Raw genomic sequence first — 70,246 nt, forward strand, 5'->3', positions numbered from 1 at the left:
GGGCTGGGTAGGGAAGGCTGTGCCTCCTGAAACAGCCTGCCCTCTATCCACCCCCTTCCACTTCCTGCCCCCCTCAGAACCCCCGACCCATCCATCCCCCCCTGCTCCTTGTCCCCTAACCACCCCTTCCCAGGACTCCCCACCCCAACTGCCCCCCGGGACCCCACCCCCAACCAACCCCCCTGCTCCCAGTCCCCTGACTACCTCCCTGACCCCTATCCACACCCCCGCCCCCTGACAAGCCCTGCGGGACCCCATGCCTATCCAACCCCCCGTTCCTTGTCCCCTGACCCCTATCCACACACCCCCACCCTCTGACAGGCCTCCCATGCTTATCCAACCCCCTCCCCCCCAAACCTCCGCCCTTTTTCAATCCCCCAGCCCCCTTACCATGCCGCTCAGCGCAGCATGTCTGGCAGCCACACCGCCCGGCCAGAGCCAGACAAGCTGCCCTGCAGGAGCACCCAACCCCACCGCCCAGAGTGCTGCCTGCACGGTGGCGTGGCTGCGGGGGAGGGGGGGGCAGCGGGGGAGGGGCCAGGGGCTGGTCTCCCCGGCCGGGAGCTCAGGGGCCAGGCAGGACTAGATGTGGCCCGTGGGCCGTAGTTTGCCCACCTCTGCCATAGAACCATGCGTTTTTACTGGATGGCACTGAAGGTGTCAGGGTCACATAATGATATTTTCATCTGGGGCACTACAGAACAGGAACACTATGCAAGGCTTGCGACTGTTCAGCAACTTGCCAGGGACAAAGGAAAGTGCCAGTTCATGAAGACAGAACTTCTCTGTACGGGGGAAATCTTGTCAGAAAGTGGTGTCAGGCCTGATCTAGCAAAAGCATCCTTAGGATGCCAAACCCAAAGCAAACGAAAGACTTACAAAGGTTTATAGGTTTGGTGACTTGGCTGGGCAACTTCATAGATAACCTGGCTGAAACAACAAAAAATATGAGAAAACTGTTACTTAGTGGTGTGGAATGGCAGCAGAATAGAGTGCATGAAAATGAATACAGCAAACCTGGATAGAGAGATATGCAAAAGAAGGGCATGGGGAGCACTCGATTGGCCAGGCATGAATGACGACATCACTGATATGGTAAATACCTGTGCCACATGTCAAACCCATAGGCCAGCCACAGCCAAAGAATCACTGTTAAATATAGATGTGTCAGCTGGTGTTTGGGACACAGTGAGAGCAGATACCTTTACCCTACTGGACAGAGACTATGTGGCTATATTGGATCCAAACTCAAACTACCCAGAGGTAGAAATACGGACGGATGCCACATCCTACCCGGTCATATTGAAACACAAAGCGGCTTTTGCCAGATTTGGGATTTCACAGGTAGTGAGGACTGACAATGGATCTCAACCTGGGAGCAGAGACTTCAAGCCTTGTGCAGATGCACATGATTTGAATATACGACTTCTAAATACCTGCAGGATAATGGGCTTGAAAATGGGGCAGGCAAATTCAGAGTGTTTAGAATGTGGTAAGTCGCCTGTAGAGCTTGTGCTAGGATGTCAGGTACGAAATCAACTTCCTCAGCCTCAAATTAAACAGGGTGCAGCTAGAGAACAGAGGCACAAACAGGTGCAGAAGGAAAGAGAAAGATGAAGGCATAAAAATGTGCTACTATGACAAAACTGCGGTGCACCCGAGGGAACTACGCCCTGGAGAATCTGTTAACATTTGGAATAATGGTGCATGGGGGATAAGGCTGAGGTGATTTGTCCGGTTGCTCCAAGATCACACGAGATCAAAACAAGGATTTTTGTTGCGGCAGAGCCATAAGCATCTCTTACTGGTACTGGTGATAAATGTCCCGGATGAGCTACCTCCACAGACAGTGCAGAACTTAACAGTAAACCCACCTACACGCCAAACTAGGAACATCCTGATAACAACACTGACACATACCAAAGTGATGTCAGCTGCTGGGACTCTCAGACACAAGATCACTGGATGCCTGGGTCGGTGATCTGGGAAACACACCGCCATGACCACAGGAAACTGATGCTGTTCCAAGACGCCCAGCGGAGGTGAGAACAATTACAACACAGTGGTAAAAAACCCAAAAAGACTCATTGAAAGCTCCTGAGCAGCAGCAGAATCACGTCTCACCACTGCATGAACAATGAGGGTATTCGTTTGTTTAGCTGTTTAAAAAAAAAAAGGAAAGATGTGTGGGGTATGCTAATGAAGTTATGCATATGCATATGCATATGGCAAGGGCACAAACCCAGGAACTGGCAGTCAGACATCTTGCAGGAACTGGGAGCAAGGCAGAGCCAGGATGCAGGGCAGTGACCAGCAGCCACCCCCACCAGTTGTTATGTTTCAAATGTTACATAAGAATTCTTGGTACAACAGAGCCTACGTGTCATAAAGCAGCAGAACAATACAGCCGGGAGAGGAGAATGGGACCTGAGCAACCACAGCTACAGCTGCATTTCCCAATCAAACTTTTTATTTTTGGTCTTTTGGTTTGTTTTCAGCCTCAGGTATTTTGGAATTCAAATTTCCACTGAAAAATTGAAATTTTCTGTGGAAAATGTAGATGTAGATGATTTTTTCCTATTTTTGCTGAACATTTCCATGATGAAACCCAACTTTTCTACCAGCTCTAGGTATGCTGTTAGAAATAGTGCTCATGGCTGGCCCGGGTAGGCGACTTGCCCGGTTTAGCCTAGACGAGCATCAAGGTGGGGAGAAGAGAGGAAATGCTGGAAGTGACCCTCTGTTTCACTCTACAGCAGCCCCCATGACACAGATTAGTGCCAGCTGCTTCCCTCCAGTGGAGATTGGGTTGATTAGGCTGAGAATAGATGCCTGTCACACTTGACAGGAATATAAACACACGGGCCCTTGGGGGATTGGGCTCAAGTTCTTGGATGTGATGAGATTATGGGGGAGTTTCCATTTTCAGGACGATGAGGAGTGAGTGCCCGGAGAATCCAGCCGCCTGGGATGTGAAGGCTGCTCTAATGTTTCTTCATTAGGTTGCTAGAGCTCTTCAAGGCTAGCGGTGGGGTCCCCTGATGCAGAGAGAGAGAACATCAGTCACTAAACTTTTCTAGGATGCAGAAACAACAGCCTCCTCCTCCGCCCCACCGGTATTCCTGCGTGTGGGACCAAAGGGGAAGTTCCTCTCGCTCCAGCCCCCGGTGCCCTGTTCAGCTAGGGCAGTGGGAGGACAGGCCCCAGCAGTTCAGTCTGGGGAGCATGCAAAGCCGTGCCTGAGCTCTGCTCAGTAGCCAATTCCTTGTTGATGCCTTATGAGAATTTTTCATCTACATTATGAGTCACTCCTTCTCTTGGGTGTAACCCAGCTGGGCATCTCTGGGAGAGCCCCTGGGGAGAACGCTAATCACTGCAGAACAGCATGGATAGGTTTAAAAAAAAAAATCTCTTCCAAGTTCATCAATTCAGCAGAGTGGCTCCTTACCCCTGGCCCAGGGACAGGACACAATTAAAAGTTTGATGCTGCTTCAGAGTCAACTAAGTGAAAAAAAAAGCATCTGAAAATATATCTGAGTGCATGAAATTACGTCTCTGCTTCCAAATGCAGAGAACTCCCTAATGGCTGCTTCAAACTTTCACCCAAAATATGCATCCCAGCTAAGAACCACTCTGAGAAATGCCAGCCTAGCTCTTAGTCTTCCTAGTGTGTCAGTGCGGCAGCGCTAGGACATATACTGACAATTCTGGAAGTTCGTCCAACTTTCTAATACAATCAATGCCAAACAACAGAAAATCACGTACAGTTTAATAATTATTTCAAATAGAATAATGTAATTTACTTCCTAGATTCTGCTTTCCTACCATGTATTGTAATTTACATGCATTTGCATGCGTGTGTCATTGGGGCACTAGGTAAAGCTGATGGTCTGATTGACAGCAATAATTCCTGAGTCTAGAGGCAAGATGGAGAAATAACAACTGCATTTCAGAAGAGCTGAGCACTAGAGAGGAACTTCTGGGATGTTCCTTAGAACTCCACCCCTCCCCGGTCTCTCCATCAGGTGGTTGAGTGACAGCACACTAAGCCAATGAAACACCAAGTGGGAACTTAGCACACGCTCTCATTGCGGTGGGTGGCCCATAGTTCTGAGGCCATTCAGAAAGACGCCTTTTCCGAATTCCCCCTTTCCTGGGTGTCAGAACCCTGTTTCACACACATTGTAGAGCAGATCACTTGACGATTGCCCTGTTCTGTCAATTCCTCTGAAGCACCTGGCCACTGTCAGGAGACAGGATACTGGGCTAGATGGACCTTTGGTCTGGCCCAGTGTGGTCATTCTTATCTTCTCATGAATAGTTCTCGCATATATGGGAAATCCCAGCTTTTGTTTTGCCCCCTTAACAATTCCTAATATATTCAGTACAGTTCATTCTCCCTCAGCCTGGGCAGGCCGGTCCCCACAGAGCCCACCCTGGAGCTCGGTCTTGTCAGGGTTTACACAATTCGAAGGCCAAGGCTTTCACCACTTCCCTTGGGAGACCTCGCCACTAGCCTTGATGGGAAAGGTTAGTTCCTATCCATTTTAACCTTGCCTTTGGGCAGGTCCATTGGGTGACTTCTTGTTATTCCTCCCCGAGCCCCACCCGGCAAGATCCCTCCCTTTGATAAGCTGGCAGCAGAGAGTTCAGTTCCTGAGAGATCCAGGCTGGATTTATTTGCAGTCAGTTCACCCTGCTGTTGTCTCAGGTTTTCATAAGCCTCCCCGCTTGGAGAGGGCCGATGCTGGGCCCTGTGCTAACCACCCTGGCCTATCACCCAGTGAGAGTTCAGCAGCCAATTGCATTTAAAACCCAGCTCGGGAAATGTCCGGACTGCGCTTTCAGCAGGTCCCGGTGAGCACGGTGACGTGTTTCCTGCATAGCACTTTGGACGGTCTGGACGGGGCCAAAGCTGTCATGGTTTCCACTGGGGGAGCCTTCGGTTACTTACGGGTGACTGTGCCTTGGAGTTGTTGAGGTGGGCGTACATCAATACTGCAATGTTGCTGTGACCGGCCTCCAGAGCGATGGCCACGGCATTGTTCCCATCCTAGGGAAGAAAAGGAAAAGGGTTCCTCAGAGAGCTCCCAGCAGGAGACTTGGTGTGACACAATACTGAACGTTGGGCGCTTCCAACGCCTTGGAACAGGCAGCAACAGCCAGGGCCTGACAGGCTGAGCAAGTTATGGAACTTCTCTCCCAGGTGAAGGTCCAGGGCTGGAATAACGGATGGTGGGATGACACAGGAGACAGGTGCTAAATGGGAACAGCATGGCTCAGTCCAAAAGCAGGGCCTGCCAGACCCACCTCCCTCCTGCTTTTGGACTGACCGTGGAGTGCAGGTGTGATAGGGCCGGGTGAAACCCGCACAGCAATGCTTTCATTCTGCCTCCAAGCAGCTGCCGGCTTTAGCTGGGTTGGCTCCCTAGGTGTGGGCTGTTTGTTTGAATGGGTTTGTGTTTCCATGTGCTTCCATGGGGCAGTTCTCTGGCCTGTGTTGTACAAATCAGACCATGGGCCCTTCTGGCCTTGCAGTCTCTGAATGTTCGGGGCTCAGCTGTTCTTTACAATACCTGGTTTCACTTGCAAACAAGGGCATGCACTGTGCACTAGTCCCTGTTAGTCAGGCAGGCACCCGAGGCTGCAGATGATCAGCTGGATGCCATGTACAGTGACTAGTCCAAGTGGACGGTTTGTGAACTCCTGACAGGCTGAGGTTTGTTCACATAAAGGGGTTAGTCAAACAATCACTGAGCACAAACACACTGGGAAAAATCAAACTCTGTTTGTGGATAATTTGCAGGCCAACACAAGGTGAAAATCCCCAGGCAGGAGCGATTCATCCAGCTCTGTCATACAGGGAACTGGCGAGGTGGCAGCACATCAGCATATGCAGCATAACGCAGCAGTGGTGAGAACTCAGCACTATGGTCCCTGGGGGTGAGTGGGGCAGGCAGTGACTTACGTTATCCACAATGGAGATGTCACAAGCTGGCTGGGCCAGGAGCAGCCTCACGGTCTCTACTCGCCCGTGCTCGCAGGCGCACATCAGGGCTGTGGAGCCCTCCTCATCCTGCAGGTTGACGTCGGCTCCGCAGGCCAGCACGGCTTCGACCATCTCCTGCCTGCCATGGCTGACCGCCAGCATCAGCGCCGTCTGGCCGGCCTGCAAGCGAAAGGAGAGGTGAGAAGAGACCTGGCATGGGAGAGGGGATATTAGTAACAGCTGGACGCTCTCCTAGACAGACAAGTGCCCAGGACCTACAGACTCATACTAGGCCAGAGTAGGGTGACCAGATGTCCCGATTTTATAGGGACAGTCCCGATTTTTGGGTCTTTTTCTTATATAGGCTCCTATTACCCCCCACCCCCTGTCCCGATTTTTCACACTTGCTGTCTGGTTACCCTAGGCCAGAGGGGGTAACGACTGCAGGGAGAGGACAGGGGCTACTCAGCCATGGCTCATGTGCCCAGCAGGGGGAGGAGGGATTCTCTCCACTTCCCCGGGGTCTTCTCCCCCGAGGACCCACTCGGCTTTGCCTATCCCCCAAGTCTGCCGGCTGCCCTTCCCCCCCAGTCCTGGTTCCCTCGGGGTCCCAGGCACGGGACAGGGGCAGCTTCACCCAGAAGGCAAATCTAAATAAGGAACATGCTTGGTCCTGCTAGCGACAGAGCACTGGGAGCTCAGCACTGAGCAGACGCAGGATCCGGCCAGCAGCCGCTTATGGTGACAAGCGCTATTTGGGAGTAGGCTGGCTTGGCTCGTGTTCCCGGCCCTGTGTGGGAGCCAGCCTGTCCCACCCAGAGCTCACTGGGGGGAAAACAAAACTTGTTTTGGTCCAAAGCAGGAGCGGCTTCCGAAGCTTAGGGCAACCAATCAGGGGACAGAAACAAGCCCTGTCACTCAGGTGAGCCGGCCCACCTGCTCACAAGCTGTTCTTTCCAACCGTCGGTCGAGGCCAGAGGCCCAGCCTGGGAGCTCAGCCAGGCTGAATCTGGGGGTTTAGAGTGGAGGTGACGATTGCAGGGAGCAGCCCTGCTAGCACTGACCTGGCTCGCCTTGGCGTTGACGTTTCCCATGCTGAAAAGTCTCCTGACAACGTTCATGTCATCTTCATGCTCCACCGATGCCAGAGCTGCCAGCATGAGGGCTGTGTAGCCGGCTTTATTCTGATGGTCAACGTTGCAAACCCCTGCAGAAAGAGAAGTGGGGGAACGCTGGAGACCCCAGCAGGCCGGCACGTTCAGCAGCAAAACTGCCCTCGGCTCCGATTCCAAGAGCTTGTCTCAAGTCAAGGAGCTGCTGGTGCCGAGCTATTGTGCGCTGGGAAGTCTGGATTCCGGATGGCAATGCTCCCTGTGCCGTGGATGCGCTGCACGGCTAGGCCAAGGCACAGCCACAGACCGCATGGCCCCCACCCGTCTCAGGCGCACTCGCCGGGGATGCTCTGCGGTTTGGAAAGGCCTTGTTCCCTTGATGGTGCCCTATGGTACATGTTTGCTGGGCATGTAAGGGCAAACCCAGCCCCCTCCTCCACAGCTGCGGTCCTGCGGGGAACCCCTTGCTGGGTTCCTGGGGCTGCAGAGGAGGTTTGACGTGCTCTGTGCAGCACGGAGCCCTGAGCGGCTCCACGCAGGGAGTGGAGCAAGACTGGGACTGGAGGATCTGCTGCTGCATGGAATCTCCTGTTCTGTTCCCCACCCTGCCAGGGGTGGGCGACCTCAGGGCCCGCCGAAGCTATTTCAGCTACCTGGGCTCATGACAAATGCCTAATGGCGGCACTGAACAGTGTTCTGCACAGGGACCCACTTTCACATGCCCCTGCAATGGCCACTGCCTGGGCTGCGTCTTGCTCTCTGTACGCAGGGGGCACCTTGGACTGCAGGTGGGGCATGGATGAGGGCAGCGAGATCAGGCCCCTTGTCACAGCACAGACACCAAGACCCCGTCCGTGTGTTTGTCACTGCACCCGCCCTGCAGTGCCCATGGGCAGCATTCCTGCATCAGATTCTACCACTGCAGGAATCTGTGGGCAGAGGGTCTGGGGACCCTGGAATGGATGCTGAGGGCAGGGAAATGCCTGTGTAGTAGGTTCATTTTCAGGCCTAATTCACCTGACATGTCTCTGTAACCCCAGGGCATGGGCCAGTGATGCGTTCTACACTCGAGCACAGGCTAGTTTCTTGGGCGAAAGCCTGGCCGCTAGGGGGCGCTAGGAGAGGGAGGCAGTTGGGAGGAGGCGGTGGGTTAGGGCTCCTGGGTGGGTGTGTTTCATGGGAGGGCTCGGGAGCAGCAGCCAACAGGGGCCCGGGGAGCAGGGCAGCTGTTGGAAAGGGAACCAAGGTCTCCGCTCCCGTCTCCTAGTGCAGAACCCCCAGCTGAGCCATCCCCACTTCGGGACCGGACAGGGTCACCTCGCGCCCGGGGTAAGCAGAGGGCACTTTGCCCTACTAACCCGTGTCCAGGAGCAGCTGCACGATCTGGAAGTTGGAGTGTGAGACGCTGTAGTGGAGAGCTGTGTTGCCGTTCCCGTCCGAGAGATTGACCACGTGGGCCAGCATCCCCGGAGAGACCTCCGCGAAGGCCAGGAGGTGGTTGGCGACCATCTCTGGGACGGAGGACTTCTGGCTGGACACTCGGAACCACTCCTGGAGGAGGATGCTGCTGCTGGACAGCTGGGCAAGGAGAAGGGCTGGGAAATGCTTCTCTCCAAGGGAACGTGCTCGCTGGCCAAAGCTGTGCCTGCTCTCAACACTTCCTCAGCTAAGCTTCGCCCTAACACGAAGCCCGGGGAGCCAGAGTTCCCACGAGCAGCTGTGGCCGAGGCTGCGCCATCCCCAGCCAAGTCCTCCCATTGCCACAAATACAAAGCAGTGCAATTCCCTCCCCCTCCCCCTCGATAACATGGCACAGATCCGAGCTGCACCGAGGCCCTGGGTGACAGGCCAGTGCCGAACCCTCTGGACGAAGCCTTACACATGGCACTAGGCATTCCCTGGGCGGGGAGTGGACACGGGCAGGAAGCCCCAGGAGGGAAGGCACAGATGTCTGGAGACATGGGTAGCAGGCAGCAGCTGGCTCTATACCTGCCCTCAGGGCTTTCCCAGCATGCTGAGGGGACTGTGTGTGCAGGGAGCACGGGCTGTTCGGCCTCCAATCTCTTAGGGTCTGTGATGCCTGGAATGTCAGGCTGAGCCCAGCCGGGAGGAGGGGTTAGTGACTCAGACCATGACTCCAAGGCTGCAGCACAGAGAAGGACAGGGAGGGGCTGGGGGTGGGATTCAGAGATTCCTAGGCCAGAGAGACCCACGGTGATCATCTCGTCTGACCTCCTGCATGACACAGGCCAGAGACCTGCCCAGAACAATTCCTTCTGCACTAGAGCAACCCCCAAAGGGGCGCTCTGGGGCGAGCAGGGCGTCTTGCGTGTGGCGTGCAGGGGAACAACTAGTCTTCCATTGTCCTGGCTCACACACCTTTTCCTTGCGCTCAGTGTTGCCGATTATGGGCTCTAGCCATGGGGCCCAGCGGTACAAGGGGTGGCAGAGGGGTTTGTGGATCCAGGCTCTGATGACCTAACAGAAGCCTCTTTGGGGAGAATACCCCCGACTGTGGGTCTCCATCTCACCGAGGGCGAGCCCAGCGGTTTCACCTCTCGGCACCCCCCCTACTCACCACCTCTTTGCTCTTCACGGCGCTGGGATGGCTGAGGTGGTGCTTCACAATCATGCAGGCCTCTCTCATCCTTGGGCTCAGTTCAAACCTGTGAAAACCAGTGGGGGACGGAGCTGTCTGCAGCGTTACCCCAGAGACGGAGGTGGCCTGCAGAACAGCATGGGCAGCCTCGAGCGGGCGCAGCTGCTGGCTAACAACCTGATCCTAGAGTTCCTGACGGGCATGTGCCTAAACATCACGCCAGCTTCTAGCCACGCCTCAGGGCACAGCCAGGAGCTGCTTTTAAGTCTCTGGCAGGACAGGCTGGGGGGGTTTCAGCAGCTAAGTTAGTTGCTCATTAAAGCACAAAGTGGGGGGGATGGAATTCATCAGCAATAGACTCAAAGGATTGTTAGGGGAAAAGAAAATGATCCACGTGCTGCTTCCATGCATGAGTGGAGACAGCCCTGAACCCTCCCTCGTACGCCCTGGCCCTACCGACCAGATACAGCTGTGGCTCCCCTTGCCAGCGGATCTCAGCACCTCACAGACATTCACAGATTCATCTGCTACTCCCCATTTTGAAGACAGGAAACCGAGGCACAGACAGGAGGGCCCATGGCTCCCCCAGGGAGCATGGAACAGAGCGAGGCCAAAACTTCTGGGTCTAAGGCAAGTGCCAGAGCCACAAGATTATCCTTCCTCTTCTGCAGTGGGGACACTCTCGCCACCCAGGTGCTGGGCATGGGATTCCGACGCATCAGACATTGGTAACAGCCAGAGACTGGATCCAGAGTAAAGGCTCGAATATCTGATCTGGTGCAGCAGGGAGGGTCAGGCTAGAGGGGTCAAAAGGCCGATCTGGATTCCTGCCTTCCTGGGGGGTTGCCCTGGAAAAAGCCCCCATTATTTCCGTCATTCAGAATCCCATTTGTGTTCTGCACGGGCCCGAAGGCTCCCGGACTGCAGCACTCAGGGAACGTGCGTTTCAGTCTCTGCTTTCCTGGAGCTCCCAGAGAAATGGTTACAGGCCCTAGCAAGCGGCGACACCGGAAAGGAGGGACTGCCCAGCTGGGTTAGAACAAAGCTCCATCTCGTTCAGTGTCCTGTCTCCCACACCGGCCAGTCTCCGACGCAAAAACCCCACAGTGCGCAATCATGGTATAACATGGCCAAAGAGGGAAATTTCTTCCTAACCCATCATTTAGTGCAGGGGTCGGCAGCCTTTCAGAAGCAATGTGCTGACTCTTCATTTAGTCACCCTGGTTTAAGGTTTCGGGTGCCAGTCATACATTGTAACGCTTTTAGAAGGTCTCTTTCTATAAGTCTATAATATAGAACTAAACTATTGCTGTATGTAAAGTAAATAAGGTTTTTAAAATGTTTAAGAAGCTTCATTTAAAATTAAATTAAAATGCAGAGCCCCCAGACCGGTGGCCAGGACCCAGGCAGTGTGAGTGCCACTGACAATCAGCTCGCGTGCCGCCTTCGGCACATGTGCCATAGGTTGCCTACCCCTGATTTAGTGCTTGGCTGATGCCCAAAGCATGGGGTTTTTTATCCATTCCAAGCTTTGTGGGTTTTTAATCCTAGCCAATGTGGATGTTCCCATATAAATGTTGTACCTATTTTTTAATCCTGCTGGGCAATTGCCCTCAATTATACCCAGAGGCAGTCAAGTGTATCTACTTCCACTGGCTAATCTTGTGTTGTGTAACAAGGAAGCCTCCCTATTTCAGTTTTAAATTTTCTGCCTTGGAGGTGTCTTTGTTCTTGTTTCAATAGTGCCCGATCCAGCTTTTCTGTACCATTCATTATTTCCTGTACCCTTATCATGTTCCCTCTTATTTGTTTCCTGTCTAAATTACATGCATCTTGTACCTTGCCATTTATGAATGGTTTTCCAGTCATTCAGTGGAAGGGCTGCACTGGGGAACACATGCTACCCCTTCTCAAAAGTACAGCACGGCTCTCCTGGAGACATGCTCCCCTGGGTCCCCTGGAGGCGTTACAGCTTTTCTTGCTAGGAGCTTCAGCTAAGGGCAGTGCACTTCCTTCCTCTGGCCCTAGGAGCTGTGACTGCACCTTTAGCAAGCTGGGTGCTCCTGCAGATCGAAGGCGGCTTTCTTTGTGCATGTTTCATCACAGATTTCAAATGGGCAGATTGCTAAACTGAAATCTGTTTTTTCCCCCAACAGAACAATGTCCCCAGAGTAGTTTGCACCCAGGCCTGTTTTCAACCTTCCACTGTTTAATGAAGCCCTGCTCAAAACACCAAGCAGGGAGAATTCCCCCCGAGCCCCCATAACACTGATACAGCTGGCAGAATCTTGCTCCAATTTCCTGAAAGATTCACCTTCTAGCAGAGCCCAGGGCAGATGCCAGCCCCCAAGGGGGAGTGTTTGACAAAGCTAGGAGCATGTGGAAATGGGGCCAGAATGCAAACTGTTTAGCAACCTTAGCTTCACTGGTTGCCACTAGTGATGGCTCTAACAGCGTCTGCTGGCAGCACCCAGCTGGGAGATGCTGGCTCGCCCGGGGGGTGGGGCTAGGATGAGTTTGAATGGCCGATCTTTTTACTAACCAATTCAGATGAGATTAGGGCCAGTCGGATTTTTTAAACTCAATTATTTTTCCTGTCAAAAAAATACAATTCAAATGTTTCACCAAATGGGTCCAGTTGTGGCCACAAAGAGTTGGAAACGAGATGACTGTTGTGGCTCCGTTTTGTGTTGTTCACTGGGGGAGGGAAGGAATCGTCTATGGCAAAATCAGAACGAAATCATTTCCTTAGACATTTTTGCAGAAATAAAATTGGCTTTTTCGGCCAGGAGAGGGAGACAGCAGCTGGAACCGCTCCTGGCCTGAGACGTTTCTGTGGAAGGGGCTCTAGACAACTCCTCCTCCCTCCCCACTGGCTCCAGGGGGTTTGGGGCTGGAGCGCTCTCATATAACTGGGCCTTTCTCACTAAGCTTGGCTGGAATTCCAGCCCTGGGGAGACTACCCTGCACTTACTTCTCCTTCACCTCGGTGGGGTCCAGAGCTGGTGTGCTCTCTGTCTCCTGCTCCCCGTTTCTCTTCCTCTGCTCTGTGCCCGGCTCGGGACCCTCCATGCTGCTCGCAGCCTCACCCACGTTCACACCCATCTCCTTGTCCCAGGTGTTTGCGTCGTCCTCCGCGTCGTTGTCAGAGCTGGTAGGTGAAATCTTCTCAGAGGAGCTGTCTTCACTGTCCTCCTCCTCCTCGCTGGACGTGCTCTCGTACCTGCCGTGAGAGAGAGCGGGGTCAGGGCACTGCAGTGAGATCTGCCACCTTCTCCCAGGGCGCCCGTACTGGGCGGAGGGAGAGCTGGGCTCACACTGCTCCCTGCCCCCAACACACACATGGCAGCTTCTCGCCCTGCTGTGGGACTAGGATGCAGCCGGGATTACAGAGATCGGCCAGTGCTGGAGCTTGCGCCCTGGCAAGAGATGGAATGAAGGGCACATACTCCCCATTCAGCACCCCCACGAACTGCAGGCTCTTCCTCCCGCCCTCGGCCTCGCTCTTCGGAAACCCGTCTCGCTTCTTCATGATCGACTTCAGGGCACCTGAAGAAACAGAGACGGGAAAGTCACATGGTGGAAAGCCAGGGTCTCACTCCACCCACCACCCCACCCCAAGTTCCTGGAAAGGGGGCTGGGTGAGGCGGGAGGCCGTCCAGGAGAGGCTGGGGTTGGGCAAGGAGGGTTCCTGTCCAGAGCCTGCTGGGCTGGGGGATTCTCCACTTGTCGCTCCGTCTCCCGCCTCCAAGGCCTGGAATTTGTTCTTCCTTCGTCTCGCTAGAGAGTAACAAAGCACAGGGGGAATCTGCTGCTCCGTCCATCTGGACACCCCGAGCTTCAGCAGAGCCACGGGCCCGGGCAGCATCCTGCATGTGCTGAGGAGGGCAGCTCTAACCCCCAGCACCCAGGGCTCTAATTCTCAATGGCTGCCCCGGTGTGGGAGCTCCTAGCCCCCCAAACACAAGCGCACAATCCCTGCCGCTCTTACCCCTCCCCCAGCCGCCCCCTACAATGGCTCCACACAAACACTGCGCTCCCCCTCCCCCAGCCTGCAGATCCTCTGGGTTAATTCACGGGGGGGCTGGAAGCATGTGGTTACCAGAATTGCTGTCACATGACCTATGATGAGGTCATCTGCCCAGGTGCCTGATCAACACAGCCTCCTCTCAGGTTGGAAGTCTCCTCTCACTGACACTGCTGAGTAGCTCCATTGACGTTAATGGGACGGTGTCAGCCGGTGTGAGTGAGTGGAGAACCAGGATCCTGGGGGGTCAGGCTCCCGCTAACTGCTTGAAAAGAAATGCAAATGGGCGTGTTCTGCCAGGGCCTGACAGGCGCGAGGCTTGTCAGCATGCAGCAGATGCTGGCGTAAGTGACTCACCAGCCCCAGGACTCAGAGGAGCGTTACTGTCCTTCTCCAGAGGCCTTTCCCGTGTTGCACTCACACACTCGTGCACCCCTTTCCTGGAGTCCTGGGGAATTAAACGTGCCCCTTGCTCCACTTCCACTGTCCCTGTCCTTGTCCCTCCCTGAGGCACGGCTGTCTTAGTGCCACTGGCGATGCCAGACTCAGCAACATCCACCTGGTTTCCACCTTCTCCGGCACCACTGGGGGTTTGTTTAGACTTATCACCAGCCACACCTTGATCTGTTTCTTCCATTGCTGCATCGATTCCTGCCTCTAGATCAGCTTGGGTGTCCTTCTCTTCATACTGGGCTGGTGAATCTGGACCTACAGCAACTTCTCTACTTTCCAAATTGCAGTTGACTCCAATGCACAACATCTCTGGCGAGCAATCCACACCCTTATCGATCATTTCCAAGTGGCTGCCCACCCCCTGGCTCTGCACTGGTACTGCGGCCTCTGCATGCGCTTCTACCATCTGAGGCGTGGCCATTATTTCCTTATCTATCAAAGTTCTTGGCCTTCTGGAACAAACCTCTACTCTTAACTCCTCAAGCTCCTTAGTTGCGTCCTTCAAGTGGCCTTCCATCATGGCGATAACCTCTCTCTGGTGGCCAATCGTGTGCTGCAGCAGCTCCATTTCCTTCTCTGCTTCCGTCGGAAGCCCTAACAACGATTCCACGACCCACACTGCAGCGTCCTTGGTCTCAGTCTCTTGGCCAACGGCAATCTCATGGCATGGCTTCTGAGATCGGTAGTAGAACACGGCCTCATTCATGTTCACCTCCTCGCCCACACCTACAGACTTATACGCTTTCTCCATGGCCCTTGCGGGGCGGGCAGCCGCCCTGCTGGCTCGCACGTTCCTGTCCGAAGCAGACAGTTTCTCAGTGAGTCTCCTTAACTCTGTGATTTTACTTGCTCGAGCCTTCACCGACTCCAGTTCCCTTTCCAGTTCCGCGGGAGCCTCCTGGCTTGCCCTGGCAACCTCTGCGCCGAGAGACCTGGGTGGAAAGCTGAAAACAGAGGCCTCGCTCGTTTCGGGCAGTGGTTGCTCCTGCAAACCCGCCATCAGCTTCTCCTTCTCCTGCTTCAGTTTGCAGATTTTCATTTCTAGGACTGGGATCGTCTTAACTTGTTCCTCCAGCTCTTTGAGTTGCTTGAGGGCAGCAGCCATCTGCTCCCGCACATGCTGCAGATGCGCTGGGCTGATGTTGGTGGCCGGGGTGCTCCTTCCGGAATTCGAAGGGCTCATTCTCCTAGAGCCCGTCAGAGATGGGCCCGGTGTGGCTTGGCTGTCCCCATTTCCATTCAAAGGGACAGCAGAGGAGGAGCGGGTCTGGTGAAAAGAAGTGGTACTGGAGAAGGAGATCCATGTTTTAGAGGGACTGCTGGGTGGCCCAGTCATCTGGGCATCTCCACTATTCAGCAAATGGAGCTGCTCTAGCTCCAGCCTCCTACTTGTCTCTTGCAGGGTTTTCTCCACCCGGGGATTTCGCATGAGTGATTTGGGGGCAGGAGGTGGGAGGAGATTTATAACTGGAGTTGGAGACACGGGGTTGGAAGCCTGTTTGCTCAGGGGTTCTCTCATTTCTGAAGACCCAGACTGCGTTCTGATGCGTGGAGATAACAGGAGCACGTTCCTTCCATCCTCGCTGGCTGTGGATGCCAGAGACTCTGTAGAGGTCCATCCACTGGCGTGGCCGCTGGGGCTTCTCAGGGAACTGGGGTGCTGCTTCGGTCCTTTCACTTTCCGGTGCTTCGGCACCTTCTTGAGAGTTTGGCCACTCTCAATGTCATCGACATATTTCAGAAAATCAAGGTCTAGCAGGAAGCCGTAGGGGGTTTCCACAGAGTAGGAGCTCCTCTCCCCATCGTCCTGATCTCTGTACAAGAAGGGGCCACCTAAATCTGCCAGGAAAGCCAAAAGGAAACCATTGGTACAGTCAAGAAAGACCTAAGTTTGTCAAACCCATCTCCTGTCCCTGTCTCCAGAGGTGCTGGAAGTGGGGTACTGGGGGTGTGGCAGCACCCCCTGGCTTGAAGTGGTTTCCATCATATACAGAGTTTACAGTTTGGTTCAGCTCTCAGCACCCCTGCCTGTCTCCATGTTCTCAGCTTTTCCTGCTGGACGCAGGGCGAGTGTTTGATGCCACAGAAAGTTCACGTAGGTGCCCAAACTAGACGAAAAGGCCTGGGGCTTTCTCACCTGGCAGAAGATGGGAAGCAGGGGTCTGGAATAACCCCATGTGCCCTCTGCTCTGAGCACCACTTGGAGCCTGTGGGGAAGCCTGGACCCGTGTGAGTGTCACACCCAAATCTGAGGGTGAGGATTAATTCCGGGTCTTTGAGAGGGAGGTGAAGCAGCACGGTCAGTCCATGGACAGAGGATGCTAAACTGGGGCATGTTCAGCAGGGACGGAGCCATGAGACAAAGTGCCCTATGGCCGGATCCAATGTCCATGGAGGGCAGTGGTGGCAATAGGTTTTGGATCAGGCCGAGAGAGAGGTTAGGAGTCTGAGTTTCACTCTGGGGTTAAAGTAGAGGGGAGCTGCGAGGGTGGGGGGTCCCCAGCTCCCCATCCCTGCCTGGTGCAGCTGCCAGTCAATTCAGGTGTATGGCCAAGCCCCGGAGCATCTGAAGGAAACCCTCCGTCATTAGTACGAATGGACAGACAGCGAGGGTGGCTGACCCCTGGGAGCCCCTCTCCACTTGACTCAGGTGTGCGACCCTCCCACTGGATTAGCTCTGAAACCCCACTAGAATCCTGCTAGAGCTGGTTGGGAATTTTCTGTCACAGTGATTTTCTGACACAAAATGCAGTTTCCACAAAGTCGACGTTTTCAGTGGGAAAATCTTGATTTTACCAAAAATTTTCAATTTTCCATCAGTGATAAATCAAAATAAAATATTCCATTTTGTCTGCGTTTGACCCAAATCAGACTATTTTATTTTGCTGAACTAACCCAAAACAGAACATTACAAATCTGTTCAATGAAACATTAAACTACATTTCCCTGAAGCACAGGGCCTTGTAGGAATTGTAGTTCAGCCACGCCCCCTGCATTAGAATCATAGAATATCAGGGCTGGAAGAGACCTCAGGAGGTATCTAGTCCAACCCCCTGCTCAAAGCAGGACCAAACCCAACTAAATCATCCCAGCCAGGGCTTTGTCAAGCCGGGCCTTAAAAACCTCTAAGGAAGGAGATTCCACCACCTCCCTAGGGAATCCATCCCAGTGCTTCACCACCCTCCTAGAGAAATAGTGTTTCCTAATATCCAACCTAAACCTCCCCCACTGCAACTTGAAACCATTGCTCCTTGTTCTGTCATCAGCCACCACTGAGAACAGACTAGCTCCATCCTCTTTGGAACCCCCCTTCAGATAGTTGAAGGCAGCTATCAAATCCCCCCTCACTCTTCTCTTCTGCAGACTAAATAACCCCAGTGCCCTCAGCCTCTCCTCATAAGTCATGTTCCTCAGCCCCCTGATCATTTTCATTGCCCTCCCCTGGACTCTCTCCAATTTGTCCACATCCTTTCTGTAATGGGGTGACCAAAACTGGACACAGTACTCCAGATGTGGCCTCACCATTTCCCCCAATCTGCTGGCAATGGTCCTATTACTATAGCCCAATATGCCGTTGGCCTTCTTGGTAACAAGGGCACACTGCTGACTCATATCCAACTTCTCGTCCACTGAAATCCCTAGGTCCTTTTCTGCAGAACTGCTGCTTAGCCAGTCGGTCTCCAGCCTGAAGTGGTGCATGGGATTCTTCCTTCCTAAGTGCAGGACTCTGCATTCTCTCCTATGAGCCAAGCTCCCTGGAGGACTACATCTCCCATAATGCAGTGTAGATTTCCCTCAGCCCAAGCTGTGTGGTGCATCATGGGAGATGTAGTCTGGGAAAGGAGTCTGGTTCATAGGGAGAATGGGACTCCTGAGCTCCCATGAGGCAACTTACCACAACAGATCCACGCAGTTTAATGTTGAAATGACTGGAAAGAAGCATTTTGAATCATTTCAACTAAGTGAACAGTCAGCACGGATTCACCAAGGGCAAGTCATGCCTGACTAACCTAACTGCCTTCTGTGAGGAGATAACTGGCTCTGTGGATGAGGGGAAAGCAGTGGATGTGTTATTCCCTGACTTTAGCAAAGCTTTTGATACGGTCTCCCACAGTATTCTTGCCAGCAAGTTAAAGAAGTCTGGGCTGGATGAATGGACTGTAAGGTGCATAGAAAGCTGGTTAGATCATTGGGCTCAATGGGTAGTGATCAATGGCTCCATGTCTTGTTGGCAGCCGGTATCAAGTGGAGTGCCCCAAGGGTTAGTCCTGGGGCTAGTTTTGTTCAATATCTTCATTAATGATCTGGAGGATGGCATGGACTGCATCCTCAGCAAGTTTGCAGATTACACTAAACTGGGAGGAGTGGTAGATATGCTGGAGGGTAGGGATAGGATACAGAGGGACCTAGACAAATTAGAGGATTGGGCCAAAAGAAATCTGATGAGGTTCAACAAGGACAAGTCCTGCACTTAGGACGGAAGAATCCCATGCACTGCTACAGATTAGGGACTGAGTGGCTAGGCAGCAGTTCTGCAAAAAAGGACCTAGGGTTACAGTGGACGAGAAGCTGGATATGAGTCAGCAGTGTGCCCTTGTTGCCAAGAAGGCTAACGGCATTTTGGGGCTGTATACATAGGGGCATTGCCAGCAGATCAAGGGATGTGATCGTTCCCCTCTATTCGACATTGGTGAGGCCTCATCTGGAGTACCGTGTCCAGTTTTGGGCCCCACACTACAAGAAGGATGTGGAAAAATTGGAAAGAGTCCAGCGGAGGGCAACAAAAATGATTAGGGGGCTGGAACACATGATTTATGAGGAGAGGCTGAGGGAACTGGGATTATTTAGTCTGCAGAAGAGAAGAATGAGGGGGTATTTGATAGCTGCTTTCAACTACCTGAAAGGGGGTTCCAAAGAGGATGGATCTAGACTGTTCTCAGTGGTACCAGATGACAGAACAAGGAGTAATGGTCTCAAGTTGCAGTGGGGGAGGTTTAGGTTGGATATTAGGAAAAAGTTTTTCACTAGGAGGGTGGTGAAGAACTGGAATGGGTTACCTAGGGAGGTGGTGGAATCTCCTTCCTTAGAGGTTTTTAAGGTCAGGCTTGACAAAGCCCTGGCTGGGATGATTTAGTTGGAAATTGGTCCTGCTTTGAGCAGGGGGTTGGACTAGATACCTCCTGAGGTCCCTTCCAACCCTGATCTTCTATGATTCTATGAAACATTTCCAAATAGAAATTTCTCAGACTTTCCATTTTATGAAAAAGTTCTAAATTTCAACTTTTCATCCCAATTTGTGTGAAAATAAATGTTGACATACAGGAATTTCCTGCCGGGTGGAAATGCTGGGTTTTGCTCAGCTCTACCAACAGCCCACAGAGAGATACGGCTGCAGCCAGGGCCAGCCTTACCTAGGGGCGAACTGGGAGAAAGCCCAGGGCACCGTTATAAACGAGGCGCCTCCAGAGCACGGGTGCCCCTCCCCCTGCTGCTCTGCTGGTGCCTGCAGCCCCGTGGCTCCTGCCCCCTGCCTTGGAGCTGCCCCGGCCAGCTGCTACTGGGAGCTTCCGGTCTGCTGTATGGGGGAGAGGGGGAGGAAGGAGGGGTGCTGATGTCACGGTGTCCCCTGCCCCCCCCAGGTACCCCATCTCCGCAGAGCAGGGTGTGTGTGTGAGGACAGGGCTCACCAAGAGAGGGACGGAGCTGCTGGCAGCTGCTGCAGTGTCTGAAGGAGCTTTCCTTCAACTGCTGAGTGCTGCTCTCTTAAACCCTACTTATACTGGTGGTGGTGGTGGTCCTTGTTGGTACTTCCTGCAATGCGTATATGTTCTCTGTAATTTTATTCTTTCAAAGTGCTGTTATTTTAGTTTTTTGACTGGTTTGTGCATTTCATAAATAAATAACTCTCTCATGCTTACACTGAATTCTTTGAGTAGTGAGTTCTAAAGTGCCTAACCTGTCCTGGCTGGAGTAATTATCATTATTACTGTTATTATCATATTGTGCTTTGTCATTCATTATCTAAAGTGGTACAATCAAATAACAGTATCCTTCTAGAATGTAACTTTAGCTTGTACTCACCTTAGCAGTGTCAGTTTAAAAAACATTAGCTAAACGCATAACTTTAGACCCTGGGCAGATGAAAGTTGCTTATTTTCAAATTGTATTTTTAGTTATATCTGTAAAATAACTATTTCATTTGCATGAAAATAACTGCAGTTCCAACTCTGATACCAACTGCAATGATGGAGTCAAATGTTAGTGAGTCACATACATGATTGCGATCGGTAAACATAAATGCCAAAATAATTAGAAAAATAAATTCGCTTTCTTATCACATATTTTAAAATTATGTTTTTAGTGAAAAACAATTGACTAAAGTAGATAATGGCAGTAACACAGATTTTAAGCAGATTTTATTTATGTACCTCTAATAAAGATAGTGTACAAAGTATCAAACATGTGTTTCTGAGATCTGTGTTAAAGCTCCAGCACTGATACCTCAAGGTTTGGGATTGGGAATATCTTGCTGTATTATCTCCCGATTGTTCTAAATGTACATATAAACTTTAAACGTGGCTTTAATTGGTGTTTGTATATAATTTTTTCTTTCTTTATATAACAATTAGACACAGTGCTCCTGCCAGCTAATTCCTACGTTATTATCTGCAAAAACCCTAGAATTTTCAGGTACCTAAGCAGTCCCTGGAATCACGGTTAAAGTTTCCTCCCCCCCAGGTCTGAAATGGTGCCCTGGGTGAGCCAGGAGGGCCACGGGCTCTGGCAAGATGCAGCCCCCATGTGACAGCGCGAAGCCACATGCCGAGCCACAGGCACCACAAGCCACAGCAGCAGCGCAGGAGGGTGGCAATACACCATATGCCAGGCCACCCTTCTGCGCTGCTGCTGGTGATGGCGCTGCCTTCAGAGCTGGGTGCCTGGCCAGTATCAGGCGGCCCTGCCAGTGCTTAGGTCTAGCCTCTGGCATCTCTTTCAATACAAATTAAACACTAGGGAAGGCAGCGGGGCCCAGAGGTGATGGGGGGAGGGGAGGGAAAGCCCAGGGAGCCTGTGGGGGCCAGGAGTTATGGGGGGAAGCGGGGAGATGCCAAAATACAAGTTCACCCAGGGTGCCGTTTTCCCTAAGGCCGGCCCTGGCTGCAGCCTTGGCGGTGCAGACGACTCTGATTAGGCTGCAGCCCCTGCCATTTGCATTCATGGCAGAGGTTGATCACCGCCTCCCATCTCTTTTTGTGGGAGGGCCGGGGGCGCCCCATCTCTACATTCAGAGCCGAGCACTGGGAGAACACATCATCCTCGTACCCCTTAGGCAGGAGCTGCCCATGTCTTTTTTACCTGGGAGATTCTGGTTCAGGTGTATGGGCTGTGCCATCTTCTGCTAGGGGATCACAAAACCATAGACCAGCGGACTGGAAATCTGAAAAGACATTACGAGCCAGAGTGAATTCCTTCCTGGTAGGCAGGTTGTGACTCTCAGCAGCACAGACTAGGAGGAAGCCCGTCTATGCAACCCCAACTGCCCTCCTGGCTTCACACCCCAATTCCACTTCCTACACCAAAACACCACAAAGAAACCCCAATCACAAGGGGAACAGCCTCCCGCCGCATCACACGGTGAAACCCGCCTCCCTCAGAGAGCTCTGTGCCCAGACAGCCTCAGCGTTCCTCCTCCTGCAGAGACGGCTCAGCGCAGCAGGAGCCAGGAGCCTGCGTTTCCCACACAGATTAGCCGGGGACCCTGTGTCTCCCTTTCCCCAACTCCATTCTGCAGCATTTGTGTTGGCTCCTGCCCTGGAAGCCTTTAGCCACCCCCACCCCAGCTGGGCAGCCTGCCTCAACGCACAGCATAGGAGGATTAGGGGAAATTGCGGCTAGACTCTGCAATGCACAGAGGGAAGGGGGAGACCTGAAGTGAAACCTGGAAAAGAAAATATAACCTCAAAGATAAGGGAGGAGAAGACTCTGCTCAGGCACCAATTGCATCAGAGAAAGGGCAAAATCTGTACCATGCCTCAGCTTCTATTCAGCACTTGTCAGCTGGCGATCTTGAAGTAGCATAAGGGCTGCTGGAGAGAGCACTGGACCGAGGCTCAGGGTTCTGGTCCCAGCTCTGCTGCTAGGTGACCGTAGGTACAAGTCACCTTTCTGTGCCTCAGTTTCCTTATTTGTAAGATGGGGAGAATGACGCTGACCTTCTCTGTAGATCTGAGGCAAAGCACCATATAAGAGGTAGGGATGGTTATTAAAATGCTTTACAATGAAGAGCACCTTCCCCAAGATCCCTAATGCAAAATCTCCGTGTGGAGAAAACCGTCCTGGAGACAAGGAGGAGGCTTGAGCAAGAGCCGGGCTATTTGCTGAAGACTGGGAGTGTAGGGGAATCAGAGACACGGAGAGAGGAAATGACTCACCCAAGGGCACTCAGCGGTTACGGGCAGAGCTGGGAACAGATCTATGGTGCGCCCACCCCTTGAATGCCGTGTCCAGTTCTGGTCACCTCATTCCAAAAAGGATCAAGTGGAACTGGAAAAGGTCCAGAGATGGGCAACAAAGAGGATCAAGCATATGAAATGGCTTCCATACGAGGAGAGTCTAAAAAGACGGTTCAGGTTAGAAAAGGAGGTGATTAAGGGAGGATACAATGGAGGTCTATAAAATCATGATGTGGAAAAACTGAACAGAGTTATTTACCATTTCCCACAATACGAAAACAACAGGGGTCACCCGATGAAATTCATAGGCAGCAGATTTAATACAAACAGGAGGAAATACTTTTTCCACACGATGCACAATTAATCTGTGGAACTCATTGCCAGGGGATGGCCAAAGGTATAACTGGGTTCAAAAAAGAACTAGATAAGTTCATAGAGGATAGGTCCATCAATGGCTATTAGCCCAGATGGCCAGGGATGCAACCCCATCCTCTGGGTGTCCCGAAACCTCTGACTGCCAGAAGCTGGGAGGGGAAGACAAGGGTGGATCTCTCCATAGTTGCCCTGTTCTGTGCACTTCTCTGGAAGTTCTAGCTGGTCCTTGTCAGAGAGAGGAAACTGGGCTACATGGACATCGGTCTGATGCAGCATGGCTGGTCTTATGAACACGGGTCTCCCAAGTCCCAGACCAGCGCCCTGGCCACTAGTCCCTGCGGTCATAGTTAAGGTAACAATGGAGGTGGAGGGGTTTCTATCTGAGTAGGGCCTGGGGCTGGCTGGGACATGACGCACGCACTGAAACGAGCTCTTCTGGAGGAGCCACGCTCAGCTCCCGCTGCAGTCTGGCTCCAGTGAGATTTTAGCATCAAACTGTCTGCAAGGCCTGGGGTTGTAAGTGCATTTCTGGAATGTTTTCTAAGCCGTTTCTGGAACGTCTGAAAGGCTCTTTGGCCTGTCTCCCACCTCAGAGGGAGGTTCGCTCTCCACTGCTGACGACACCCCCAGCCCCAGCATTTCACGCAGCACATGGACAGAGACATTCAGGCCCAGGACACCAGGGCCAATCTCCTCCCCGCTGCTTAGGGAAGAACTTGAGGGAGGGTGTGCTCATACCGCCGTTCTCCCCTGCCGGCCCAGCAGCCTCCCCTCCAGGAGGGCAGCGGGGCTCCAGGGATCTCCTTGGCGCCCAGGGGCAGTTTGGACGAGGTGATTCGGAGGTTCGGGGTGAGCCTGGCCTAGGCACGAGCTTTGTGCAGTGGGACTTTGCCCTGTTTTAAGGCCTTGAGTCGCAGGCTGCGTCCCTCTGTTTCAGCTGGGCTCGTCTGTACTGCAGGGGGGACTGGGTGCGATTGGGTTCCTGGTTACAGAATTGGCTGTAGTTTTTATACCACTCTGGCTACGTTATGGGCGTCGTTGCGATCGAAGCGAGGGACACCAAGAGAGACGGCTTTTCCTTCCCAGGGAACAGGCCATTCTCTCTGCTGTGGGAGGACACAGTGTTGGTCTGGCTTCAGCAACACACTTATTGTAACGCTGCAAAGTCTCCGAAATGCAAAGTGAAGCATGAAGAGGCTGGTGCAGATCCTGGGCTGTCTCCAGCTGGGTTGAGGTTGCTTTGCACCCCCAGCGCAGCATAAAGCAGACTTCCTATTAGGCATGTAAAGGGTTAACTGGTTACCTGGTAAGCATAGGCTTATCGTTAACCCCTGTGGCTGGCTGGCTGGTGGGACCCCAGCCCCAGCGGCCCCAGCCCTGCCGGGTGAGCTGGAGGACCCCCAGCCATGCCGGGCCGGCGCAACCCCAGCCCTGGTGGGACCCCAGCTCCTGCCTCCCCATGCCAGCCCGCCGCCGGAGCGACATCAGTTAACAGTTAACCCGTTAAATGAGATAATTTTAATTGTTTAACCAGTTAACTTTTTAAACCAATATTTACATCCCTACTTCCTATTGGGTAGCTTGGTTCCTGCACCAATGATCTAGTGTCAGTCCAGACATCCTCCCAGGCAAATGAAGATCTTCCACTTTTCACTTCTGGCCAGTTAGTCTCCCCGCTCCGTTCCCAAGGTTTGCTGGATCTAGGGCATCTCCCACCAGTCGTGGGTTGGACAGTTGGCGCCTAACTATGGTTACATGAACAGAGATGGAGGTTTCCTGGATGTCTGACATGCTCAGAGCAGGAACCATAAATGGAAGGTGGCCAGTGGGCCACTTTGGGCCCGAAGCAGAAGGCAGAGGCTGCCCTGCTCCAAGTGTCATGGTAGAGATTGGTGTGGAGGGCTTTCCGTTCACCTTGTCCACGTCTCGCCACACTCAGCAGTCGCTGATTAGCTCTGTTGCAAGGGGCTGCTCGTGAGCTCTCAGCAGAGCTGCTGCTCTGAGTCATGCCGGCTAAAATTAGCTCCTTGTACATGGAGCAATTCCATACTAGGTGCACACAGAGAGAGAGAGAGAGAGAAACGCTGCCCCTGCTTCCCTGATAACACAAGAGGTGCCAGAGATGAGGCCCAATCTCAGTCGTTCCCAAGGAGAATGCACGGGAAGGGAGGAGGGGCAGTAGCCAGGGACGCAAGAAGCAGCAAATCAGACTTTTGAGGAGCTTAGGCCACCAGAGGGCCTGGAACCCTTCTCACCCTTTGCATGGCCAGATCGTGACCATGAGGAGGGAGGAGAAGCAGAGGGAGAGGAAAGCAAATGGGTCACGGGGGGGCAGGGCCGGCTTTAGGAAGTGCGGGGCCCGATTTGAATACCCGGCGGCAGTCTGGGTCTTCGGTGGCGGGTCCTTCACTCGCTCCGGGTCTTCCGCGGCACTGAAGGACCCGCCGCCGAAGTGCCACCGAAGACCCAGACCGCCGCCGGGTGAGTAAAAATTAAAAGGTTAGGCACTGTTCTTTAGGGCGCGGGGCCCAATTCGGGGGACTCGGCCTAAAGCCGGCCCTGCAGAGGGGTGCAGAGCTGAACAATTTTAGTGTTTCCTTTAATCCGTGTACTTGGCATGTTACTATCACAGTAAAGACTCATTAGAAGATGCCCAGAGACACCCCAGTCACCCTCCCCAGCTAGCCACAGGACAATCAGGATAACTCGTTCAGGCCAGAGAAGCTAAACTCGGAGTCGGGCACAGATTCGAAGGGTGTAGCCCAGGGCTTTATGGAACGTGCGCCCTCGCTGCTAAGGAAATGATTATCTGGCTCCAAGACAGACAGGTTGTTTTATACCCAGCCTGAGGGCAGCTAGAATGCAAATGACCAATGACGAGGCTGCTGCCCCCGGGGAGATCATGGCATCCAATGGACTCGGCAGGGTGTGAATCTAGTCCCACTTGTCTCCTCCCTGTTGGCCCAGCTGGGATTCCTGTGTTCTAGTGCCCATGTGACCAGAGCACCTGACTAGCTCCTAGAGCACCTGCTCCAACATCCTGCACCGATAAATGTGGCTCAACGTCGGCCCATTCTGCATTTCACCTTTGGAAGCCCAGTGGCTCCTGGCTGCCAGGGCTGGGTGGGGCTGGGCTATCCCGGGGAGGAGGAGCAGCGGGCCAGCACTATGCATGGCCTCAGGACATGTTGAGAACCACACTCCTAGCGCCGCAGCAGGGGCAGCTAGGAGGAACCTTTGGGTGTGCGTCAGGCAGTTGCAGGGGGCGCGGTCTGGCTGCTGTGAGCTCAGCGAAGGGAGCGAGAGGCCGCCTGCCACCTCAGGCCTGTGATCACTTCCTGGTGACCACACCCTGCTGAGCAGCAGCGTTTCCACAGGTTCAATGGCTTTCCAGGAGCAGCACTCAGCGACTTGCAGCGTCCGAGGTGACCTGCAGCAGGAATGGCTCCTTCGGCAGCATGTTCAGGCCGTGCAGATCTGCGAGGACGGGGATTTCTGGTCACAGGGGACTGAGCTCTCCCGGGCAGGGCCGGCTCCAGCGTTTTTGCCGCCCCAAGTGGCGGGGAAAAAAAAAAAAAGCTGTGATCGGCGACACTTCGGCAGCAGCTCTACTGCCGCAGCTTAATTCTGTGGTGGCAATTCAGCAGCAGGTCCTTCCCTCCGAGAGGGACTGAGGGACCCACCGCCGAAGAGCCGGACGTGCCGCCCCCTTTCCTTAGGCCGCCCCAAGCACCTGCTTGCTGCGCTGGTGCCTGGAGCCGGCCCTGCTTCCAGGGACAGTGTGAGCCAAGCCCCAGCAGGATCCCACCCGCAGCCCTTGGCAGGGAGCGTTGGGGCTGCAGTCGCCCAAAGACAGATTTTCTAACCCGACCTTCAGGTGCACGCGGCGGGCTGGAGTTGAGAGCAAATGGGAATCAGGCACATTGTAGCCAAGTATCAGGGGGGAGCCACGTTAGTCTGTATCCACAGAAACAACAAGGAGTCCGGTGGCAAATAAATCTGTTAGTCTTTAAGGTGCCACCGGACTCCTTGTTATTGTAGCCAAGGCCTTGCCCCCTTCGCTGCAGCAGGGGGACACAACGCGAGAAGGGAAGGGGAAGAGCAGGAGAGGGAGAGGGAGAGAGATTAGGGCAGTGAAACTGAGCAGAGCTCCAGGAGCGAGTCGGAGAATTCCATGAAACATGGGGAAAAAAATCTGTTTTTGAAAGAATTCCAAGAAGTGAGTTAATTAGCTGGGGAGCAGGGAACATGCAATTGTTCAGCGCTGACCCGCTGGAACATCTGTCTGCATCTGCTGGCTGACTGCCCCAGCGCTGCAGGAACAATGATGTTTGCTTTTGTGGGAAATTGCTGGAACAAACAACCCCGCAGGTTGGGGAGCGAAAGGGAGGGGAGTTTGTAATTCCCAGAACCAGCGCCAGATCAGAGCAGCCAGCACCCCAGCCCCAACAGCTCATGATAAACTCCAGCTCCAAAAACAACCCTCTTATCAGATGTGATACATCACTGAAAGCCGCTCAGCCAATCACAAGAGATTGACTGCAGCCCACAGGCCGCAGATTAGAACAAACCCCAGACAAAGTGAATGCAGCAATATCTCAAACATAACACAGCCCCAGCTTCCCACCGGAGTCCTCCTTCTCCTGACGCACCCAGAGATGAGCAGAGATGAGCAGGAGTCACCAGACTTGGCTCCGCCTCTGGATTTTGACTCCCACAAAGGACAGTGGGGCTGGATCCAGAGTTTGGGGTAAAATCTGCAGCTAGATTTGGACTCCCCGAAGTCCAAGGGTGCTGAATCTGAGGTTTGGTTTCAACCCCTTGCTAGGAACGAGATGTAACATAGTGACATAGCAGCATGTCCCTCAGTTTCAGAGTCTCCTGAATGCGCCAGAGCTACTCAGATTCCCGAGAGCGTGTGGATGTGCTGTTATCCACAGTGACAGCAGAATTGTTCCAAATAATGGTCATGCCAGACATGTCAGTGCCATGAGAGGCGATGGTGGGGGTAGTCATGTGAACCCCCTGATTTGCTGCTTGGGAGCATGCTCAGTAACATCTGCTGAAGCCACTGCCCTCACTCCCTCTCCCCCCACGCCCTACTCTTGGCAGGTACAGGTAATCTTTGGACTGATGCACATACTGGTTTCACTTGGTGGACGCATACAGAAATCTGAGATCTCTGGGCTCTGGCACACTCTGTCTCCTGCAGAGATCATGGGGCTCCGGCATGCCAGAGGAGAAGCCCGTGATTACAGCTGGGACACAAGAGACCCAGGTTTAATTCTTAGCTCAGCCACAGACTGTGTGTGAGACCTCAGGCAAGTCACTTCATCTCTTTGTGCCTCCCTCGGCTCCCCTATCTGTGAAATGGGAACAATGATCCATCCCTGCCTGGCCAGGTGTGGGGAGGACGAATGATTGTGACGTGCTCAGCGCCTGCAGAGACGTGGGGCATACAAGGGTCCAAAAGGCAGGCTGGGAGCTGCCAGGGTAAAAAGGGGTAAAAATAAGAAACGGAAAAATGAGGGTGACTATTAGGGAAGGACTCTGCCAGCCTCCAGGGCACGGCAGGGGGTGGGAATCTCTCTCTCCAAGGAGGACTGGCAGGGGTCGTGGAGGAGCTAAGAGATCTTCAGCATTATCAGAGATGTTTATTCTTTAAACACTGCAGCACATTTACAAGAAAAACCCAGTGTTGGGGAGGGGGAAGGCAGGTTTTGTCTGATAGCTGCAATACTTGCATCTGGCAGCAGGGGGCACCACACTCTGCTCCTGATCAGAAAGGAAGAAAATCAGAGCAGGGAAGCTGCTGAGAGCAGGATTAGCATCGGCCTGTGAGAACAGGACATGCCATACGACCCTGTGTGTGTCACACAGCCCTGGCCCAGGCGGGGTCACAGCAGAGTCCAGCTAGGCCAGAATCCTGTGTCCAGCAGCAACCAGCATCAGGTTCCAGAGGAAGGTGAAAGAAGCCCCTAGTGATCCTGCTCATAGGGAACGTTTGTTCCTACTCCCTGTCACTTAGTGGTCGGCTTATACCCTGAACCTGGAAGGTTTATAGCCCATCTGCCTAGTGCGATGATGGACGTGCCCATTATCCATAGAAATGTCAATTCTTGGTTTGAATCCTACTCTAAGCTCTTGGCCACAGTGATATCTTGTGGCAGTGAGTTCCGCTGGTCATTGGGTGGGGAAAGCATTCCCTTTGATCAGTTTGCTGATCTTTCAATTTCTCTTGTTTTCTATATGGTCATGATGGAGGGGCAACCAGGCCAGACCCGAGTGGTGCTGCAACCCCGTACACCAGAGCAGGGCCCAGCCACCACTGCAGGATGAGTGCAGGGCAGGCATGCTCTTCAGCCTCCACCACCGGGGCCTCCTCTTCCCCCCGGGCCAGCAACCCACCGTTTGGGGACACTGCTCTGTTAAGTCACGGCCCCACAGAAATATCCAGTATCCGTCACTCTTTTCTCACTGTGACAAACCTGTGGAACAAGTTCTAGCTATAGAACTTCGGCAGCGGCAGCATGCAGAGGACTCAGCCAGAAGAGGAAGGCTGGCCCCGTGGTAAGGGCACTAGCCTGGGGCACAGGAGACCCAGGTACAATTCACTGCTCTGGGCAAGTTGCTTAGCCCCAGCTCCTCAAAGGTATTTTGGCTCCTAACTGCCACTGGTTCCAATGGCAGTTAGGAGCCTTGGCCTCTCTGCCACTCGGTCACCTCTCTGTAAAACGAGGACTGTGACAGACGTGGGGTTTCCTGCACTCTGCTGCAGAAACCTCACCGAAGTACGTTTCAGTGTCTTCCAAGGTCATTGTATTAACAGTGCAAATGTTGCTGTGTTATGGTGGGACTGTCTGTAGGAGCCAAGACTACATAACCCCTGGGAAGTGCTGTGAGCATCAAAGGGTTCTTAAGAGAATGGGCCAGACGAGACTGAACTGTTGCTTGGGTGAGTTTCCCAGGAAATACTTGGGAGGCAGGGAATGCAGATTACCCACCTCTGGACCCGTCCTTTCCAAGCCAGGCCTTGCAGAGAAACCCGCTCTCTGTCCGGTTACTTACTCACGGGCTCTGCAGACCACACACACATTGGGTAAAGGGGCATCTGCAGAGTCATGGGTGGGCTTGTTCTGAGCTAGCAGCTGTTATGAACTTGTGGCCACAGAATAATCCCTGGGTGGGGTTGGGAATAAGTTTACTGGCATGGGGGGAGGTTCGTATTGTTTTCAGGGTGGTGTTTTCTCTGTAATGCTTCAACCTTAAGAATAAATGTACATGCTTAGAAAGCACTGTGAGGTAACTTGTGCCTGTGGGTAATTATGCCAGTCATCATAGTCTTCAAAGGCCTGTTCAGGCCATCGGTTTTACTGTGGAGTAACACAGTGTAGGCAGAGAACTGTGCAGCGGGGAGAAAGCTTGGTGAGGAAGGAGACAGAGGTCAGCTGAGGAGCCAGGTGCCTAGAGTGGGTTCCCTTGCCGGACCACGAGGAGGGAAATAGAGGTGCCATTGCCCAGGCTATGCAGGGCTGAGAGCTCTGTCCTACCCCACGGGGTAAATCCATTCAAGATTGTGTGGTGCTCAGATCCTACGGTGATGGAGCCAGGTAAGTACTTTCGAGGAAATCCCTGACCCATTGTGCTAGGTTCTGCATAAATGTGACAATTCCTGACCCAGGGACCTTAAAGCTAAGAGCCACCGGACCCGAGAGGTCAAGACGAGCAGGCTTGGTGGGGGTAACAACCAGAGCAGGCAGTGGCAGTGCAGATTAGCTGTGTGACCCATGCGTGGGAGCAAGAAGCCAACCAGCAGCCTCAGCCAGGGGTCGTCGTCTGCAAGCATCAGGGCAGGGATGAGTTTCTAGACGTCTGAGCAGCCTCAGACTGGGCTGATGATCGAGCCGTGAATGAAAGTGCTGGGTCTCTGCAGCTAGCCTGCCTCCTAGTGCCACTAACCATCGCAGTGTGTGAACGCAGCGGGGGTCGTGAATTCCCAAAGTGGAGGGCGCAGCAGTGCCCAGATCTCCAGCTTCTTAGCCGTTCAAAGGTGCCTGCGGCTGGTGCTGTCTGGCTGCCTGCACCCAGGGGCCGTGCCAGGGCAGTGATGCTCTCGCTGCTGATCAGAAATATCACACCTCCGCCTAGAAGGATTAGTCACCAGGGAGCTGACTCAGAAAGCAGCCCCTGAGAGCCCAGAGCTCAGCGCTCCCCGTGGGTGGACACGACACAGCTGCCGTGTGGGCTGCGAAGAGAAGAGGAACAACAGCCGGCGCAGAGTCGCACCTGCTTTGGGAACTGCCCGCAGACGAGCTTCGAACCAGCTCCCTCTGACAGCAGAGGATATTTTTTCAGACCCGCTGGCAATCGAGTCCCCTGGCTCTAAGCCCTGTAATTACACGGCTAATCACAGACATTAGACAGCAGCCTAATGCAGCCTGCCAGTTCCTCGAGGACTCAGTTACATTCACGGAGAACACGCGTTTGGAGCTTGTGCCTTTCCTTGTTTCTAGGCCCAATCCGCCTAGAGAAGGAATGAGACCTACTGGTCCAAGACGGGAGGTTTGTAACCTGACCGCTGCTCGGGGGCATCCATTCACCAGTCCCGTGTCCAGGGCCGGCTCCAGGGTTTTTGCCGCCCCAAGCAGCAAAAAAACCCCTGCGATCGCGATCAGCTCTACCGTCGCCGTTTCAGTGTCCGACGGCAATTCGGCGGCTGGTCCTTCCCTCCGACAGGGACTGAAGGACCCGCCGCTGAACTGCCGCCAAGAGTCCCTCTCCGTTGGCCACCGCAAGCACCTGCTTGCTGGGCTGCTGCCTGGAGCCGGCCCTGCCCGTGCCCCTGCTTGCTGCAGCTGTACCAATATTCCTTCCAGGCTTCACCTGAGCTTTTCTTAAAGTCCTCCAGCCCAGAGGTTCTTCCCAGGAGCTCTGCAGGTGCTCTACCCACGCCTGCGAGCACAGTACAGTACCAGCTATCTGCTGTGTTTGCTGGACTCCACCCAAGTCCTCGCGCGCATCTGGCACATGGCAAACTTGCCAGTTTTATAGATGAAAGGGCCTTAAAACCTCTGCCCGGGGCCCTCCCTGACCTTCCCAGCTGCTCAGTGAGCAATGTCTCACAGCCAGACATTCATGGAACCAGCGCTCAAGTCCCTTGGGATCTGTACATACAGAGGCTCCTAGTCCTGCCTGGACGGTGGGATTACAGCCAGGTCTAGACACCATCCTCTTCCCGCCCAGCCTGGGCCAGCGGAGCCTGGGAGCCACACATGGGGACGGGAAGGAAGGAGTAGGTCAGAGGCAGGGCTGGGGACACTGTCCTTCTGAACTACAGCTGGCAACGCTTGGCAACCAGCCCCGCCTCACCGCGAGAGGTGCACACGGGTCTGGCACTGGCTCCAGCTACAGACCGGCTTCGAGGTGCAGCCCCCGGACAGCGCATGGCAGGGGCCAGGGCATGCCTGCAGGAGGAAAGGTCACAACCTGCTAGCCAGCTGCAGCTGAATCAGTGCCCTGGGCACTGCCTCTGCCCTGGCAGGTGCCCTGGGCACTGATCGGTATCCAGGAAGTCAGACTCCCCCAGCCAGCAGGGCTGGAACAACCTTTGCCAGGCCAAGCTCTGATGGGTACAGCCTGGTGCCACAGCAGTGGGGCAGCCCCGAACCTCTCCTTCCCCTTGAATCTGGGTCTGGGTTTGTTCTGCCCCTCCCCCAGTCGATTAGCCCTATTTCAGGGCCTGATCCAGATCCCACCGTGTCTCTCCACTGACTTCAGTGGGAGTCAGATCAGACCCTCTGCCGGCACCATGGCTCCTTGGTGTCCACCCCCTGCAAGTTCCAGGAGGCCAGGCCGAGGCTCTGGGATGCTCTGATGCTCTTTCATGGGATGAGGGCAGCATTACATTGAGCTGAGTCGTCACAGCTTCAGCCTCCAAGCCCACCCCAAAGCTCTCGCATGTCTGCCCACTATTATCAGGAGTGGTGTGGTGCAGACAGACTGTGCTGCATGGAGCTCTGGGCCAGGCACTTTTCCCCTCCCAAGTTAAAGCCGAAAAGGCCACAGCCTTGTGCTTCAAAGCCTGCTTTGTACTCAAGCCTATTCCAGACAGATGGAGGCTGAGGGGAGCAGCCAGCACGGAAACCCAGCAGTCACCCTGGATTTTCCCCCAGCTGCTGCAAGGAAACACCGTGCCCAGGAGAAGAACATTGCTTTCCTTCCCACTGCCCACAGCTGTGCAGACTCGGTCCAGCCGGTCCTGCCCTCCAGGCCAGGCTGTATTACACAGCAGCCCTGCAGAATCCCAGCGCCTTCCGCAGCCAGCAAAGCCCAGCAATGGTCTCACACTTCTTGTCCTCCTGAGAGACTCCGGCTCCCAGACACACTGGATTAGATTTTGCTCCCTGTAACGTCCCCACTGAATTCAAATGGGTCACTTTAGATTTACACTAGTGCCATTGACAGCACAGTGCGGCTGCACCAAGGCCGGAGCGCCCAGATTTTGCAGGGCATTCCACAATGCAGCTCAATCCGGTTCCCTGTTCTGCAGAGGACAGACAGACCAACCTACCATTCGAATGCTCTGTAGCCTAGGGGGAAGTGCACTGAACTGGGAGCAAGGAGACCCTGCACTCGAGTATCCCATCTACTGACTGCTGTTAATGTCAATCGAGCGAAGCCCCGTGTCCCGTCCCAGGCAGGATAAACATGCTAAATGAGAGGTTACACGAGATCATTACTGGCAGGGTGCAGAACAGAACCCAGGTTTCTGCTACTCAGCCACACTGCCTTCCAGGCTGATTGTACCAGCTCTATGTGTGTGGCTATCCTGTCTCTAGCCACCAGAGCCAGGAAGGGAAGCCCAGGTTCCCGATCACTTGCATTCTACTGCTCTCTGGCAAATAACTGTAACCCACTGGCAAAGGGTGTGTTACGTCCACAAAGACATGGCAAGTCCCCAAAGAATAGGAGTTGCCCCTTCGCCTCCCGTGTAGAGGTCTGGGGAACTGAAAGTCCTGTGTTCAAAGCACTAAGGATGGGCCATATGGGGAGAGCTTACAGCTGCTCAAGACAAAACTTCTGGTTTCCCAGTTTCCTCTTTCAGAAAAACATGGATTATTGCACTGACACTGTGAGAAAACAACAGCTTCTATAGCAAGTAACACTCATAATCTGGCACTTGTGGTGGAACATGCAACAAAGTCCAGATTCCCACATTCTGCACATCTGTCATATGTTTACCCATCTAAGGTACATATCTGACCCTCTCACTACAATATCTGAGCACCTGCCAGTCGCTACTGTATTTACCCTCCCCACTACTCATGAGGAACTGAGACACTGGGAGCCAGTGACTTGCCCGAGGTCACACAGGAAGTCTGTGGCAGAGCAAGGACTCTCCAGAGGTGTTCTTCCTCTCAGGGGGAAGAAGCCATGGATTTCCACAGCTTGTGCCACACACTGGCAGGTGTGAAGGCTGAGAGGACATTACCACCCAGAGTGTCAAACTCTGATGCAGTGGAAAGGTGGTTATATAAATCTGGGGCTGGGGGGTCTCCTGGCACCCCCATGCCGAGGTGCTGCTCTGGCCCCACCCTGGGAGCGGAGGGGCACTGTGCATTTCAAACATGGGCAGAGTAAATTCTCCTCCTCTGCACTGGGCCTATGCACAGCTTCTGTTCCTTTCCGAGGGCTCAAGCGGGACATGCAAGGAGCACAGGACTTGGGGTGGCCCCAGGCATGGGATGAACCCCACTCTCTTTGCACGTACTGCGTGGGAATGGAGGGGAGGGAGATGGACATTCTCTGGCAGCAAAGAGACCATACCAAAGCCAGGAGAACTGCCCTGACAGAGCCCCTCACGCAAAGGCTCCTGCTGCTGGGCGGCGTGAGGCGGCTGCTGGCTCATCACACGCTCACAGGAGGCAGGACTAGCTCAGTCTCTCTGCTCGCTTAGACAGAAAAGCCTGGTGCCGTTATCTGCCAGAGCCCCGCCGGGCTCCGGGACGCACTGTGAGGAATCAGACCAACAGAGATTCCTTAAAATAACCCCAGCAGGCTGCCTCCCCGCACCGCCAGGCCACATCCACTGACCTGAGTGACCGAAACGAGTGTGTGCTGCTTCTTACTCCTGGTAGCTCTGCCAAGCCAGCCCGGGGGAGCGAGCAGGGCTCTATTCCTGCCTGGGGTGACCACCCTGCCACGGGGTTTCTTACAAATCCAAGCTAATAACAAATCAGCCAGCGACGAGCTTGCTTATTACGTTCCACTTGGTGACCTGTGCAAACCCATCCGCACCGAAGGGATTGCACAGGAGTCACCGGGCCTAGCTTGGCTGCAGAATCTCTGTTACGGGTGATGCCAGGAAGGCTGGCAAGGCCCAGCTTGACGCTCAGAGGCCAGGCGGACACAGAGCTGACAGAGCCAGCTCTTAAGCTTTCCTTCCAGCAGCCCCTGGTGCAGAAGGAACCTTGGGGGCCGGGAGGAGAGGAGGATTGGCTGGAGCACATCACAATCCATCTGTGCGCAGCTTTGTGGATGGTTTCTCGGGGACCCCTACTGGCTAGCACACATTAGAGCAGCCCCCAGGCTACTCTAACTTGTGCTGGGGCCAAGCAGAGAAACATGCAGCAGTAACCATCTCCCTAAGGGGCTTCTCCATCCCCTAAGGCTCCAATCACAACATGACCCTGTATTTTTTACTGGTTGTCTTCATCTGGTGTTCCCATGCTCCCTGCCCTCCAAAGGGCATGTCTGTCTGTCTGTCCAGCCATTTTTACTGCACTCCTCAGCATGGTGAGTGGGTGCTTCTGTTAGAAACCTGGCCACATATGGGCCTTTAGAGAAAGACCTGCTTTAAACCTCTTTGGGGTGATTTTCAAAAGCACTTTAGGGATTTAGGAGCACAAATGCCATTGAAAGCCAAAGAGATTTAGGAGCACAGTTTCCTTAGGTGTTTTTGAAAGTTTCCCTCTTTCTCTAGTCTAAAAGCATCAGAGCATTCTGGGAAACCACTAACCTCCTTATACCTAGATCTTAACCCTCCTTCCTCCAGCAGACTCCAGGACAGGCTGACCCTCCCAGGGGGTTCACACATGGAGAATAAATCAAACCAGAGGAAAAGGGACAGTGACAGACCGACCGCTACGTAGCCATCTCTTGCACCACAATTAATTACCCTGCTTCCTGAGAGAAGGGAAACAGAGGAGCAGCTCCCATCCGCCGGGAAACCTGGCTCTATCCTGTGCGGGGAGCGTGCCAGGAAAAACCTTCCACACTCCATCCCAGACTTCCTGAGGAGCTTCAGCCTTCAAACAAACCGTCTGGGAGACAATCCAGGGCTCAGCCACTCGGCCTTTGAAAATATCCCCAGCTGCCATGTCCTCCCTCCTGCCCTCCAGCCAGAACCTGCATCCATGTCTTCTGCCAGCCACGGAGAGTGGGTTTCTCCTAGAGTCCAGTCCCATCTCACAGCACATCGCAGTCACGGGCAAGGAGTCCTGGCATGTCAGAGGTTGCCCTGCACGTGAATCCTAGCAGAGTCTGTTCTCCTCGGAGCTAGGCTCCGGATGAGCAAGGCACACGAGCTCCCCCTGCATCACTTTACTGCTGTGATCCAGTCTCTCCCTGCCCCTGTTGCATGGCGACATTCCCATAGGAGATCCTGGCCAGCCCCTGTGCAGAGGTGCGAGGGGGAGGTGGAGTCCTAGTCTCCTCTCCTAGCTACCCAGGGAGCTGCTAGCAGAAATGGGGCACTAGACTGGCAGAACTGCTATAGCCTCAAGGTGCCACAGCCATGGTGAGGGCAGCCTTGATGTATTTATTCCAGATGGTTTAAACTGATACCACTGTTATGTGTCGATCAGCCCTGGGGAGAAATTACATTGACTGTAAGATCGCGGCCCGTGTCAGAGACCCACAGGATTGGGGCTACGCCCCCAGCATTGAAACAGTCTCCAGGAGGAACCCTTCAGTGTGGCAGACCCCTTGGGGTGCCGCTTTTCCTCCCAGAGTGAGCCACACCACCCCCTCCTTAGACTGGCCCTCTGGGCCTGCCGCCCTCCTGCTTCATACTCTGAGCTCTGCTCAGCGAGTCGGGCTGAGACGTGTGCACTCTGCAGGCATTGCTGCACCTCACCAAGCATTTGCAGTGACACTCACAGCGCTGTCAAAACAGTCGGGATTTGTCATTAACTGGAAGGCAGCATGGTAAGTCCGTAGCTTAGCAGAGAACTGAAGGTCCGAACAGAGACCATCCTGGTCAGCCCAGAGCCCAGCCAAGCTGCAGTGAACCCCACTGTTCAAGCTCTGTCTGTCTGCCTGTGGTGGGAGCCCCCCAACAGCCAGCTCTTATGCCCCCACCTCACCCCTCGCACTCCTTTGTTCTCAAGCGTCCCTGATGAGAGGTGGGGAGATCCCTCACCCTGGTGATTGCTAGGTGTCAGCGTCCCGGTGACTGGCTTTGTCATTGTCTTCATGGATTTTCCACTGATATGGGGTCGCCTCAGCCAGTCTTTTTCCAATGGCCCAGCCAGGCTCAGACAGCTGGGCCACGTTCATACCCATGTCTCCTCGCCTGCCCTGAGAACAAGCAGTTCTGTCCCGCCCACTGGGTAACAGTACAGCATATAGGGGAAACTGAGGCATACATAGGCTTCATGAAAATGCTACAGAAAATTCCCACATCCTCACAACCAGGATCACTCGTCTGACTTTTTTTTGAAAATCAGAACCGCATTTGCTTTCTCCAGTCTCCTGGTAGCTCCATGGTTTTCCATGACTTTTCAGTCGTCAGTGGTACAGCACCACGTTTCTTAGCGCAGTCCCTCGTTGTTCTGGGATGTGAACCAGACAGTCAAGGTGGATTTGAATAAGTTATCATCCTCTGGAGGGTCTGTGCTTTCTCTTCATCAGTCTCTCTTTTACCAGGTCTTCATTACTTACCTCGTGGGCCAAACTTCTTTTCACTATTTCTCTTGTTGAAGACAGGTTCTTAAAGAGCAGTTCAGCATCTCAGCCATTTTCATAGATGATAAAGTGAGAAGGGACCATTGTGATCAGCTGGTCCGACCTCCTGGATAACCTGGGCCAGAGAACTGCCCCCAGATAATACCTTTTTGAACTAGCCCAGTGGTTTCCAACCTTTTTTCATTTGCGGACCCCTCCAATTTTTCGAATGGAGGCACGACCCCTTTGGAAATCTTAGACGTAGTCTCTGGCCCCCCAGAGGTCCATGGAGACGGGTTGAAAAGCACTGAAGTGACGCATCTCTGTTAGGCCTCACACTGGTTACTGTTCTTGGTTAGCTTGCTGAGAGCTTGTCTAGAGTAGAAAAGTTGCAAAGATTAAACTACATCTTTTAAAACTAATCTAGTTAAACCAGCACAAACGCCTCATGTAGATGCACTGAAACAGGTTTAAGCCATTCTTAAATTGCTTTGCCTTGCACAGGTAAGTTATTGAATGAAGCTCAACCAACGGAACCAAGGGGTTAGCTGCTTTAAGTGTGTTTGCATTAGGGGGTTTCACCGGTTGATTAGATCTATTTAAAAAGGAGAGAGTGAGAATGGTCTTAGTGGCTGCAAATGTGCTAGGAAGCTGGGTGCATCTAATAACAAAACCTTGCTCTTTTCATCAGAGAATCTCAAAGCAATTTACAAACAAGTCAGTTTGTAACAGATGGAGAAACTGAGGCACAAAGTGGTGAAGTCACTTGCCCAAGATCATTCAGCTGGTCAGTGGGTGGCAAAGCTGCAAACAGAATTCCAGGTCTTGCGAGTCTCAATCCAGTGCTCTCCCCACTAGGCAGCACCACCTCCCCCTAGTTATGGGGGGTACAGTGCGGCGATCTGCCATAGCCACATTGCACTGCAGAGGCAGCAGTGTTAATCCAAGCACACTGTTCTTTAGTTTGCTCCTTTCTTTGACTGGTTGACACATTCAGGAACAATTCAGAGTAAGAGTGCCCAGAGCTGAAACCATAAAGGAGCCAGACGTCACTGCGGCAGGATCCCAGCCCCTCTACCAGCCATTTCAGCAGGTGGGCCTGGCACCTGGGGCAGAGACCCCACCCTCTCCAGCCCTGAATCCAGTCAAGCCTGTCTGCAAAGAGCGATTCCTGCCCAGGGAGAGCACAGTGATCCATGTGTTGGAGACACATGGCATCAGCTGCCCCAGTCAAACATTAACCAGCACCGTCCACTGGCAGCAGCTCTGGCAAGGTCTCTCTCCACCGCACAGCTGCCTTTTTGTGGAGCCTGGCACCTCCTCTTCTTATCATCAAGCTCTATTACAGTAGCAGCCCATGCCAATCCCTGCCCCAATGACCAAACAGTCTAGCTGACCCAGCAGGATGGGCACCAGGGTTATAGCCAAGGCCAACGGCAGAGCCAGGATTAGAACCCATGTCTCCTGAGTGCCGGCCCAGTGACTCTTTCTTTGTGTCACTCAAGTGGCTCAGCCCCTCACTCCCACTGGCAACACAACTGACTTCGGTTACTCCCCAGTTAGCCCAGCAGGAGCCAGAGGAGAATCAGTGACCCTGCTTAGAGGCCTCGCTGCGTCACCCCTTAGCACACAGGTCGCTGCACACTCACCAACGCCTCTCCCCATCACACCAGGCTGGAGGGGAGGCCACAGAGCCGGGACTCAATGGGCCTGGCGGGATATAAGGGGCTCGCCCATCTCAGACGTTCCTTCGCACCGGGGGAGTTCTAGGCCAGGCTTTCAAGGGCTCAGCGCCCAGCTCTTCAGGTGCTACACAAGAGATGAGAATTTGAAAATCTGGCTACGTTCATCTCTCAGCGCGAGCCCTGGACCGTCCCACTGCCCCCGCTGCGTCTGAGCAAACGCCCCTGGTTAGGAAGTTTTCTGGCCTTAGCTCTCAGCACGTCTCCACTAATGCTGGGCAGGTCTGTTCTCCAGTTTCCTGCTGCTCGGGGGCCTCTCACACAACAGCGTTAAGTCACCTCCAAGCCGTTCTCTGGCACTTTCCACGGACCCCGCTAGAGAGGAAGCTGTGCTGTTATTTTTAAAGGCAGGGTGGAAACGGAGCCCCCCCAGCTCCCCCGGACACAAGCAAGGGCTTTGCTCGGCTCTTTCTCCTCCTCTCGGATGTTTAGATGGGGAACTATGAGGTTCGTCAGCTGCCCAAGCAGTCACTAGCTCTGGGGCTGTGCTGCCCTTCTCTGGCCTTTGGGGGGACAGTTCATGGAGCTCCCCCTGACTTTCCAATCCATCCCCCCCGGGAGTTCCAAGGCTGGACTGTTCTTTTATAGTCTATTTGCTAGACTATCAAAATGAAAAAACTCTGTGGCCGTCTGTACAAAGCTCAGAAAGCAGGGCCAGCTCCATACAGCATCACTGCAAACCCTCCCGGGCCAGGCAGCAGAGAATTCAATGCAGCCCAGCTCCCACAAACACTTCCACCGTGAGTCACATTCCCAAACCACATACAATGGCAGGAAACGTCCAGGGAGCCAGGAGTGTGGAATGTGCAAGTGGAACAGAGCCTGGACGCAGGCTCTGCATTTCTCGCCTGGTAAGCAGCAGGTGTGTGGAGGAATCTAGGGGCTCCTGGGGCCTGATTCCAAGTCAGTCGAGTGACACTGGCACAAAGACCAGGCCCCAGGTCTTTGTCTTTATTTCTCTGAATGTTCCTTGCTGTGTTTTCAATGGCCACAAGTGAGGTCCCAATCCCCTGCAGCACGCGGCACCTAAGTTATGCAGCAGGCTCCCACTTTTCCACGGGACCCCCTCTGGATTTATACAGCCCCGCAGGAACCTCCTGCAGCTGTGGCAGGACCAGAGAACTCTCCTCCTCAGCACATGGCAAGTCTGCAGCTGGAGAGGTTCTGTGGCCAGCTGGGGGGGCTGGGTTAGCAGACCTTGCCCAAGGGACAGAAATAAATGGGGAGCCACGCTCTAGGACACCTTGCAGGCCCCAAGCCCAGGTGCAGACCTGCTGAGGGGGAAGCAGGGGAGCGTCCCAGGAGAAGAGCACCGGGCAGAGAAGAGGGAGTCGGAATTTGTGTGAATTGACAGGGCAGCGAGCAGCTTTGCTGCAGACACTTGAGGATAAGGAGAATCCCGTGGCCAGCTGCGAATCAAGCTACGTGTGGAAGGCACTGACCTCAATGAGACCTTCTCCTCCACTCCAGCTCCCCCAGCATCTGCCTCGCCTGGTCTCTAGCTCTCTGCCCCAACATAGTCTCATCCTCAAGGATCCCAAAGCACTTAGAACGTCCCGCGATCGCCTGTTACTGTACATGAAGCACCGAGCCTGCCCTGAAATGCAGCCATGTTGCTATCCGAGATGGGGCTGGCTCCCAAGTGGGGGTTGCAAGGAAAAGACTGGCCATTACTCATAACGATGTGTGGTGAGATGTACCGGTCCCATCCAGGGGATGGCAGTAAAAGCCTTAACTCCCGGAGCAGAACGAAGACCTAAGCAGGGATCATTCCTAGAAACTGTGAGCTGACACCTGCCTGCCTCCTGCCCCACTGGTTTGTATTGGTTTCTTGCCAGGTCCAAACCTTGGCTGCACAAAGCCGCCCATTGTCCTTTCTTGACTAAGATCAGGTAGACGCCAGGCTGAAGGAAGCCGTTCTCGGAGTCTCTGTTCAAATCCCTGACTGAAAAGATTTACTGTTGTCAGCCGAGGGCCAAGGCCCTGGAATACTGGCCCCTACCACACCTTCTGTCTAGAAGAAACGGACTGCAGTGCTGCCAACTCTCGCAATTTTATCATGAGTGCCGTGATATTGGGGTGAAGCCCCAGCTCCTGGAGCCAGGTGAATACGGGCAAAGCTCAGCTTATATTTATGAAAAACATTTCTAGCCCTCCTGGCCGTGGAGAAAAGCTGGGCATGTGACCCTGGACAGTGCAACCTAAAAGCTCAGAAAGCTAAAAAGAAAAAAATCTTTAAAAATCTCATGATGTCAAACCCAATCTCTTATTTGAGGGCCTGACTCCTGGTTCTTGACCATTTGGGATCAGCCGTACTGTGATAGCTTGAACACTGCATGGAAACTGAACTCTGAATTTTCTGGCTTTCCAGCCTGCAGGGTCTGGCTGGGCTCTGTGTTTTGTGGGGGAGTCTGGAGTGTGTTATCAGATGGGGATGTGGGGCTATGTGGCTTTTTTAAAAGCTTCACAGTCCTTTAAGCCACTTTCCAAAGAGGTCAGTCTGGTGTCTGCTCCCCCCAGCTGCGGCACAGTCTGCTCCTGGGAACCCGGGAACGCTTTTCTAGGCGATTTCGAGTGGGATAAGTGACCGAGACGATGGCTCCAGCTGATCCTTGCGCTTTGCCAAATCATTGAGGTCATCAAGAGCGTGAGGGGGACAGTGGCCAGAGCAGCCCCAGGCTGATTTATCTTTGCAAAGCACATTTCCCCTTGAGCTGGGTCATGGAGATAAGCTCTGCAGACCCAGCGCTGAGGCTGTTCCAGAGTTAAAGGGAAACCTCTGAGCAAGCAGGCTGCTTCCTCTCCAGTGAGCGGGCAGAAATCCTCCCCAAGAGCTGCCAAAGCCAGGCTGGGAACGCCAGGCCCCAGCCAGGCGAGAACAGCAGGAGAAGCTCGGAGCAGGGTAGATGGGCTGGCTGCACAGCTCGCTCGGGCCTGCTTTTCAGAAGGGACGGCACCTGTAATGCCGGCTGCCATCTGGGCGCTCGGTGTCTAAGATTCGTCTCATGTGGCCTCTCCAATACTGGAGGTTTGCAACCAAAGTAGCCAGCCCTGTACTATCCTCTGCGAATCTCTGGGGATGAATGGTCCTTCTGACACTCCCAGGATACCACATCCTCCACCCAAGACGATCCTAGTGTTCTCCTGCCATCAACTTCCCCTTCCATTGCCTGTGAACATGCATCCCACTGGACCTCTTACAGCGCGCCCTTCAAATCAAATCGCCCTCCAGAAGCTCACTGACTCGTGTCTGCACAGTTCCATGGTCAGGCAGCCCAAAGCAGTGATCACTCTTGGAAACATTGGGCCCAAGTGTGTAAAGGTCGTTTCCGCCTGCAATTAGTTGGGGGCTTAAAAGTGAACTCCCCAGACCTGGAGGCCCATGATGTCATCTGGAAACGTCTCGTGTGTCCCTCACCATAGAATTCATTGGACTCCACTGGAGAGCAGTAACCACGCTGGGCAGTACCATTCTGCCCCTCATGCTGGGTACACAGCAGAAAGGTCCTTCTGTCATGCCTAGACCTACACCTCTGACCCGAATGCCTCCCTGAGCAATTACCTTGTTAGCTGTTGTACCATTGGACCTGGTGCTGAAGTTACAGGCTCACTTGTCAGTAGTTTCTTGTTCCATCTTAGAGGCTGGTTCCACACATGGTCTTCTCCATGCATCTGACATCTCGCCTCTTCTCCAGGAGCCATCAGTGACCCTGACACACCACATATCCATCTGCAGGTGAATGCTCCCTGCTTTGTCTGACTGACAGCAGGACGGTAAGAGTGGTCTGAGATGCCCACATGTCGTCTCCAAGACAACCCAGGGATATACATCCCAGGCATCTTTGTTAAGGTTCTCAACTATTCCAAAGTTCATTCAGGAGCCAGAGCCACACCGGAAGGGGTGTAGTTGGTCTGACCCACTGAAGTCAGGACTAGAGGGAAGAAGGCAAGCTTGAATATCCTCAGTCGTCTAATTCCAGGACGGAGTAATGATTTATGGAGTTATCATCATCACAATCTAACCCTCTTCCTTCTGCACAACAGTGGTCCTGTCTATACTAATGCAAAAAAGGCACTGCTGCAAAGGGGCTGTTGGAACATCCTGAGCTTGCGACACCTGGGCCAGATCTTCAGCTGGTGTAAGTGGCATGCTCATTACACCAGCTTGGATCTGGCCCAACATTTCTAGTTAGTTTGATGTACATGCTCCAGTAAAACGGGACATCCATCCATTCCCTCTCTGCAGCTTCCCGTCAATTTCTGGAATCTACATATAACGATATAGACAATGGCTTGAACCTGAATCAATCCAGCAGCAAAAGCACATTGACCATCTCCCACCGACGGAAGACAAATGAACGGGCCTGCAGCAGGTGACCCAGTCTACTTGAGACCAATGGGGAAGTCAGGAGTAAGGTGTCCATGGATGAAACGGTTACATTTTACAAAGAGTAAACACACACTTTCAGCCAGGATAACTCGTGATTTACATTACACGAGTCAGAATGTGTGCACCCAATCTGTGCAAATCTGCATGTTTGTATGTGTGGGCACATGTATGTGCATCTGTATTCATCTGAGAACGCCTCAGTGCAGCAGGGCACACGTATAAAAGGTGTGCTCACAGTTCTTACTACATTGATTCACAAATATATTTGCATGTGCGCACGCTTCCTTTGAAGGCATGCAGGTATGTTTACATACTCACACTGGGTTGACACACATGCACGTTTGTGCCTCCTTGCACATGCAGTGTCTCTATGCCTGCATACACAGTATAAACTCTAAACTCAGCCATGTTTTCATTTTCCTTTCTCTTTCCCTTGGGGATGAATGGTCATCAGACTTTACAACTGTGTTTAATACCCACATAATTTAACTCTACTACCAGGAACAACTGTGCAAGTTCAAACAAGTTCCTAGGCCGCAGCTTTTCATCAGACACTGGAAAGAGTGTGCCAGTGAACTCCACAGCCACGCGTTTCCAGCAGCCCTGGACTTTGTAACCAGCGCCCTGCTGCTAAATTATACTTCATACAACCAGGCTTGAGTCAGAACTCACTAACCCTGGGGGGAATCAGGAGTAGCCCCACTGAGAACAATGGAGTCCGACCGGTGTCAAACGGGGGCAAGAGGTTCAGAATCAGGCCCAATGGCTATGAATGGATACTGTGGCTGGGCTAGGAGTCTTGTGAAAGGGTGGGGCAAATTAACTGCTGTTTCACGGTCTGAGACAACATGTTTGTGCTTCAGCAATAAACCTACTGCAGGCAACAATAAAAGCCCTTGTTCTCTCCCCGTATAACTGAGCACATTTCCAAAGCTCTGGGAGAACCTTAGCTAACCTCTCCTGCCTTTGTGAGAGAATCTCTCCTTTGCTCCGTTGTGCACCCTCCCCACCTGGATCCTCATTAGCACCAAGGGCTTAGCCCAATGAACTGTGCAGTCACTGACATGGGCCCCACCACTGCAATATCTGAGGCCTTGTGTATGGCATCGATGAAGGGATCCTCACAGGTACTTTTCATGTACCTTGCACAGCTCCGGTGCTGTGTGCGTTCTGGCTAATAACGGCATCGCTGGCAGGTGTATGCGCTTACAGCAGCTGGCGTGTCTCCAGGGAGAGCAATTATCCTGGGAAAGCTAATTTGAGGTGGTTCAGTGGGACACAGAGGCCCGTCATGACCCACATGGCAGGACGAGGTAATCAACAGGATTGCAGCGTAAGTACAGGGGAAATGGAGGCCTGTCCACCCTGCAGAATTCAGGCTCAGCCACAACAGCTGAGGCCATTAAGCCCATAACAACTCAGAGGATAAAATCAATACAGAAAAGCAGAGCAATTTGGTTGCAACCCAGATACCTTGAGGGAGCTCAAGAGGTTCACTCCCAAAGTGGGTCTGGCCTGTTCCATCCCTCTGCCTCTTGGAATCCACATACGTTTCCTTAAACACAGCATTTACGGTGTAAATCAGCATAGCTCCTTTAGCTTCAATAGAACACCAGTGAGTTACACCCGCTGAGGATATGGCCCCTAACAAACCTGGCATTTGGGTTCACTATGGAAAGATCTCTCGCTTCCTGGGGTGGGTGGGCATTCACAGCAGACATTCCCTTACGCTAGGGCTGCGTCACTGTAGTCTTTTTAAATGGTCTTCCAGAAGACTGGAGAAGAACAGATTCTTACCCTAACTGTCTCCACTTTGTTCCTTTTATTACTGCTTAATAACAGTGGACACAAAATCACCAGCCTTTGCAAATAATCTGGTTTCCTGGTATCATTTGCATTAGACAGACAAGAAAGGACAGAGCAGCAGGAGGCTCACACTGTAGCTGCAGGAACCGAGGCAGTAACGGGAAGTTGGGGATCAAGTCTCCTTGCCAGATTCCCACACTTACAGATTCATCGATCCGAAGCCCTGAGGAGACGACTGTGATCCTCTAGCCTGGCTGCGTGTATAGCACAGGCCACAGAACTTCCCCCAAATAATTCCTAATACCGACTCCGAGCTTTTCGAATAATGCCCGCTCTTGATTTGAAAACTGTCATTGATGGAGAATCCACCACAACCCCTGGTAAATTGTTCCAGTGGTTAATTACTCTCCCTGTTAAAAATGTACAGTTTATTTCCGGTTTGACTTTGTCTAGCTTCAACTTGCAGCCACTGGATCACGTTCCACCTTTCTGTGCGAAACCACTCAGAGCTGCCAACCCCCCGAGTGAGCTCCAACTGACAGGATCCTTCCCGCAAGAATCCAATAGGCATCTAACAGAGCCACTGGCCCAGGGCAGGGAGGGCATTTCTATATGGACCATAGATAGATACGGTGCCTGAGAAAGTATTTCATTGACACCCGTACTTCACGCAGGGAGTGGCTGATCTGGAGACAGCTAGGCACTTCTGTACCAGGTACCATAGGAAAGTCAGTCACGTGAAACCTGGACAGAACCTGTCTGTCCACCTCGCTGCATTTCAAAAGTGCCCATCACTGTGGCATGAAGGCGCCACGGACATAAACCAGCTACCCCGTGAATTGGGTGTGAGGCAGGATCTCATCTCTGCCCCACTCCACACAGCCATGGCCAGGGATGGGAGCTCCCCATTAGCAGGGGACCACCCGCTCTGTGGCTGCATTACTGAGCCCGTCAAAGCAAAGGGAAGGAAGGAGGAACACAGGCTCTGGAACTAGGGGTGCTGGGGGGGGGTTGGAGTAGTTTCTATTCTCTACAGGATTTACAGTTGGTTCATGGCTCTCTGCCCCCCACCATAAAGTTGCTCCGCTATGGGGGAACCTCCAGCCCCCGGCTCCTCTCACCAGCTGAGGTTTGGGGATGGAGGCTCTGCCCCAGCCCCCGGCCAAAGGACGACACTCACCGCAGAGCTCACCAGAGCAGCCCCCGGGAAAGCCCCCTTCGCGCTCCTAAGCGAGCCAGTCAGGGCAGCTCCAAGCGGGGGCCATTGAGCCCCCCGTGTCCGAGCGCGGAGCCCGTCCACGCATCAGACACGGACCCACGTGGGGCACCAGCCCGCGGCGCTGCAAGGGGCCGGCTGGGAGGGGAGCAGAGCCCAGCGGCCCTGCTCCGCCTCGGGACTTGCCCCGAAGTCAGGCACCGGCGGCTCCCCGGCCTCCCGCTGCACCTGTGCAAGCGGGGCTGGGCTGGGCTGGGCTGGGCTCGGCGCGGGGCTCGCCGGCTGCCAGAGCCGCGCTCGGCTCGTGTCGCCGCGCCCAGCAGCCCGGGGACCCCGCCACGCTGCCCCGAGCCCCGGCTCCCCGCGCCGCCCAGAAAACCCCTCCTGACCTGCAGCTGCCGCCTCGCCTCCGGCCCGGCGCGCCCCGCGCAGCGCCCGCGACACTGGCTGCGGCTCGGCCGGCGCAGCGGGTCCCCGCTCACATCTGGCCAATTGCGCGCCAGGGGTGGGACCCGCCGGGGGCGCTGCCTGCCCGGAATGCGCTCGCACGGGCCGCGGAGCCGGGCTCCCTCCGGGGCAGGTCCCTGCAGCCGGCTCGGACCCCTGCAGCGCCGGGGAGCCCGCGCAAGCTGCCGCCTGGCTTGGCAGCGGGGGGGCTTTGTTCGCATTACAGCAGCGCCCAGCGCGGGCCGGGACCCGCCGGTGCTAGGCGCTGTGTGAACCAGGCCGGCCTCGCCCCAGCCAGCCAGCAGCGTAACCCTAGCGCGTGGCTCTGGGCGCAGGGACTTTACAGCGCACGGTTCTGTGTTATTTGCATGAGGGTGACACCCAGGGGAGCCCAAGTGAGATCAGGCCCCCACTGCGCCAGGCGCTGCAGGGACACAGCAGGCTGCAGGACACCACCCAATGATTCTTACTGAGGCCTTGTCTACATTTAAAAGCGGTGCCAGTGTGGTTATGGGGGGGGGTGAGGGGAAGAGACTCCCCCCCCAACATAATTGTGCTGGCAAAAGCCCAAGTGTAGCTTTGAACATAAGAACGGCCACACTGGGTCAGACCAATGGGCCATCTAACCCAGTCTCCTGTCTCTGGCAGACGCCAGTACCAGATTCAGGAGGAGTGCACAGAACAGGGAAGCTGGAGCATCCACCTCTGTCTTACCCTCCCAGCCAGGGGCAGCTCTAGCAATTTGGCTGCCCCAAGCAGTCATGCGTGTGGGAGGTGCACCGGAGCCGGGGGACCAGCGGACCTCCCGCAGGCGTGACTGCAGAGGATCCGCTGGTCCCACGGCTCCAGTGGACCTCCCGCAGCTGTGGAGGGTTCGCTGGTCCGGCGGCTCCAGTGGAGTATCCGCAGGCATGTCTGCGGGAGGTCCACCCGAGCCGCGGGACCAGCGCACCCTCCGCAGTCATGCCTGCGGGAGGTCCGCTGTCCCGCGGCTCCGGTGGACCTCCCGCAGGCATGACTGCAGAAGGTCCACCGGACCCGCCTGCCGCCCTCCAGGGAAAATGCTGCCCCACGCGCGCGCTTGGCGCACTGGGGTCTGGAGCCGGCCCTGCTCCCAGCTTCTGGCAGGCAGGGGTTTAGGGTTGCTCAGAGCATGGGGTTGAGTCCTGGATCATCTTGGCTAATAGCCATTGATGGACCTGTCCTCCATGAACTTACCTAGTTCTCTTTTGAACCCAGTTGTACTTTCGGCCCCCTTTCATCCCTATTTAAAGATGTTATTTTAATGGAAAGTGCCCGTTCTCATCAGTGCAGGAGTCTCATTCTTGGGTCTTATGCTTCCAGCGTGGTACATGGTAGCAGGATTCGATTAAAGAGTAGACACTATTAGCCCTTGCCTACGAATCTAGCTCCTGGAGTCACAATGAGATCAGAATCTCAGCTTTATATTTCTAATCCTCCTCATGGATACAAAGAAAAGCCTAAATTGAGTGTAATTGATACCTGCCTGAGTCTGCTGACAGCCTGAAACAATAGCTTGCAAGAGGTAGAAAGGGCCCATTCAGCTTAACTCTGCAACGTGTCCCTACCCTAAGGAGGTATGAGGCACCGGTACAGGGACAGAGCCACAGCATGAGGTAGAGGCATGGGGCCCCCCAGGTAGCCAGTGGGGGTATGCTGAGGACCATGGGTGGCTGCTGAAGGGCGGAACTCTTGTATCTCAAAGAATTTTTGATCCTTTGAGTGAATTGTCATTGTTAGTAGGAAGGAGCATGAAAACAGAAGTCCAAACCAAGCTGGAATGTCCTGGCCCTGTGCACTGTTTTTGCAGCAGCTCTGTACCTAAGAATGATTTTAGTCAGAGACAGTTGAAGCCAGAACAGACTTTGCTGGTGCTGTGCTGTGCTTCTCCGAAGAGCTGCATTAGTGCGGACAGAGCAGCGTTACTGGAAGTTTTAACTCCTATAAATAAGCAAGACCACCTGAGATAGCGCCATCTGGTGACGCCCACTAGTATTACCCTGACAAATGTTACCAGTTTTGCATCTACTCTTAAATTGCTCATTTCAAAGAAGTGAGGAAATTGGAAGGGCCAGTAACAGAAGCCATCTCTCTGTGTTCTTTAGTCCTACATTCTATTTCTCTTTAATTTTCCTAAATCTATATAGACAAAGAAAGAACAGTTACAAAGGCTGATTAACATTTGAGGGTCGAGTTAAACAATATGTACATTACAGAGCATGCAGTAACTCGTATGAACATTAATTAAGAAAATTATTTACCAAATTCCAAATGACAAGAATAGACTCATCCTATTATCTGAGGCATACCTGCTTATGAACATACCCATTATAAACAGAGCCCAGAAATCTGTGCATAATGAGAAGGGCTCCCACAAGGCAGGCAATGTAACCCACTGGAGATGGCACTACCGTGGTGACCTTGGGCAAAACACTTCACTGCCCTGTGCCTAAGTTTCCCCATCTGTAAAATGAGGATAATGATACTTCCTTTGCAATCAATGGATGTAAAGCACTGTACTAGGTTAAGCTATTGTTTAAGGTACATTTGAATTGCTGCTGTCATGCTCATGTGACAGCTGCCATCTTGGCCAACACACCATGGATGGACCCGGGAGCCACCACAGCTAAAAGCACAAGCTGCTAGCATTCCCTAGGCAGGGCTCTATCCCCTGCTCTCCTCTCTGGACAGGCACAGAGGAGCCCTGCTAACAGCTCACCAGGGGTAACACTAGGTCTGCCTTTTCTCATGCTGTTGTTGGTGACGGGATCCTGTGTGGCCACCGAGTTGTGGGTTAATCAGGGCAGATTCGGCATTAACATTGTTTGTGATACTTTGGGGAACAGTTTAATACTTGAAGGAGTGAGTGGGAACTGGATATGTCAGTGTGTTAAAGTACCGGAGCCTAAGGAACCTCTCCCCTGGGATCAGTGCAGCCTTTCAAAGCAAGGGGAAGGATATTTGGAGACCGGAGGCTGGTCTGGGAGGGACACTAGACATTCCTGTCTCCGGAAGGACAGTCCAGTCTCCCACTCTGCCTGCGTGGGGGAGACTCACACTTTTAGCTGCATTTTCCTTTGCTCTTGAACAGGGCCAGCTCTCGGCACCAGCAAACCAAGCACATGCGGCACAATTTCAGGGGTGGCATTCCGGCCACCTTTGGCAGTTGCGCTCCTGGAGGGTTTTTTTTGTTTTGTTTCTTTTGCGCTTGGGGTGGCAAAAAACCTAGAGCCAGCCCTGCTCCTGACCAACAGCACAAGTCTCCTCATTTGGAGAGCTGAGGAGACACTCTAGGCTGCACTTGGCAGGATCTTTAGGGTCAGAGGCCTCCAGAACTCTAAGGATGTAGCCTAGACAGTTCCCAAGCAGGGGCCTGAGACCTCCAGGGAGGATCAGGACCTCCCTCTCTTTCATTATGGCTGGATGGGAGGAGGGTCCCAAAGCTCCCTTGTATTGAAACATGGGGTCACAGTCTGGAAAAGGTCACAAGTGGTGCCCTGCAGCACAAATCCCCCCGGCCCCATCCACCCATGCCATAGACTCAGAGCTCCCAATGTTATTTCTAAACACAGGTATTTTGGTTATTTAAGAAACAGTATTTCAGTCTAACTCTGCAGGGCAGTTACTGCTGGTTGGCTTTCGGACGCTGAACTGTTTTAAAATTGTCCTGGGGTAAAAGACATCTTAAGAGTGGCCCTGTAATGATGGCATCATTACTTCCATGTTTACTGATTTTCAGTAATTTGCACATAAATGCACCAGCAGCTTTGCACTCAGTCTGGGACCTGAGAGTCAAGCTGGGTTGGTTCCTTCCTTCTTGCAGAATAAATGTTCTACAGGCCAGGTTCTACCCCCACTGACACATAAAGAACATTGCGGCCTCCGCTGTGTTTGCACACGCTGCTGATGTGCGTTAGAAGAGCCCAGGAGAACAGGCCTGCCCAAGAATCAGGGAGCTGGTACCAGTTCCCTGACAGCTGACCTGGTTCTCTCAGCCAAAGGAGTGAGCCAGGCACAGCCCTGTGTTTATTCAAGGTGCACCTGGAAAGAGGTCTGATATCTTCCCTGGGTCGTTGCCTGGCAGTCGGAGCTAATGAGGGATTGTTTATGCTGCACTGCACCCGCCAGGGCCTCCAGCCTGTCAGCTCTTTGGGGACTGGCTCTCCACTGCCCGGCTCCTCGCATCCTACTGACTGTATAAAGAGTGTGTGAAATGCTGTCATTCGGCTGTGGTTACGTTTCACACTCACTGCGCACAGACGTGAATGGCCACACACGTGCGAGAAGGGGAGAGTTGGGCCCTATGTTCTGTGCCTGCCCCCGTCCCCTGGTGTGAAAGCACTGCGTATGCCTGTACGCCTAAATAAATAAACCAAGCCGAGCAGCGGGGTGGGGGGCTGCTGGTCCCCTGCTGAGCTGCTCAGGGGTAAGCCCATGGCAGGATGTCCTCCTGCACGTTTGTGTCGGCAGGCTTGGGCCAGGGGACGGATGGGACATTTGTTTCCAGAGCTCCAGCACCCAGCCTCGAATCCCTCCCCTCAGGGGATTGTAACACCAGCTGCAGAGCAATGTAAATGACCCCCACAGTGCCCCACACACCAGCCAGCCCAACTGCCCCAACCCCCCACAGTGCCCCACACACCATCCCCCCAACTGCCCCAACCCCCCCACACAGTGCCCCACACACCATCCCCCCAACTGCCCCAAACCCCACACAGTGTCCCACACACCATCCCCGCAACTGCCTCAACCCCCCACAGTGCCCCACACACCAGCCAGCCCAACTGCCCCAACCCCCCACAGTGCCCCACACACCATCCCCCCAACTGCCCCAAACCCCACACAGTGTCCCACACACCATCCCCGCAACTGCCCCAACCCCCACAGTGCCCCAAACACCATCCCCCCAACTGCCCCAACCCCCCACAGTGCCCCAAACACCATCCCCCCAACTGACCCAACCCCCCACAGTGCCCCACACACCATCCCCCAACTGCCCCAACCCCCCCACAGTGCCCCACACACCATCCCCCCAACTGCCCCAACCCCCACACAGTGCCCCACACCTCATACCCCCAACTGCCCCAACCCCACACAGTGCCCCACACACCATCCCTGCAACTGCCCCAACCCCCACACAGTGCCCCACACACCATCCCCCAACTGCCCCAACCCCCACACAGTGCCCCAAACACCATCCCCCCAACTGCCCCAACCCCCCACAGTGCCCCACACACCATCCCCCAACTGCCCCAACCCCCCACAGTGCCCCACGAACCATCCCCCCAACTCCCCAACCCCCCACAGTGCCCCACACACCATCCCCCAACTGCCCCAACCCCCCACAGTGCCCCAAACACCATCCCCCACCTGACCCAACCCCCCACAGTGCCCCACACACCATCCCCCAACTGACCCAACCCCCCACAGTGCCCCACACACCATCCCCAACTGACCCAACCCCCCACAGTGCCCCACACACCATCCCCCCAACTGCCCCAACCTCCCACACAGTGCCCCATACATCAGCCAGCCCAACTGCCCCAACTCCCAGACAGTGCCCCAACCCCCCCAAGCTCCCCAAGTGTCTCAGCCCCCAAGACACAAGCCCCCCAAGTGTCTCAGCCCCCACTGTGTCCCATTCACTATCCTCCTAACTGCCCCAACCCCCACACAGTGCCCCATACACCAGCCCCCCAACTGTCCCTACCCCCCCCCCCAGTGTCCCATGCACCAGCCCTAGCCCTGTACCTACCCTGCCCCCCAAATGCTGGCTGTGATGTTTTGATGTTTGGCTTCACCCCTGTCGTCACACAAGCACCAGTGTCAGCTGGCTGAGTACGTGTCACTCTCTCCCCACCAAAGCCCCAGGGCAAGACACTGCCTGTCTGGGGGCAGATACTGTACAAGGCTTAGCCTGGGCCAGCTCCTCGGCTGGCGTAACTCCAGAGGAGTCAGTGGGACGATGACAGGGGCTGTGCTTGGGCTGAGGCGTCACGTGAAGGTGGGCCAAGCCCGAGCACAGTCTGGCCTCCTTTGTGAGGCTTTCACAGACAGAGCAGGGAGCTGAGGGAGGTCGTGGGGGCCGGGCCGGTCCCTGGCAAGGGCCAGCTGGTAGGTCTGGTCTCGTCCCCATTAATAACTGGGACAGGGAGCAAAGCAAGCAGCAAGGTAATGATGATGATGGGCGATCACTCGTTACCAAGTATGATCATCTTCCATGGGAGTTATGGGTCCTCAGGTGGCTAACAAGGCCAACCCTTGAACCACGAGTTCTATTACAATGAGGGCAGATGTTTTCAGGCTCAGCAGGAGGCTGATGACCATGACTGGGAACCAGTTTCTCCTTCCTCCTGCGCCTCTTATCCTCTTCAGCTTGTCAGCGAGCAAGTTCAAAATGCAGGGGACCATCACATAGGACTTCACTCCATGTTAATGTCGATCATTTCCTCTACCTCGGAAGTCATCTTTCATCCAAGGCAGATATTGATGCAGAAATTCAACATCGCCTGAGCTGTGCCAGTGTAGCTTTTTCTCGTTTACAGCACAAGGTTTTGAAGATCACGATATTCGGACAGAAGCAACAAAGAATCCTGTGGCACCTTATAGACTAACAGACGTTTTGCAGCATGAGCTTTCGTGGGTGAATACCCACTTCTTCGGATGCACGATATTCGGACAGACGCCAAGTTTCTTGTTTATTAAGCCATTATTCTCCCAGCAAGGTAACAGTGCATGGACGACAGTACCTGCCCAGGAGGGCAGCTCTGGCCTTGTCTCGGCAGCTTGAGGCTGGGAGAGGATTGGCCAGGCCAGTGCTCTTTGGGGTAGCTGCCGGATACTTCTCTTCACCTCTCCCAATTCAGCACGAGAGGGTCTGTGCAAATTCTAAGCTTGTTTCCCACAGACGGAGGGTATGTCTTCACTAGCAACATAGCGCTTTCACGCTCTCCCAGTGCTGTAAAAAACCCACCCCCATGAGGGGAGGAGCTACCCGTGTTTTTTCACACCCCTGAGCGAGAAAGTTGCAGCGCTGTAAAGTGGCAGTGTAGACAAGGCCTGAGTGAAACCACAGATCTCTGGGGCCTGGGAGTGGGGTGTGGCAGGCTGTGGGGAAGTCACAGGAGCTATTGGCCATGGCAGTGAAATAGGGAGCAAGGAGACCAGTCCTGCCTCCCCGAGGAAAACGGCACAGGGGCAAGAGTATCAGACGGGCCTGAACTCAGACAGGAAGCTTTTCAGAGACAGCTCCCCACGGGCAGGCATTGCTGTGAGCTGGAGGATTCCTCCCACCCCTCTTTGACCTTTACAGAGTCAGCTGGAAGGAGCTGGGAGCCCAGAGCGGGGCAGCCACCCTTGGAAAGAAGGAAAGTGGGAAGCTGATGGTAAGTTGCTGGGGTTGGCCACGGTCCCTCTGAGATTGCCTCTCTCCTGCGTCCTGTTGTGGCGGTTGTGGGCTACTGGGTCAGTCTGGATTCGGGTCTCAGGGGCTGAGATCTCTAGGGCATTCTGTGCGGGATCTGGGGCTGCCTGCAATGAATACTCTCTGCCCTGATTGCTGTAGGAAAAGGTGGGGCTAATTCAAGAAGAAGCTGTAGGAAGAAAAGAGGACAATGGCTTCGGAGAGCCAGAACAATGCAAAAGCCACATGCTTTGAAGTTCTATCTCCAATACCAACTGAGCTCCCCAAAGGGTTTTGGGTAGCAGATCCAGCCCAGGGAAGGGAGAATGCAGACTTCCAGGGAAGATAGACACGCCTGCAGACCTTTTGTTGTTTTAAAACCTTTTTGTCTCATGCTGTGCAGTGTTCCTGTGGTTAAACAAACAACGCTTTGGTTTCAGAAGATGGTTGTGGGTCAATGCAGTACTTTGGCCGCAGACTCTGAGAGGAAGAACTGCAGGTACCGAACCCTGTAGGAGCTGATGGATAAACGTGGTTGATGCCCAGAGCCTGGTTTAAGAGTGGGAGAATCGTAGGAGTCCACCCTGAGAGGGGAAGGCAGGAGACCTGAGACCTGAGGGGGTGAATCCAGAGAGCCCAGAGAGGTGCAGCTAGCCCTGTAACCGTGACAGGGACCCTCTCCCCTGGATCCTGCTCCCTCCAGCCGCCCACCGGACCCCCCATTTCAGGATTGCCGGGGCTCAGGGTAAGAGCTGTTCAGCCAGGACGCTGAGATCAGTTTAACTACAGCGAGCTGGGCTGGGGATCTTGCTCTTGTGTCTGGGTTTTTGAGACTAGCTCTTTCCTCTGGGCTAGGAGTCCAGGTGCCGAGGCGATGGAGCTACTGTAAACTGCCCCTCCCCCATTCCTCCTCTCCCACTGTAGGGGAACAGCCCCGAAAACGCTGACGTCAGTCACCACCCCCACCAAGCACTGAACAAACGTGTGAGACTCACTGTGGGAACCACCTGATTTCTGTGCTTTCACAGGGCGTTACCACCGCATCTGCTGGGATCTAGAGCAGGCGGAGACAGTGGGGCTGCTCCTTATCCTGGGGTTGGTGCCAGGGCTGGAGGGGGAGTCTAAGCGCCCCCTCATTTCCCTAGAGTTATTTGGACAAACCTTCGGCCAACAGGCCACACTCCCCTGTCTTCGGAAGGCTCCCACCACGACATTCACCAGGCCCTAGCACAGCTGAGGAAGCAGGGTGACCAGACGTCCCGTTTTTAAAGGGACAGTCCTGTATTTCAGCCCTCCTGCAGGTGTCCCAGCTTTTTCTTAAAAACGGGCAAATAGTCCCATATTTTCTGTCTCCTCCACATCAGTACTGACGGGCCCTGCTGCTGGCCGGATCCCTGCTCGCCAGCCGCCCGCCCGCCAGCGGTGAGTGGGGGGGGGTCCAGTGGCTGACGATGGGGGTGGGTGTGCAAGGCTGGTGGCGGGGCACAGGTGCAGCGGGCAGGGCCAGCTGCTCCCCCTGCTGCTCCGTCGGTGCAGCCCCCGCTGTGTGCTGGCTCTCGGCCAGCAGGGCCTTGCCCCACCTCCCATTTCCAGCCGGCATTGGCTGCACTGAGCGCTGCGGGGACGGGTGAGTGCAGGCAGGTGCCAGGCGGCGGCTGGTTACGTGTCGCCTCTGCTGCCCACCCATCAGCCCTTTACGTGCTCCCCCTCTCACTGTCCTCTCCCTGCTTCGCCCTCCCCAGCCGCGCTGCTCCTCCATCTCCCCCCCAGCGGGGCATGTCCCACTCCCAGTGCTGTGCGGAGAACCAGCTCACCCAGAGCCTGGCCGGCCGGCTCCTTCCTCCCGCCACTGCCTCTGGCTGGGCCGGCACCCCTGGAACGCCCAAGACCCGCCAGCCCGGGGTGCTGGCCCGGAGGAGCCGAGCCCTGCATGTGCTGAAGCCCCACGCAGCACTGGCATGGGGAAGCCTCTCGCCCCTCAGCTAAGCTCTGGAGTGGCGGCAGTCTGTGTGTGTGTGTGGGGGGGGGGAGCCATTTTTCAGCCTGTACCCACCCCAAACCTGCAGGCTCCACAGCAGCCCCCAGGGCAGAGGTTTAGCACCTTCTTCATCCACCCCCCACCCAGGGTCCTGCCCCCAGGGAGTGTGGGGCTGCTCTGGCCCCTAGGCGCCCTCCCTTGCTGAGCCACCTCTCTGGCCAGTTCCCTCAAGCCCCTGCAGTCCCTGGGCCCTGGTGCACAATGCAGCCTTAGGGCTTAACCCCTTCCTGCCCATGCTGTAGCCGTGGGGGTGGGGGGAACGGGCGGGACAGGAGGCAGCTGAGTTAGGTGGGTGGCCAGCAGCAGCCTGGACACTGTGTGGACAGGAAGAGACAAGCAGCTCCCTGCCATGGGGGGTGGGAGGGAGAGGGGGCGCAGAAGAAGAAGAGATGAGCTCTGCAAAGACATGGGCCAGGTCATCCCACTCCACCCCTGGAGCTGCAGCAGCTCCCGTCCCTTCCCACCGCCACATTCTGGTGTGAACCCTGGCAGAAATCGGGGGGAGGGGGGAAGAGAGGGCATGTGACCCTGCGTGCCCCCCAACATGGTCTCTTGGCAAGACGCGGTGCCAGGTACTGGGAGAGGCGGGTCCGTCACGGGGGCCCAGGCAGGCATGGAGGGCAGAGAGCACTGGGCAGGAAGGGTCAGGTCAGTCGGTCACCCCGTGTGAGAGAGGTGTACGGGAGAGTGTGTGTGTCACCTCTCCCCGTGTGTGTGTGTGTCACCGCTCCCCATGTGTGTGTGTTACCTCTCCCCGTGTGTGTGTGTCACCTCTCCCCGTGTGTGTGTCACCCCTCCCCGTGTGTGTGTGTCACCCCTCCCCATGTGTGTGTGTCACCGCTCCCCGTGTGTGTGTGTGTCACCCCTCCCCGTGTGTGTGTGTTACCTCTCCCCGTGTGTGTGTGTCACCTCTCCCCGTGTGTGTGTGTGGGGGGGTAGGGGTGGTGAGTCACCCCTCCCTGTGTGAACCCTAAAGCAGTATTTCTTTTTAACAGGGGGTCAGTCAGCTTGATGTCAGTTAGAACGTTTGTACTGCATCATTCTGACTGATTGACACTGACCTCGCTGGAATGTGAGTAATTTTACCAGATGTCCCATATTCAGCCTAGGGAAATATGGTCCCTCTGCTGAACACCCCTGTCCCTTTGTTACCTTCGCTCCAGTTCCCACTGATGCTAATCAGCTGCAGGTGGCATTTCCTGCTGGCACAGGGGAGTGAGGGCAGCCTTTTATCTCAGTCAATATTTAGCCCACTTGGCGAGTTACCCAATCAGCAAGCGGGAAAGGTTGGCGGCTTCTCATTTGTTTGGGCAACGTTTCGTTTCAGCCTTATCAAGAGTTTGGAGGGAGCAGAGCTGAGAAAAATGCCATCTGTGCTTTTCAAGTCCAGGGCGTTACTTTGGCCAGTCTCCAGCCCAAAGTCAGTGCTGTTGCACTAGCTCCCTCGGCCTGGGCGACTTCCTGCCATTGATTTGCCATAAACACGCTGAAGCCTTGGGGGAAAAGCCTGCCTGTAAAACATCAGAGGGAGACACTGCCTCACGATGGGCGTGCTGTGCTACAGAGCCCAAAAGCGATAGACCAATCACTTAGTCCCTGCTGTGCCAGAGTCCAAGCCTTGGCTGGCAAGATGTTAGACACTCCCTCACTGCTTGTGCATGCCCAGGAAAGACTGTCCACACTGTATGCTAATTCTCAAGCTCACATGGCCATCCCAGCTCCCTAGCTCCTCCACTCTTTCTGAACTGCCTCAGGAGGGGCCCTGGAATCCCACTAGAGAGGGACAGACAAGGTCTGTCAGACCTGCTGCTCCATCTCCCTGGGCTAAGGTCCCGACACCACGTTGCTGAGTGTTGTGTCCAGTTTTGACACCTCCCTCCTTTCCCTGGGGAGGGATTCCCCCATCTGATACCTCTCTCTGCCAGGAGCTACTTCCTTATCTTCACCCTGAATGTTTCCTTCCCCAGGGTCTTCTGAGCTGTGAAGCTCCAGGCTTTAAAGGCTTTTTCTTAGCCTCAGCACATTGTTGTTGGCTGGCTATTCACTTCCTGTCTCTGAACTGCCCAGGCCTTGTGGAAGAGACACAGTGGGCGAGGTAATGGCTTTTATCCAGCACCTTCTGGTGGTGAAAGAGACTAGCTTGCAAGCTCCGGGTGACCTAAGGACCTGAAGAAGAGCTCTGTGGAGCTTGAAAGCTTGTCTCTTTCACCAACAGAAGTTGGTCCAATAGAAGCTATTCCCGCACCCACTTGTCTCTCTAATAGCCCATGACCAACACGGCTACACTGCAGACAGCCCTTGTGGTACATTTTGCCTGGGGAGAGGGGACACAGGATGAGCTCGTTCCTCGTGGACACGCCATGATTTTCAGTATCCCAACCCCAAGTATTCCAAACTCATGAGTCACCAGCCCAAAACATCATGAGATTTCTGAAAAATAATAGCTGTTGGGTGCCTTTTCTTTCCCCACAGTTGGGCCTTTTCACATTCATGTAATATTTTCAAGCTTTCGTCCACAATCACAAGGGCTAGAAATATTATTTTCATTAAAATGAAAGCTTAGATTCTCCCAGAATCACATGACTCCAGAAGCTGGAGTTTTAAGAAAAACACCAAATATTGTATGAGTTGGCTTTTGGTTTCCCATGTTTCATTTCTGCTTCAGCCTCTTGTCCTGTCCCTGCAGAACAAAGCCCTCCCCAGTGCGCTGCATGCCTAGCTAACCCTCCGGGGCATCCTTCAGTGATGCAGATTGCTTATACTCAGCTTGGGACACTCTTGGATTATTTGGCAGCTGTTTTTGATTCCATATGATGGTTCTGCATCTGTTGGAACTTGCTAATGGGCAGGATCTCTGCTGCCTTCCTGTCCCCGAACTCGCTGGTTGTTTGCCATGCAGGAAACTCTCTTCTGATAACGTTAGGGTCATTACAAACCCCACCACAGCCTGGGAAAATCCTGAGTCCCCATCTCGATCTTGCCTTAAAGCCCTCCTCTGTTTCACAACAGCTTGTGGGTCTGGAACGGGGCTGGAACGAGCTGAGCACTGAGAGAGATTTATTTCTGCTAAACCCATGTGAGGAGCCAGAATGTGAGGAGAGCACACAGCATTCATGAGGAGCACTCGGCCCACAGAATTAACACAGCAACACAGAGAACAAGAGCCGGGAAGAGGGACAGCTCAAACTGGGAAGGTTTGGTCACAGCCAGCACTCCAGAGCTCCCTCCTGACTGCTTACTGTTATGGCTGTATCTGTCACGGCCAGGCCTGATGTTCTCTCTTGGGAGCAGGGGATATCGGGGTAGTGACCGTGTTCTGTGTTTCAGATTGTTAAACGTGGCTAACAAAGTTGTAACCAACCATGGTACAATTAAGGACAAGGCCTCTGAATCTGCATGTGTAACACACTTGTAAAGTCTGTGTCATATCCCTGCATTGCTGCTGATCATTAATGTCCTAGATATCATGCTGTGCAGGGCCCAGCAAAAATGTCACATTCTGGTTTTTCAATGACAAGTTTACATTTTCCATGGGGGGAAAAAAACATTTTCTGACCAGTCCTGGTGCTCTGCTCCTACCCTTTGTGACGCTGGCAAACCAGATCAGTCCCAGGCCACAGGCCAATTCACTTGTGTTCGTGTAGATCAAGGCGATTGTTAATGTATAAGTGTGTATTCAGATGTTTAAACTTTATGAAAACGAATGTATTATTACTTGAATTGTTCTCACTTATCTTGTCCTATTATAATGCAACAGCAAACATTTACCTTTGTGTATAACCCTGTACCCAAATTACCCACCAAAGAAAGCTTGTGAAACACTAATGAAGGACTTAAGGTCTTTAACAGAAAATGCTAATTTCAAAACAAGTGGCCATTGTGTGTGATGATCCAGGTCAAGGACTCTTAGTGCATTCCTCAGTATCAGTCATCAAAGAAAAAACCCACCGGGGTACAGACACTGCCAGTTTTCTTTCTGCGTGAAGATACTATTAATATGGATTCAAAGAAAGATCCTTTATCTCTGGACTGCTTGGATTCTAACAGGGCAAAATAACTGAATGAGAACATGTAGATCCCCAGAATTATTCTGGGTCGCTCTGGAAAAGACTCCTGGGACACTGGCAATTTATTAATCACTGCCACCACTTGGAATTCCAAACTGTGATGCACCTGTTGTTATATTTTACCTGCTTTAACTGCTCAATAACTCTCATTCTTTTTTCTCAGCTAATAAACCTATAGTTAGTTTACTATAGAATTGGCTGCCTTTGGTGTAAGGTCTGGAGAACTAACTGATCCGGGGTAAGCGGCTAGTCCTTTGGGACTGGGAGCAACCTGATGGGGTGTGATCTGAGGCTTTTCTCACAAAGTTCAGTTTGTCTGGGTGGCAGGATAGGCTGGAGGGCCTAAGGGGACTGTCTGTGACTCATGGTAAGACTGGGATAGTGACCAGGAATTCACATTTGTTACTGTCTAGGTGAAATCTAAGTATAGAACATGCCGCCAGCTTGGGGTGTCTGCCCTGTTTTGTGACAATCTGCCGTGAGGGAGGCACTCACAGCTGTGAACTGCACCAGACTGCATGACACCCTTCATGCAGGCCTTGCAGGGCTCCTCTTTACTAGGATCCTTTTTCTGTGCCTTGTGCCTGTCTGCACATGGTTCAGTAAGATCATCTGCGGGTAGCCACAGCTGTGTTTTGATGTGTGGAAGGATGGGCCAGTGGTTAGGGCCTCTCCATAGCACGGAGCCACTCCCTGTTCAGCTCCCTGCTCTGCTACAGGCTTCCCTTGTGACCCAGCGTAAGTCACTTAGTTCTGCTGTGCTTCATATCTCCCATCTGCACCATGGGGATGCTCGCCCTGCCCCGCCTCGCTGGATGTGCCACTGGAAGGTTCTCAGGTGCTTAGATACTGTGGTGAGTGGGGCCATGTAAGGACAACAAGCCTTCCCATGGCTGGGGGTCCTACCTCTCCTTTGGTGCTGGAAGCTGCATAACTAGACCTGGATCAAGTCCAGTCTCTCTTATGAATAATTCAGACCTTGGATGTTAGTAGCTTCCTTGTGCACCAGCGTGCTCTCAGTGTGCACCCGAACCACGGGGTGTCTGGTGCTCTGATTAGAACTGGGTATTAAAAAAAAAAGAAAGAAAGAAAGAAAGAAAGAAAGAAAGAAAAGGTCAGTGCTGGGGAATTGCAATTGGTTGCAAAGGGTTTAGAGAATCTGAGGTCTGCAAAACCTGCTTGTCAGTGAGAGACGTTTAAGGTGCTTGATCTGTTTAGCTTCTCCAAGAGCATGTTAAGAGGTGACTGCATCACAGTGTACAAATACCAACAGAGGGAGAACTTTTCTGATACTAAAGGGCTCTTAAACCCAGCAGACAAAATCCTAACACGATCCAGTGGCTGAAAGCTGAAGCTAGATACACTCAAACTAGAAATAAGTATGATTAACCATTGGAACAACTTTCCTGGCCATGGTGAATTCTTCATCTCTTGGGGCCTTTACATCAAGACGGGTCTTTCTCTAGCAGATCAGCTCTAGCTCAACCATGAGATGTTGGCTTCAATGCAGAATCAGTACGTGAGGTTCTCTGGTCTGAGTTCTGCAGGAGGTCAGACTAGCTGATCAGAACGAGACCCTTCTGGTACTAAATGCTATGAAATCCCAGCTCTGAAGAGGAGCTGGGGGACTAATGGATTTTTCAGTTTTCTGGCAATTCCAGAAAAAAAATGTTTTGACATTTTCGGCACATCAAAAAGTTGAAACAAAGAAATATTTTCAGATTGAACAAAATGTTTCGTCTCGATTCCAAGCATTTTGAAACAGCATTGAGAGAACTAAGGACATTTTAAATTAGGAGAAATTTCTAAATGAAAAGTCATTTTGGAGGGAAAAATGGAAGTGTTTCAATGAAACATTTCATTTTTTAAAAAAATGAAACAAATCATTGGGTGAAACCCACATGAATTCACAAAATGTTTTGGCATCTCCAAATCTACATTTCCCACCAAAAAAAGTTTCCTTGGAAAAGTTTCACCCTGCCCTATTCTGAAGATTCCATGAACACATTTTAGCTTCAAAATTTTATTGAAAATGAAAAGCAGCTTTTGCAGGCATCAGAAAACTCCTTTCACCTGGAACAAGACAGATTCCCAGCTGTGGCAAATGCAAGCAGGGTCTTGCTCCTACCCAAGGGAATGTCACTTTGGCCCACTTGCCGCACGAGTTGGTGGCAGAGGAGGCCATCAGTTGCCACGCTAGAGCATGCATCTGAAAAACTCTTCTGCTCCCCATCCCCCTTGGCCGTTGGGCTTTTGGCTCCTGCTGATCTATGAAGAGCAATAAAATGCACATTCTAATGCACTGAGAGGCAGAAAATACCTACATCAAAGTGAAATGGTGTTTGAATAAAAGGGCTTGTGGTGGCTTATCTGCTCCTGCTTCTATCTGCATTACTTTACTCACCCAAACTGACTCATGCTTTTTCAAGCCACAAAGCTCCTCAGCACTCAGATGAGAGGCTAAAAGAGATTTCCCTTCATCCTCGCCAGACTTCCAGCAAGAAATCAAACATGAGCCCTTCAGTGTGGTCCAATTACCTACACAACAAAGCACAGGTTATGGGATGTCATATGAGCAGCAGAACAAGTGATTTTAACCCTCGTTCAGACCCAGAAAATCTCCCTAACTTGCAATGGCTTTGATCTACATCTCACCTGGTGGCATCTTCAAAGCCCCTCCTTGGTTCATAGCTGGGGTTTGATTTGGAAATGATTAGTCTGACTTGCTCGGCAACTGTAGTACCAGAATTGTGTGCACACACAACCAGGTGCTCTAAGCTCTTCCTGCATGGACCTCCAGTGCCCCATTAGTGTGTTACAGTGGCTACTAGGGGCTCGGCTGGGGGTGGGGTCAGCTTCTCTGCCCCTCTTTCCCTCTGATCTCAGTTTGCCCTGTTCCATTCTTACACCGCACCACCCATCACCCTGGACTCTGCGGTTCCACCATTGAGGGCTGGTCCCTGGTTCTGTCTCTTCTTGGTAATGAGCATGTTGTGAGCACTGGGGATGGATTCCCCAGAAGTGAAAGTCCTGGCAGTGCTTTCTCTGATGTCTCACCATTTCCCACGCGACCATGGGGCTGCCAGTCTCAGACTCAGCTGCATGATCCTAGCTTGCACGTTCCCCATCTCTGGTGTTACACACTCGCTGGCTCCGTGGCTGTGTGATAGGGTGGCTCTCCCACATTTCGTTCTGCTTTTCATGGTTGTGGTCTTAGGGCTCATCCCTACCCCACTGGCCTGACCGGGAGCTTTGCCGTGGATGCTCTTCTGAAGTTGGGGGTGCAGCTGCCAGAGGGACAAGAGGGAAAAGTAAATGATTGCTCAGAAACCCCTTTTCATCCAGAGGATCGTTCCCCTGTAGGTGCCAGGAAAAGCTCTGGCCATGTGCTCATAACAAAGCTAGAGTGTCCTTCTGGCTCGTACACCCCTTACAGCCAGGACCTCAGAACACGGTGCCCTTCAGCACTAGGCAGCGCCAGTAGGAACTGGGTCTCTGTATCCATTCACTGGTAAAACTGGAGAGTTATTTCTGCCACCTCATCCCAGCCATCCATCATCCATTCATCTCAGCTGTGATTTCACCTCTAGCCCCCCCGCACCCTGACTCACCCACATATTGCAGCTGAGAAGAAGCTTCAGGGTTACGTCATAGGCTTTTCCACTTTCCTTTGACATTTCAGACAGAGTGGCCCTTCTCCTCCCGGCGGGTCGGGAGCAGCCAGCCTTTCAGCTGAAGGCCCTGATTATTAAAGGGGGAGGTTTGGGGAAGGGTCAGTAAAGTGGTGATGGGCACCCCACCCCCCCCGCAGAAATCTGCCATTGAAAACTCATCAAAGGGCCATTCTGCATGTCTGGCTTAAAATGAGGTTGCTATTCTGGACACACAATCATACTATTGAGTCTGCCAAGGCAGAATGAAGACTGACAATTGAGTAGTTCCCATTCCTTACCCCTTAGTAGACTAGTTAATAGATCAGTGGTCGGCAACCTTTCAGAAGTGCTGTGCTGAGTCTTCATTTAGTCACTCTAATTTAAGGTTTCGCGTGCCAGTCATACATTTTAACGTTTTTAGAAGGTCTCTTTCTGTAAGTCTATAATATATAACTAAACTATCGTTGTATGTAAAGTAAATAAGGTTTTTAAAATGTTTAAGAAGCTTCATTTAAAATTAAATTAAAATGCAGAGCTCCTCACACTGGTAGCCAGGACCCGGGCAGCGCGAGTGACACTGAAAATCAGCTCGCGTGCCGCCTTCGGCACCTGTGCCATAGGTTGCCTACCCCTGTAATAGATCTGTAGTAGTCTTCAGCCAGATCTTTAATCCTTTAAAAGAAAATCATTATATCTATCATGCATCACATAAAGCAATATCACTGGGGTGGAGTGAGGAGGCAGGAGGGGGTGAGGAGGCGAGAGGTGAGGGGGGGTGAGGAGGCGAGAGGTGAGCGGGGGGGTGAGGAGGCGAGAAGCGAGCGGGGGGGTGAGGAGGTGAGAGGCGAGCGGGGGGGTGAGGAGGCAGCAGGCGAGCAGGGGTTGAGGAGGCAGGAGGCGAGGAGGGGGTGAGGCGTCGAGAGGTGAGCGGGGGGGGGAGGAGGCGAGAGGTGAGTGCGGGGGTGAGGAGGCGAGAGGTGGGGGGGGTGAGGAGGCGAGAGGTGAATTGGGGGGTGACGAGGTGAGAGGTGAGGGAGGGGTGAGGAGGTGTGAGGTGAGCGGGGTGTGAGGAGGCGAGAGGCGAGCAGGGGGGTGAGGCGAGAGGTGAGCGGGGGGGTGAGGAGGCGAGAGGTGGGGGGGGGTGAGGAGGCGAGAGGTGAGCGGGGGGGTGAGGAGGCGAGAGGTGAGCGGGGGGTGAGGAGGTGAGAGGTGAGCGGGGGGTGAGGAGGTGAGAGGTGGGGGGGGTGAGGAGGTGAGAGGCGAGGAGGAGCGAGAGGTGGGGGGGTGAGGAGGCGAGAGGTGAGTGGGGGGTGAGGAGGCGAGAAGTGAGCGGGGGGTGAGGAGGCGAGAGGTGAGCGGGGGGTGAGGAGGCGAGAGGTGAGTGGGTGGTGAGGAGGCGAGAGGTGGGGGGGGGTGAGGAAGCGAGAGGTGAGCGGGGGGGTGAGGAGGCAGGAGGCGAGGAGGGGGTGAGGAGGCGAGAGGTGAGCGGGGGTGAGGAGGCGAGAGGTGAGCGGGGGTGAGGAGGCGAGAGGTCAGCGGGGGGGTGAGGAGGCGAGAGGTGAGTGGGGGGGTGAGAAGGCGAGAGGTGAGTGGGGGGTGAGGAGGCGAGAGGTGAGGGGGGGGTGAGGAGGCGAGAGGTGAGGGGGGGGTGAGGAAGCGAGAGGTGAGTGCAGGGGTGAGGAGGCGAGTGGAGCGGTGAGGAGGCCAGCAGCAGGTGCAGGGGGGGGTGAGGAGGCGGGGGGGTGAGGAGGTGAGCAGGGGTGGAGTGAGGAGGCCAGCAGCGGGTGCATGGGCGGGGGTGAGGAGGCGGGGGGGTGAGGAGGTGAGCAGGGGTGGAGTGAGGAGGCCAGCAGCGGGTGCATGGGCGGGGGGGAGGAGGAGGGGGGGGGAGGAGGTGAGCAGGGGTGGAGTGAGGAGGCCAGCAGCGGGTGCATGGGGGGAGTGAGGAGGCGGGGGGGTGAGGAGGTGAGCAGGGGTGGAGTGAGGAGGCCAGCAGCGGGTGCATGGGGGGGGTGAGGAGGCGGGGGGGTGAGGAGGTGAGCAGGGGGTGCATGGGGGGGAGGAGGCGAGTGGCGGGGGGCCTGGCGGAGGGCTAAGGAGGCCAGCAGTGAGCCAGCAGCAGGGTGACGAGGCGGGCAGGGGGGTCTGGCTGCGAGTGGGGGAGTGAGGAGGGGAGCGGTGACCAACCAGCGAGCGGGAGTTCTCGCGGCGGGCAGGGGGTGTCTGTGGCAGGGGAGTGAGGAGGTGAGTGGGGGAGTGAGGAGGGACACAGGAGGCGAGTGGCGGGCAGGGGGTGAGGAGGTGAGCGGTGGGTGCCTGGGCAGCAGGTGGAGCCCCCCTTTGGGGAGGCTAGCCCCCAACTGCATCCCTGCTGCCTGCGCCCCTGGCAGCTGGCGCCCCAAGACTGCCTGCGCCTGAAGCCACAAGTCCCCTGCCTGGAGAAGTCCCGAGCGCCCCCCCTGTGGCCAGAGGAGCCCCGGGCTGGCGGAAGCCCTGAGACCCACTCCCCCCCACACCTGCCCAGAGGAGCCCTGGGCTGGCAGAAGCCCTGAAACCGGCCCCCTCCCCACCTCTTCCAGAGGAGCTCCAGGCTGGCCAAAGCCCCGAGCTCCCCTGGGCCAGACGCAGCCGTGCCTCCGTTCCCCTCCCCTCTCCCAAGCCAAGCCACCCAGATGCGTTTTCTATTATTATTTGGACTTCTATTATGTCAAAGCATTTTTTAAATTTACTTCAGAATTGTTATACAGACACCCACTTCTACCAAAACAGGCAAAGAAACCATAATAAAAAAAGAGAAGCACGTGCAAAGCACCTTATTTGTGTTTCTATTCTGTTAGGTCAGTAAAGAATAGAGAGAACTGTGCATGATTCTTATTATTGAGTCTGCAAAAAAACCCAAGCCTTACATAAAGGAATGCCAATGATTTGGACGTAGAGATGTGCATATTACTTTTTTAACTTTAGGAAAAATAAATAATTTTAGGAAAAAGTGTAAGTGCGGCCACCAGCAAGAGTTGGTGGCTGCACTCTGAGGCCACCAAAATATTTGTTGCGAGAACCTCATGTCTAGACAAAGCTTTAAAGGGAGCCGTCACAGTTATTTCAAGACTGGTTTGATTTTCCATTTTCACTTAAATAAAACAAGAGCCTTATCTCATGGCTCTCAAAGCAGCTGTGCTCGTGCCACTCCCACCCCAGCTCATCCCCCCACCCACTGCTGGCAACAAACCTAGGGACACAAGCCAGGAAAAATTCAGAACCAGAGTCAAGGTGGGATGTTGGCTTTGTACCCATACTGGACATGGGCAGCGTGTGACTCCTCCCTTCCCCCACCCACTGCTCGCTCCTCTTTGCCCCAGAGGTCCTCCCTGCCCGCCAGGGTGGAAAGGCACAAATGGAAGGTGTGGGCGCATGGGGGGAAGAGGTGGGGCAGAGGTGGGAAGAGAAGCAGCAAGTGTGGGGCCACAGGGAGGAGCGTGGGTGGGGCCAAGGCCCCAGTGGCTAGCAGCGGCGGTGGGCCAGCACAGCTCCAGAGGGAGGAGCACCGTGTCCTGTTTGGGGAGGCTTAGCCTCCCCTGGCGTCTTATCCCCACCACCCACGGTCATGGAGCTAGTCTAACCTGAGAGTGAGAAGTTGGTTCTACATCCATAATATATCTGCCTGATGTGCATCTCTGACACATCTGAGGTCATTGTTCCCTGTTAGGCGTACAGGGAAACTTTTAAAAAATCTGTTTTCATTAAGATCTCACAGAAGGTTTTAACACCACCAGGTGTTTGCCAGCTCAGCCGCATTGCTCAGTTCTGGCAGGATCTCGAGTGTGAAGCAGCAGAAAAAGCAGAAAAGTTCTCAGGCTATGTCAGCACTTAGACACCACAGCACAGGGTGATTGGTCACCATGGCCCCAATCTGAGGTGCCCTGTCCCGGAGCAGTACAGGACCAGGGGAATGGACAGTTAGGACAAAGCAGCTTTGTACTCCCTTGGCCAGTGCCTCAGCTGGTATAAATCAGAGTTACATAACTGAGTTCACCTTGTTGTCCTGTATTCTGGGGTTGTTTGAGCATCTGTCCAGCCCACAGTGTAAATTACAGCAGCCTCAGGGTTGCTCTAGCTCATGCTGTAATTCCTATGGTCCTCCAACCACAGTGGCATAAAGGGGCCTAGGAGACCACACAGTGCAGTGGGTCAAGGGCACTGCATTTGATTAAGGTGGCTCTATTTGTATTTAACATCTGGCCTCAAATTTCAGTCCCACCCTCTAAATCCTGCCACTGCTGCTGGACGAGAGAATGGAAAATAAACATGAATGCAAATTGCTGGATAGACAGCAGAGGGCAGCGCTACCCCACAGAACAGGGCTAGCCACTGCCTCCAGGCTGTCCGGCTGGGACAATTTACAGAGAGCAGAGTGTGGTGGGAAGCCCGGATTTGTGAATGGGGACCCAGGTGTGAAAGACATCAATGGCTCCTAACAGGGTACTCTCTGGGGACAGGCCTCACCTGTGCCTGGGCAGACATAGTGTTTCAGGCTCAAGAGATTTCCACCAGGGCTGCTAGAAAAATGGGAATTCTTCTCCAGGAACCATTTCAATCGAAACAGAATTTTCCCCTGGAATTTTCTGATTTTTCAGCTATAGATACAGAACTGAGTGTTCATTGTGAGTGGGGTGGAGCTGGAACAAAACCTTTTGGTTCTGAATCGCTCCCCCAAGAAATCTGAGCCTTTTGAGCCACACAGACATTTCCATGAAAAGCCAATGCTCATTGCAAACCCTTTTCCACATCCCGGGTGTATTTAATTCACATACTCACTAAAAAGCACAGCTCTAGTCTACCCAAGATATTTGTACAACCCCAATTACCATATATGTGAGCACCTCACAGTACCCCTGTGCGGCAGGGCAGGGCAGTTGTCTCCATTGTAGAGGAGAACTGACATCCAGCTGGGCTGAGTGACTTGGCCAAGGTCTCGCAGGGCGTCTGTGGCTGAGCAGAGAATTGAACCCAAGTTTTCCACATCCTATGTGAGCACACAAACCCAGGGCTGTCCCTAGCCATTTGGGTCCCCTACACAGCCCCCCCCCCAGGGTCTGGGAGGTAGGAGCTGGGGGGGCTTTTGGGGGCCCCACAGGCCCAGAGTGGCCCGGGGGATTAGCGGAGGGCTAGGAGCAGTCCACTCTGCTTCCCTCGCCCTGGCCCCAGCTGTCTCACTCAGGGGAAGAGGCTTGGGGGAAGGGATCCCCACCCCCCCTGCACTCACTGGCAGTGACGGGAAGTGGAGCAGCCTGGCCCCAACCCGCTCGACTCCGCCAGCTGCCAGCTGTGGGGCTCCGCTTCCCACTGCCGGTGAGTGCAGGGTCACTGGGGGAAGAGGTGAAATGGGGGCAATCCGGGGGTTGAACAGGGGATAAGGGTAAGAGGTGGGGCGGAGGGAGTTTTCCGGCCCCCCCTCCCCCCCAAGGACGGCCCTACCCCTTGCAGGGGGGGACTGCCGGGGGATAGGGTTG

General features: G+C 53.9%; 1 protein-coding gene across 3 annotated transcripts; it reads right to left on the bottom strand.

The window, feature by feature from the left end:
- Positions 1 to 365: 365 nt before the first annotated feature.
- Positions 366 to 47,623, bottom strand: KANK3 (KN motif and ankyrin repeat domains 3). 3 transcript variants are annotated; one of them, XM_044998686.1, is made up of 11 exons: positions 47,498 to 47,623; positions 21,537 to 21,618; positions 14,346 to 16,019; positions 13,150 to 13,249; positions 12,675 to 12,923; positions 9,680 to 9,767; positions 8,460 to 8,679; positions 7,054 to 7,196; positions 5,969 to 6,169; positions 4,955 to 5,053; positions 366 to 3,038 (listed from the first exon to the last, which is right to left on the bottom strand). In XM_044998686.1, the coding sequence occupies exons 2-11, from the start codon at positions 21,571 to 21,573 to the stop codon at positions 2,985 to 2,987; spliced, it is 2,865 nt and encodes a 954-aa protein (XP_044854621.1). In that variant the 5' UTR covers positions 21,574 to 21,618; positions 47,498 to 47,623; the 3' UTR covers positions 366 to 2,984. The 3 variants fall into 3 exon arrangements, with proteins under 3 accessions (XP_044854621.1, XP_044854619.1, XP_044854620.1); XM_044998684.1 differs by having other exon boundaries at positions 14,085 to 16,019; positions 47,498 to 47,615; XM_044998685.1 differs by lacking the exon at positions 47,498 to 47,623 and adding an exon at positions 39,604 to 39,926 and having other exon boundaries at positions 14,085 to 16,019.
- Between the last annotated feature and the right edge of the window lie 22,623 nt (positions 47,624 to 70,246).

Source organism: Mauremys mutica, chromosome 24 (genome assembly GCF_020497125.1).
Source record: "Mauremys mutica isolate MM-2020 ecotype Southern chromosome 24, ASM2049712v1, whole genome shotgun sequence".
NCBI classification, from domain to species: Eukaryota; Metazoa; Chordata; order Testudines; family Geoemydidae; genus Mauremys; species Mauremys mutica.

Bases quoted from the DNA above. Each gene is read 5' to 3' on its own strand.
- KANK3 (XM_044998684.1), bottom strand. From the start codon at position 21,573: ATGGCACAGCCCATACACCTGAACCAGAATCTCCCAG. The intron at 9,768-12,674 runs GTAAGTGCAGGG...TGGTTTTCACAG, and splicing joins CCCACCGAGGTGAAGGAGAA to GTTTGAACTGAGCCCAAGGA. The intron at 7,197-8,459 runs GTTAGTAGGGCA...CTCTTTCTGCAG, and splicing joins GCAGCTGCTCCTGGACACGG to GGGTTTGCAACGTTGACCAT.